At 37.8% G+C, this 60,948-nt stretch overlaps 3 protein-coding genes and 1 non-coding gene across 6 annotated transcripts; 3 read left to right on the forward strand and 1 right to left on the reverse strand.

The window, feature by feature from the left end:
• The first annotated feature begins 13,264 nt into the window (after nt 1-13,264).
• Nucleotides 13,265-30,052, forward strand: LOC115919139 (serine/arginine repetitive matrix protein 1-like). Its single transcript, XM_030972028.1, has 2 exons — nt 13,265-13,513; nt 27,144-30,052. The coding sequence occupies exon 2, from the start codon at nt 27,713-27,715 to the stop codon at nt 30,032-30,034; it is 2,322 nt and encodes a 773-aa protein (XP_030827888.1). The 5' UTR covers nt 13,265-13,513; nt 27,144-27,712; the 3' UTR covers nt 30,035-30,052.
• LOC105439021 lies at nt 16,480-20,936 on the reverse strand. Its single transcript, XM_031000011.1, has 2 exons — nt 16,606-20,936; nt 16,480-16,570 (listed from the first exon to the last, which is right to left on the reverse strand). Exons 1-2 carry the CDS (start codon nt 20,934-20,936, stop codon nt 16,480-16,482), a joined length of 4,422 nt encoding a protein of 1,473 aa, XP_030855871.1.
• A 48-nt stretch (nt 30,053-30,100) lies between the features above and the next one.
• LOC100888440 (FYVE, RhoGEF and PH domain-containing protein 6) lies at nt 30,101-55,045 on the forward strand. 3 transcript variants are annotated; one of them, XM_030972029.1, is made up of 18 exons: nt 30,101-30,206; nt 39,635-39,911; nt 40,683-40,837; nt 41,392-41,548; nt 42,007-42,094; nt 42,723-42,773; nt 43,508-43,566; nt 44,037-44,108; nt 44,657-44,725; nt 45,035-45,118; nt 46,328-46,410; nt 47,069-47,171; nt 47,933-48,073; nt 49,244-49,343; nt 49,860-49,969; nt 50,622-50,810; nt 51,380-51,474; nt 52,854-55,045. In XM_030972029.1, the coding sequence occupies exons 1-18, from the start codon at nt 30,178-30,180 to the stop codon at nt 52,891-52,893; spliced, it is 1,902 nt and encodes a 633-aa protein (XP_030827889.1). In that variant the 5' UTR covers nt 30,101-30,177; the 3' UTR covers nt 52,894-55,045. The 3 variants fall into 3 exon arrangements, with proteins under 3 accessions (XP_030827889.1, XP_030827891.1, XP_030827890.1); XM_030972031.1 differs by lacking the exon at nt 30,101-30,206 and adding an exon at nt 34,825-35,332 and having other exon boundaries at nt 52,854-53,177; XM_030972030.1 differs by lacking the exon at nt 30,101-30,206 and adding an exon at nt 38,662-38,964 and having other exon boundaries at nt 52,854-53,177.
• Nucleotides 47,441-47,535, forward strand: Mir2007 (microRNA mir-2007). Its single transcript, NR_036424.1, is given in 1 exon segment — nt 47,441-47,535. It is a non-coding gene; the product is annotated as a microRNA mir-2007 (primary transcript).
• Nucleotides 55,046-60,948: the final 5,903 nt, after the last annotated feature.

The raw sequence follows: 60,948 nt of genomic DNA on the forward strand, positions 1-60,948 counted from the left end.
GAGTTTTAATTGAGATCATTTAATTGATACTCAAAAGTAAATTGAGAAAACTTTCATGCCATGTAAAATTTCATTTCCTTGTGTCTGAACTTATAAAGTACACATAGTCCTCTTCCAAGAAATAAAATTATGATTTTTACGTAATTTTAATGTTTGTTGATATATTGGAAGGAAATCCTGTTTTAGTTGCCAAGATAAGTTGAATGACATACAAATGTAGAAAATGCTTTGGAAACTCTGCTAGTGCTAGTCTTCTGGTTATATATTACGTTTGTGTGAACTCTAAGACATTTGTAAAATTGATGATATTCTCAGCAATTAAAAAAAAAATGGCCTTCTGGTTTAGGGGTGCTCATCGTAGATTTGCTTTTATATGAAGAAAAAAGGGATTCCCTTTCAGCAATGTTTAGGTTTATTATTTTGTTTTTCAAGTGGAGCTCTTTTTAAGTTGACCATTCTAGAGCTTGCCAGAGAGAAATCGCTTGCTGCAGAGTGCAGACTGCTGGTATTCATGAAATCCAAGTAGCAGGGTCGATCATGCATAATATGCAATATCATTTTTTAGCAAATTGGATTGTGGTTATAGGTGCAACAATTGCAGGATTAGAAAGTTTCAAATAGATTTGATGACATCATTTGCTAGTGATTTCAGAGGCAGTAATTTGTATTTGGTTGACCGAAGCCTCCTTACTTATAAATTGGTCAATTTATAAACATATCCTGGTATGCAATCGTATAATCATGATCCCTTATTGATCCAAAGTATACAGTTTTTTGCTGGTTCCATATACCATTGTACACTCTACATGGCACATGCATAGGCTTCTTGTATGTAATAGATGTACATAATTTTGTGAAACCAAAGATGAGTGTAAATTTAGCACTGAAGTATCTCACGTGTGTAATCTTCACTATGATAAGTATATTTCTAAGTGAGGTCCTCAAACATAATGATGTAATTCATTTATTAAAGATACCGGTTATACAAAGTTTTGATATGGGGTCATGAATTGGTTCAAATGAACATATTGGAAGCATAAGCGATTTTACAATATTCAATTATCGTTGGCCCGGTTGAAATCAAGTTTAAAGTGATGAAATTGTAAATAATAAACTCTTTATGTTGTATAGCTCCCTCTCAAGACTGATATTACGTGAGCTTTAAAAAACAATGTTTCTTGACTACAACGACCAATTTGCTATTCCCGTTTGGAAATTATATCAGAACTGCATATTCTGAGATTTTCATGGGCGCTATTTGAAATAAGTGTTTTAGGGGCTAAATTTTCTGGTGCTTATAATACATCCACAGGGGCATCCAAATATATCAAAATGTTAAAGAATTACTATTCATTCGATTTTCAAAATTTCCCAAAACTTTGCATTACCTTTAAAGCACTTACGTGCTTCCTGTAATAGTTGGGAGACAGCTATCAATTAATAAAGTACAGTGCAAAACCAGTGGGTAGAACGGAAGGGTAATCGTTCTTGGAATATATTGCATTGCTTCCTGGTATACACAACAACGTTCAATCTCTATCAGTATATTTGTTTATTCTTTGATCTTGGCTTTGCATTATGAATATAGATAACAAACATGCTCTGTGTATTATATACTGTACATGTAGGTTCGTGTTTACATGTTGGCACACAAATGTATCACCTGACTCCCATGTACTTTTCAAATTCAACTTCCTTGATGGTTTTAATCAGGATTGTATTAAAAAATATACATAATATTTCCGGATCAAGAATAATTCAATGGATTTGTCTGCTAAAATTCAACTTTAAAGCCCATCTGTACCAGTTTAGCCAGGTGGGATTAGACCTCCCTGCAAGGTCACTGAAAGATAGTTATCTCATCAAATCAGCTCCCAATTAACATAAGAAAAAGTGGATCATGGGGAACCAACAGGCACCCATTAGGCATTGTTTGCTGTAAAGAGGGAGCAAGTAACTATAAGTAGTGCAGTGGGGCTTTAAAAGATGTTGAACTACAATCTTTGGCTTGAGGTCCTCTGTACATGGTTTAATCATGGACCTACTACATGTACATGTAGGCTACTATGGGTCTATGGTTTAATGATGACAAAACATGCTTTCTTTTTAACTCAGCCAGCAGTTAAACCAACTCGTTTGCATTATATTACATTTCAAGAGAATTCTGGACGAAAATGGACAACCTTCAGAGAAGAAGTGCAAATACTAATCGTAGAGACAAACATGAATCACAGCATGAGTATTGTCTGTTACCATGGCAATGCTAAAAGGGGATACTTCTATTTTTAGCCCAGCATGATTGAATTCCTAGGGCAAGGCATGCCTGCTGGGTTTTAATGTCCCATGAGTGCTTACTGATGTTAATACTTTGAATTTGATTTGTTTGTTTTGTTTTCTGCTAACTTGTCTTGGAGTAAGTTGGACTTGAGTCAAGAGAGTGCAAAGATGAATTGTTGACCATTATGCTAACTGCACAATGGACACAATGTGCCTTTATTGTACTCTGATTTTGACCCATGGAGTGGAAGAAATTAGCCCTATACCTTCATTATTGCACTTTTCTCAGAATGATAATAAATGGAAATGCATAGCTAGGCATGTGAGTAAATATATTCACCTACTATGTCAATATGCATTTCCAATGATTAATGTAGTTTATATAAATAAAGAAACTCTCATCTGCGTAGAGCCATGTAGAGCATAAACGCTTTGTAAAGGCTATTTTGATTCTCAATACATAAATACATTTAATATTATATACATGTATGTGTGGATTCATAGGCCACTATGACAAATTTGGATTTAACAAAATAGTGATTTGTGTAATAAAATTGATCCTTTGGCTCTTTCATTGATATTTTTAACTTAACACCAACTGGTTCCCAGACATCTGCTAATGCTATGATAAATATTGAGTCAGATTTATTCATTTCCCAAAGCAGAGATTCCATTTCTCGTATCATAATGCTTGCATGATAAATGCTCATAAAACATCTTTCCAGTCTTGTAGGGGTACGTTCAAGCAATTTTTTGCAGCTAGAATCACAAACATGAATCACAAATCAAAACGCCGTTAAAAAACATGGTTACTGCGGGAGGGCGTTCAAGCGATTTTTCATCAACGCTTATTCTCGCTCATTTCAAGCCCAGCCACTGCTCATCACACTGCACAGTTTGACCCAGGAAGCATAGGTCAACTTCGCCGCATGCTTTCTGTCTGTGTTTATGGTCGACTGTCGGTCAAACTGGAAGCAGGCCACGATAATGACGTTATAGAATCATGATTGAGATTTCCGTTCGTTCAAGCGATTTTTAGCGACCGTGATTCTACAGAACCATGATACAAAACGCATCTTTTTCAGCGTTTCATGTTTGCGTTTTTAAATACGTTTATTTTTAAGACTGACAAAAAATTGCTTGAAATCGCTTGAACACTACCATGTTTTATACTAAACCGTGTTTCTAGTTCGAAAAAGTGTTGCTTGAACGCACTAGAAAGGAGCGTTGACTTTCAGGTAAAGTTGTATACCGTCATTATCCTGTCTTCTTTTCTGTGTTGGGTTTCGGAAGCTAGTTAACAATAAGTTGAAGGAAATTTCCTCATCAAGGCCCGGACTACATTCATTTCCTGACACTCATTTCCTGTGCTTTAAAGGAACAGTCCTCTGTATTCTCTCCAAATTAACATATGTGTATGACAAGTATAATTATACACCGTCCAACATGCCTTGACAAAATCCTGTAGACTTCTATAATGATAACATGTCTATAAAACCTTTTTCCCCCTAATTTCCTTTGGCAGCCTTTCATAGTCATCACAAACTGTATTACAGTGACCTTAGGCTATTTACGAGCAAACCTGCACATATAACCCAATTCTTATCATTTTATATAGCTAGTTGTATTGTATACCTTGTCTCCTAAAAAGCCAACTGTTTATAAAGGACACTTGTCTTTTATTTTGTCTTTCTGTATCAGTCTTTCTTAGGGCGCGTTCATGCTTGATTTTGACGGCCAGAATAAGGCATCTGTTACGCGTTTAGTTTAAAACACGATTGCGTTCATGCTCACTTTTGTAGAATCACCGAAAAACGGCGATCACGATCGCCGATCGTAAACTCACAAAAAGATGCGTTTACAATTTGTAAACGCGTTTAAATGGGGTCAACGCACTGACCTCTAGTGGGTCTACGTAGCATGCACAGTGAAGGTTTGCGAATCCAGCTGGAAGACCAATTAAGGCCACACACGGAGAATTGCCTGGGGGAGCCAGAGAAGTAAGCATGAACAGTACATCGTGGAACTGCGATCACGATGAGCGTTTACGATGAGCGTTTCAGATCGCTCATTCTGCCTTCAAAATTTAAGCATGAACGCAGCCTAAGTCACACCTATCATGTTGATCACCTGTCTATGAAGATTTATACCTCAATTCACTGGAGAAGCTTTTCTTAATCTTACCTTCTTTAACAACACCCTGAATATTAAGACCACTCTCTATAAAGACCACATTTTATTTCATTTTATATGGCAGTCCTAAAAAGTTCTACAGGAAGATAGCTACAGAGGGTGCACTTCCCAAACTATTTTTGTTCTACATTGACCCTTTGTGGAGCCAGAAGGGCATTAACTCATATTCAGATTTAATGCCCTTCTGATGCTGAACAGATGATATTTCCAGAGGCCTACATGTATAGCCTGATTTCTTCTCTTCCACTGAGCATTAGTTTTTAAAATGAAATATGATACAAACCTAGGAATATGTGACTTTAATACTGCAATGCATCAGTTTGTTCTGTCATCAAAAGGAATTAAAACAATTTCACAGATAACAGTTTCAGCAGTGGGGACTTGTCAGATGAAAAATGAAGCCTTTGATAAACTGACCCATGCTAAATTTTGCATTCAATGTAGAACAAAAATAGTTTGGGAAGTGCACCCTCTGTAGCCAACTTTTTGTAGAACTTTTTCCCCCTTCTGCATGTGATCTCTTGCAGTGAGAATCTTTGTTGACATTTTCCAACTGTGTTCAGTGTTTTCTCTTTTCTTCATCTACCGCTACCTTGTTCTATCTTTCACCTTCATCTCTCTCTCTCTCTCTCTCTCTCTCTGTCTCTCTGTCTCTCCTTCTTTCTCTCTTTTTTCTCTTTCTCTCTTTTTTCTCTTTCTCTCTCCACTATTTGGCTTTTGATAATTTTTGTTCTGCATTGTTATCTCATATCATCTTTTAGTTTTGTTAAGTTTTTCAATAAACATTATCACAAGTTGATTATCTTTTTTTTTAATTTAAATTTTTAAGTTTGTATTTATTATTTGTTACAAAAAACTAATTTGTTCTGCTCATTGGTTGACTCGCATCATTCTGTGCATGGCTGCATTGATGAGAATCACAGGTCTGCTGGTTTCTTTTGATGATAGCCCCCTCTCTAGACGGTGTATGAATAATGGGTGTGACCTGCATGAGTTATATAATATGAAGCACATGGTGTGTAAAGCATTGAGTTACACTGCATGATAAGCAATCTCTCCAAGATTCCTACATGCAGCCTGTAAATCTGCACTGGTAAAACATTGAACAGTACATAAGTATAGTGTATGCTAGTATTGTACTCTAATTTATAGCAAAAATCTTTGTTAATTGCCATTTTTCAAGTAATCATTTTTAAAATTATCATTTACCTGCTACAAATAGTTGTATTACAATAGTCCTGAGAATGCTAATTACATACATGAATGTTTGCTAGGTAGGATAAACATGGCTTGTCCTACCTAACAACACAGAGTGTATGCAATTTGCTTTCTGACTATTGAACTTGAGTTATTCATAACAGATGAATGATATAATTTTGTAGCAATTAAGGCACTTTGAAAAGATTTGTGTGTTAAATTTGATTGCATTACGAAAATAGCCTATTGCAAAGAATGAAGTATCGATTGCCGAACCCCACTCCTGTCCCCCAAAATAAGAATAAAGTAAAAACAAATATATGAATTTGTATTTTTCTTAAACTTTCTTATCTTTATGACATGCATACTGCATATAGCCTTTACAACAGAACATACCGGTAATTACTCTTGATCAATCAAGTAATGTATCCAAAAAGGCACGAGGCAAGCAATGTATGAACAAAGTTCAAGCTGAGGTTAAACTAAAAATACACCGTACATGAATCTATGATAGAATGCATTGATAAAGACTTGGAGCTAGATAGTTTAGTGATTTAGGTACAGTAGTTATTGCCTATAGTAATATTTGAAATTTTAAATACTACTACTAGTACTAATAATGATATGTTACATTTATATAGTGTATTGCATAATACATTTTAATTGCCTAGTGTGAAGTATTGTTCTCAGAGCACTGGAGGTGATCAGGGCTTTTTAATTTATGCCGAATAATATGGCTTCTCCAGTTTCCTTACACTGAGGTTGGGTGGATGGACTAACGCTAACCTAACCCTATACGTACATTTGTAGGTCGAAGCTTATTCTAGTTTCTACACATTTAAATGAACATCTCAAGATGTATTGATTGTGAGAAGGGAGCCAATCTTTGCAATGCTTTGTAGATATATTTTGTGTCAATAGTATAGCAACAATAAGGAGCGGGTTAACTTTTTGAATACCCTGGGTTGAATCGAAATGAATGGAAGTCTGAAAGAAGAAGCGGTGTGAATGGAGAGAGAGGGACAATAAATGGTATTCCTATCGGTAGAAGAGAATAACCCTTTCACCTCACAAAGGAGAGCTAAAAGTAATTTGCATTTCAGAAATGGTTCCACTACTTTTCTCAAAACAAATTGTGAATGAAGGGATACGCCTTTGAGAAGGCACAGATCTGGATCCTATTGTACTAGATGAGCTATAACTGTTCAAAGCACATGGTTTGTAAAGTCAATGATTGACACAGCCCTGGACATTCAACAGGCAGGAATGGCGGGAACTGCAGTGGGCAGTATGAATGTGAGGTGTGGTAATTTAAAACCGGTAATTCCACCTCTCCCCACACCCCTCCCCACCACCACCACCACCACCACCATCATTATCCACTCCATGTATGGAATAGTGATTCTCCTGACATAAAAGAGTCAACCTGTAAACAGAGGAAAAATACATTTCCTCTTTTCATCATTTCATGCGTAAGGCCCTGATTTATTTGATAAAGAGAAAAAGAATGTTTAGTTTCCTGTCACAATTTATGTGTTTAAAGGCAGAAAGCTTGCTCATCAAACACCAGGTATTCTTTCTTCTTTTGCTGGTGTGGAAAAGTGGCAAAATTGTATTCTCTTTTAACACATACAAAAAATATATATATATATATATACGTGTATATGGAAATACTTCAACTAGGAACATACAAGAATTTTTTCTCAAGATACTTAATTAAAAGAAGCTTCTTGCAGAGAGTGAGTCTTCAATTTGAGATGTCCTATGAAAATTGATATTTTATATTTGGACATGGACAGTGTGATATGTACAGTATGAAAGTAGTATGATGAGAATAAATCACCCTGTAATTTTACACAAAGACTTATTAATATCAACTAATAATAGATGAATTCCTTCTGTACGACTGGTGATAATCAATAGGAGTGCCAAAAATGAAACATGCCATTGACCATATCTCCATGAGCGTCAGTATCAACAAAAATAGAAACTGTGTTCCTGGACACTTTTTATTATCACGCTTACAGGAATGTTTTACAGTTTGCGATATTAGATGATAGATAGGCATAGATCGATCACAACTTCACAAGGCCTGGTACCAGTAGTTTATCTACCAGTTTCAGTCATATTCAAGTCATGATGAACATACTTTTTCTTTTTAACCTGTTTTACTTGGTTATGAAAGTAGTTAATTTTTTGATAGTATTAAAAATGATTAACACGATCATCACTTAGGAAAGCCAAAGGAGAAAAACCAGTCCAGTTTCAGTATGATTAATCTTAATTGTATCTATCGTCACCTCCGTATGAATATCCCTTATAGCTCATAGATATTATAAATCAAAGAGTCGGGTGTTGTTGCAATCCATAATCTTTCCTCTCATCACCATTCTTTTTCAACTGTATTTTAAAAACTTATCAAGAGGACGCTTTGTTCGCTCACAATTCTTTTCCAGGAAAAGTGTCATTTATGAGGTACATTTCCTGTCCAGATGCTTGAATGTCAGTGGCATATACATTAATGGATTATAAACAAAGGCAATCATCATCATACAAAGTGGCAGGAAATATCGGGCCTATACATGTAGATATCCTGCGACTAACATTGAATTTTTTTGAATTCTCAGTCTTCAAATCGTTCCTGTTTTCACGAAGTGACGGTAGTGAGGAAAATCTGCATGCAAATTGAATGCGATTTCCATTCACTACCGTCACTTCGTGAAAATAGGGACGCAATGTGTGGGGGTAGGTGGTAGAAATAAGATTTTTACCATGTGGTTGTGCCTATTATGTCACCTTTCCAATTGGTACCAGTAACCTTTAGTAGCTATATACTATTGTTTACCAAGGTTGTATGATATAGTTACTGAGAATACCCTGGATTATTACATAACTGCTTATGGTAGAGTACACTTGGTACTTGACTCTTCTAAAATGTATATGATTTATTACAAAAAATATTCACTAGTTTGGTGAATGGTCTGGATTTGCAAAAGTTTCATTCCAATAATATTGAGTCTCAATACTGAAAAAATGTCCTGCTTACAAAACCATTTGCCATTATCAATTTTTTAAGAAGATTAATGTTGCAAAAGTTTTTGGTTTTTACATTACTTGTAACCCACCCTCGACCTTGCATATTTTCTTCAATTTTGGGTGCTATGATAGTATGATTGCTATCTACAGAGCCTACATAATTTTTATCAGGGGCATTTGTGAATGTATAGGATAAAACATTAAAGATGAAGTTGAGTTCTGGTCATGCGATTGCATTGTGAAAGAAACGGTGTGGAACCAACCAGAAAAGGTTGATCATCTAGCATATAAGAATTTGTGTGTATTGCAAGGTTCTGGAATCATCAAAATGATAAGAAATGTGGCCAAGTCTTGGTAAAGTTACAAACACTTGCACAGAAAGATGTATATGGGACTACACGAACACGTGGCGTAAAAAGCCGGCCCCCCCCCTCCCGATTTTTACGATGTTACATGCATATTTAGAATATGAAGGCATTTGAAGAGCCATGCTTTTCAGGGAACATGTCTTAACTGATGTTCTTCCACACTTGCATAATAAGAATGAGTAATGCTCACAATTTATTTTTCACCTCTTCCCAGAACTCAACCTTCTCTTTAATTGTTGGTTTACTTGACTGCTGGGAAAATGTGCTTCTGATTAGAGAAAAACAAACATTGTATGAGCAGTATTTTTTTTAAAGAAATGTATTTTGATGCTGTAGGTGTGATTGAATATTAAGAGCCATTTTATATGTTGAGGTTTGTCTTAGAGTTTGTAAGATCTCTTGATTTCAATGCATTTTTATCCAATAGTATATCTTGGTCACGAAATTGAATGTTATCTGACGATTATCTTGGTTTAAAATGAGAGAATCATATTTTGATTATTAGAAGACAGAACAGATGTAAAGTAGGGGATTTAATATGAATGAAATAGTAGGCTTAATGCTATATACGTGAAATTAACTCTTTGTGTACTCGGCCAGTCGACCTGGGAAGACGTACAAAGGCTACAAACGACTTCAATTAGCAAGTCATATACAACCATTAAAAAAAATGCAAAGTCAAATACAAGTGCCAGCTTTTAAAGGTTTCATGCATATGTTCATTATCTGCAATGTACAAGATTAATGATTGGTCATCCTGTGGACTGCATCCAAAGCTGGATCCGTCGGTCAGCTTCTGGTTGCTATGACAACATAGACGTACACTACCGAAGCTCAGAATTAAATTGTTTTCACAAGACAATGCTCTCTGTCAGGTTTTTTCCCCCTCACCCTTGTCCATTTCTTCATTAGCAGACAATGGAAGGCAATGAATTCATGCTTGCATTGCTTTCCTCTGTGTTTCCTTTCTTTGAATGCACATGCTGTGATAATAGGCCATTTTCGTAATGTAATCAAATTTGACGCATAGGTCTTTATGAAGTGCCTTGACAATCATATAATTATTTTATTCACCTGTTACAAATAATTGTATTTCACTAGTCAGTATTCAAATTGCAAATATTACATGTTGTTAGGTAGGGAAATCCAATAATTATTTGTCCAACCTAGCAACAACTAATGTATGCAATTTGCATTTTGACTATTGAGATACAAAGATATATTAACATGTGAATGTAATAGCTTGCTGCTAGGTTAACTTGTATAAATTTTGAAAATCAACTGTTAGGGTGATACACTTGTAGTTTTAATTATTGAAAGCTCATTTACATGAATGAACATATATGAATGTATTTCCACAAATCATTGATGTTCTGTTACATGAAACTAAACTTCTGATTTGAATAGCACCTCTATCAAATGTCCAGTCATATAAATTCCTTTCTTCAGCTCTTCCTACATTCTTGCTGACCATCTGGGTGGGCTCAAGGTCTCTGGTCAGTGAAGGAGAGAAAGAGAAAGAGAGAGAGAGAGAAAGACAGAGAGACAGAGGGAAAAGGGGGTGGGGGGGGGGGTGAAAGGTTGAAAACCAAAATCATGAATGGGCTCATGTTTTGCTAGTCTTGTGTGTCCAGCTGATGGGATTGTCGTCTGTTTATGAGTGTTGTGTGTAGCATACACAATCAGATATTTTCATGATATATGATGATGCAGTTAATTACTAATTGATTTGTCACTGTAATTCAAATTTCTGGCCAGTTTTCTTTAAATAAAATGTTTAATCAGAAACGTTTTGGTAGAGGAGTTGGTTGAACGCTATAAAATTTTAATTTCAAATTAGTTCTAAGACTAATGAAACAGCAAACATACAACAAACAAAATTAAACTAACAAATCTGATAGTTTGATTAGAAAATGAATGAGTTTATGTATCAATGTGTACAGTTTTAGTGACATGAACATCAATTCAACTTTCAACTTTCAGAATCCAACACATGTATGTACATGTATTATTGTATATTGGAGGCAAATGACAACTTGATCATGTGACTGTCATAACACGTAGGTCCATGGCCATATTTTATCTGTTTGGTTATACCAAGGAGTTGTGGGCACTCAATATTACATGTCTCACCAACTTGACCAAGCAAAGACTCAAACAAACCTTCAACTTTTTTAATGAGGGTCCAATTAAAAAAAAAACACACACTATGCCTGTACATACATGCTTGCATCTTAAAGAGCACATTAAAGATAGCTCATAAACTTCCTCCAAACTTAAAGATAAACTTTAGTACTGGTAATGCGATTGCATTGTGAAAGAAAAGGTGTGGAAAGGATCAGAAACGGTTGATCATGTAGCATGTAAGTATTGGTGTGCACTGCAAGGTTCTGGAGTCATCAAAATCATAATAAATTTGACCGAGTCTTGGTAAAGTAACAAGCACTCACATAGAAAGCTATATATGGGACAACACACATGGTGTCGGGGCTAGTACTACCTTGATTTCCTTGTCTTTCTATGCTCATTACTCAGCCAGTATACATTTTCTTCCAAAATTGTTTGGCACATGTCATTTATTTTTAATCTTGAACATTCAGTGTAAGTTTCGTTTGATTCTGTGAGAATTTTTTAATTTTTTTTTTTTACCAGTACTGGAGTTTATCTTTCATTTAGCTGATGTTTCTTTCAATTTCATCTCACAGACTAGTCAACAAGCCTATTTCCATTAGCTTGAGTTTGCCAAATAACCCACTATTTTAACTATCTCTATTGCAAATTATCCAGCTAATGTGCATCCACATCAGCCCGCAGTTGCAATTAGCATGATATTTGGTCAAGAAAATATCCTGAGAAATCTTGGTCTTGTTTCCAAAATATCCTGCTATTTGGGAAATAGCGGGCTAATTTGCGCCCGTCCGAGCTAGTTTGTGATGAGCATATCAGTCTGGTGAAGATGTAATTTTAAGCTTCGGGATAATATCCAGAGTCTGAAAAGCGGGTTATTTGGCAAACTCGAGCTGATGAGGGCAGGCCTCATGACACAGTATTACTAGTACATTTGTCAAGGACTGTTAAAATGCCAGTGACTCTCAAGATATTGACCCCTTGATATTTTAAAGAACATTCTTTGTGTTTTTTTAGGACTTCCAAACTGAGAAATAATGACTAGAAAAAAAAAGAGATTTTTCCTTCCCTCATGCTCTGTCACATAAAAGAGATTTTTGGAAAATTATTCCCTACAGGTATAAAACTGCCTCTCCTCTTCTCTCTCTCTCTCTCTCTCTCTCTCTCTCTCTCTCTCTCTTTCTCTTTTTCTCTTGTTCTCTCTTTTCCAACTCTCTGGTTATACTTTGAATGTCCAGTAAGTAAAGGTTTAAAAAAAACCTTGAGCTGCTCAAAACCGCAAATTGGTTGGAATTTTCAGTTTCCTCACCTCCCATGGTTTTAGCTCCTGTGGAGCAATAAAAAAAACTGGACATTGGGGCCTAAAGAAAGGGAGAGAGGGAATAAAGTCAGGGCACATGACTTTTATTTTCTAGAACATGGTGTGTAGCATGATGTATGAGTTCCTGTTGTGGTCTCTTCAGGTGGACAATTACATTGTTGATGTCACTGTGATGTCACTGTGAGGTGCTTCATGGACTTGATTTTTTTTCTGATGAAAATGTTTAGAATACTGAAAACAGTATAAATGTACCCCCTCAATCATAACAGTTCATGAAATAATCTTCCTTTATGGGTGTATATGGGTGTATTTGTGGTGTTACCTTTCAAATTTTCTCTGAAAGGGAAATGGAGTGGTCGAATCTCCGTTGAGTTGCATGTATAGCCTATAGCCTATAGCCTATAGGCTACATGTAGTTAATAAAATGAAGGAAGTCTTTTATCCAGTCAAGATAATTGGTTTCTTATCTTTGGCCAGTTTGCTGAATATATCAGGGCAGTGATAACAAGAAGAATCTATTTTGAGATCCCAACTTATGCAAGAAGAAGAATTTTGAAGGGCGGAGGCCTTCTTACCTCGGAGTTTCTTGTTGGTTCAAGAGGGTCACGTTTCCCACCCAGTACCATGGGTAGAGGGGCGTGCTGTGTTCCCCCATAGACGTCTATGGTTCCCCCTTCCTCCAACAAGCCCTCCTCTTTTTTGATTGCCAGGGTCTTCTTACCAGGCACATTTAGGAGGTCAGTTGGGGGTCAGGGTAATCTACTGATAATGGCCCCCAAGATAAACTGGGTACCCTATTATGTAAGAGGTAAATTGATAGCAGAATTTCTTTCTTTTCTTTCCCCATTGAGTTGGTTATCCTGTTTGTGTGCCTGTCTGCTAAAACATTTATTGTTCTATTCTAGTCTTGGATACCAGTTGTTTGGAGGAGTTCCGAGGTGTATTTTTTTGCAACTCCCTGATATCAGTGATGTAAATTTCTAATTCTCTACATGTAAGTACATCTGACACCTTTGATCAAAACAAGTCTAAAGATACAATTCTTTAAAATAAAAAAATAGAAATTGTAAAACTGAGGAGAAAGATTTGTTTTGCTTGATATAAGTTCTATGATTACACTTCTCCATAGAGTACTCGTGTATAAATATTTGAACATTTAGTGTTGGGGACACTGTGACGATAAATAATCAAGCAGGACACAAAGTTCTAAACCCAGTATGAGACCACGCTGTCAAGATACTTCAGCACGTATCAGCACGGTTCAATCTGTAATTGAACAAAACAAATAAAGGAAACATCCAATCAATACTGGAATACATGTACACATGCTTATCAATGACATTATTGTTACAATAATTATCCATCTTGTCTGGTCTCAATCAATAAATGCATCACTGAATATGAATTAACTTGTTTGTGTCAATTATTTGTGTCATATCCAAAAACCTCTCCTGAAACAATATCTGATCTTAAATACAATTATTTGATACAAAAGGCTTGCTTGCTTCTATCCTAGCACTGACTTTCAAATATGTAAACAATAACCGGTCAAAGCAATGCTCTCAAAACCCTAATTTCACAACACAAGGCCCAAGTTTAGCTTAGCAAAATACTTATAAACAATGTATTCAAAGCCTAACTTTTATCTCCCTAAATGAGACATTTATTTATTATTCATCACTAATAACCAGCTTGAACATTTATATCAACCTTGTAAGAAATAATATGCTTCAGCTATCATACAGCCTTATTTATCATGGCTCACTTCATAATCTGTCAACTAACAAAAGAGGCGTGACTACTTCCGGTCACTAAACGTGTACAGTGCATGCATGCATTACTTGCACGTATTATGTATACCACTGCTACATTACGTACTTCAATACAAATCTTTCGCAACAAATTTACATCACTAACCATCAACATAATTAATAGAAATTATCACTGATTATCACTCAACAACTCTTTAAAGGAATAGCAATGTAATTGTCTACTTACAACGTAGGGCTCATCAAAAAGAATTAATTTATCATCACAACCTCACGGTCGTCAGACCGTTCCAAACAAGGAAAATCAGTGGCATGCGAAGAAACGCCCTCAATAGTCAAATACATGTCAATTCCCCCAAAAGCCTCGTCTATGACGTCAGCATTTCCCAACTTATCGTTACATGATTTTATCAACACAGGAGAAAACTTCCTGTCAGTAACATACCGGCCCCTTAAATGTGAGCTAAAGGCAATCATTTATAACATCATATATCAAAAAAAAAAAAAAATATTTTGACAATTTAAATGCTCTGTTACACATGACTGTCTTTACTTGTACCTGAAACACATTATCAATATGTTAATTTGTTTGCAGTAAATGTGTATATACTGGAAGACAACACAGATCTAAAGAAAATTCCATATTCTCAAATATTTTACTCCTAAGAATCCCATAGTTTAGCAATTTCTTGCAATGTCAGAAAACATCAATATTGATCAATTCTCATCTCCTTTTAAAATAATCTCCCTCTTTAGAAAGTAAATCTCTGCACAAAATGCAATTGCATGATAAAATAGTGATTTCTATCTTGAAAACAACCTGTTGAATAATGTTAATACATGTATATAAAACAAACATCACAACAATATACATGCACATCGATACATAAATTTGATATTGATGTGTTGTCTGTACGAAAAAGAGTCCAATAAGGCTCCTGTTGCTAAGCAACCAGTCCACTAGCCTGCTATACAGGTGAATACTTGAAATGTCCTTTTTCAGAGTAATAAATGAGTCCACTCTATGCAGAATTATTAGTCCTTTCAAATAACAGTCCATGGTGTAAACTGTACTTTGATTTCTCTGTTCATTTGTCAAAATGTCTATTCATCTTGAAATGTCTCTCTATCGAAGTTCAGTTCTGTCAAATAGAGTGCTCTAAGAAACAAACACAGGGGTAAAACTTGTACCTATCTGGGGATAGAATATACCTATCTATGATTCACTGATTCCAAAAGACACAGCTTATGAATTGGCCTAACAAGGGTCGATGATTTGGTTTGCACCCTAACTGACCTAACTAGCCCATCCTTGCCTGGGAAAATCTCTACAACGCGACCGACAGCCCAGTGGTTTCGTGGTGCTTCTTCCATGATGTGAACGATGTCACCCACGCTAACATCACGCTCACGCTCGTTCCACCTTTGTCGCGCTTGGAGTGTAGGAAGATACTCTTTCCTCCATCTCTGCCAGAAAATGTCACTAAGGTACTGAACCTGTCTCCATCGTCGCCTGCTATAGACATCTCGTGCCTCGAAGAGGTCAGGCGGCCCAGTACCATTACCCCGCAGCAGGAGCAAATGATTCGGAGTGAGGGGTTCTGGATCCACCGCATCATCCGACACTACCGTCAGAGGGCGCCCGTTGATGATGGACTCCACCTTACACATCAGCGTTGATAAGTTCTCGTCAGACAGCACTTGCTGTCTCATCAAGGCACCGAGCACCTTCTTCGTCGTTCTTATCTGGCGTTCCCAACATCCACCCATGTGCGAGGCCGCTGGTGGGTTAAACCTCCATTCAATGCCTTTCTGGAGTAGATGGTCATGAATTCTCTGCTGGTTCCATCTACTTAACCCCTCTCGCAGCTCTCTCTCTGCTCCGACGAAATTCGTGCCGTTGTCAGATCTGATGAGCTCTGGTCTTCCACGGCGAGCCATGAATCGATGAAGAGCGTTCAGAAATGAATCAGTGTCCATAGAATGCAAGATCTCTATGTGTACGGCTCTCACACATAGGCAAGTGAAGATACAGCCATATCTCTTCACTTGGCTTCTGCCCTGTTTGACAAGATAAGGGCCAAAGCAGTCCACTCCAACATTAGTAAATGGTGGCTTGTCAAACGCCACACGATCACTAGGTAAATCAGCCATCTTCTGCCCGAGAGTTGGAGACGACAGGCGTTTACACTTAAAACAGTCCCGTTTCACCTGTCGCACAGTAGACCTCCCTCTGATCAACCAGAATCGCTGCCTCAGCATCGATAGGACATGCTCTCTGCCTAAATGTCCCATGTCATGAACATGTCTCACTAACAGTGTTACCACGTGATGCTTGGGTGGTAAGATGATGGGATGCTTCATCTCGTCACTCAGCTCTGCATTCCTAAGGCGGCCTCCAACACACAGCAACCCAGTTCTGCTCATCATAGGGTCTAACTTATAGAGAGGGCTGGACTTCTTCAACTTACTAGCCCTCTGCTTTCCATTCAAGGCTGGCTTCTCCTCAATTGCCTGGTATTCAGCTGGGTATGCCAGGCGCTGAACATATTTCAGGATTGCCTGCTCAGCCTCTCTCATGTCATCCACTGTAAGAAGCACCTTACAGTCAAATACCTCCTTCCGCACCTTGCACAGAAGATATCCCCGAAACTGCAAGATTCTAGCTACTGCCTTCTTTAGTTTGCACCAATCTGAAAAGTAGCTCAACAGTTCATCAGTAGCCGCAATTGGTACATCAACATCAGTCTCAGCGGCATAAGCCTTCACAGTTTTTACTTCAGGATCATCGTTTAGTAGGATATCATCAGCTTCTGGATCTTGGCTCTGCTGCTCTTCAGTCAACAGGATGAATTTTGGCCCATGAAGCCATCTCTCACTAGCCACGAGATCCCTAGCACTCATGCCTCTACTGACGTCATCAGCCGGATTCTCTTTCGTGTTGACATGATGCCACTGCTTTACATCACTGGCAGAGTGAATCATAGACAGTCTATTGGCAATAAAGGTGTGAAACCTTTTGTCTTCATTCTTAATGTATGCCAATACAATCATGCTGTCAGTCCAGAACACAGAGTCTTTTAGTGGTAGATCCAGTTCTCTCCTCACTAAGACATCTGACTTCACCGCAACAGTAGCAGCCATCAATTCGAGACGAGGAATCGTAGTCTTCTTCACTGGAGCGAGGCGAGACTTGGCAAAGACAAGACTGCTACAGACTTGCCCTTTAGAGTTCCTTACCACCAGGTATGTCACCGCTCCATAGGCATCTTCGGATGCATCAGCAAAGTGATGTAACTGATGCTCTGTCTTGGCACCATATCCTGCAGGAACCACACATCTTGGCACCTTGAAGTTTTCTACTTCAGGAAGTTGCTTTACCCACTGCTGCCATAACTGCAGTCCAACATCTGGAATTGGGTCATCCCATCCTAACTTCTTTGTTGCTAACTTCTGCATCAACAGCTTAGCTCTCAAGATAAAGGGACTCAGGTAGCCAAGCGGGTCATAAATGCTTGACACAATGCTAAGCAAACCCCTTCTTGTCAGTGGTTTCTCCTTTATCAATGTCTTGTACTCTAGACGGTCCTCTTGCACATCCCATTTGATCCCCAGGGCTCTTTCAACTGGTAGTGCTTCCTTGCTAAGATCTAAGTCCTTAACTTGTTTACTTCTATCCTCCACTGGGATGGCTTCCACAACTTTGCGGTTGTTACTTGTCCACTTGATCAGGTTAAAGCCTCCCTTCTCTAGCAGGCCTTTCAATTCTTGTGCTAGTCGTATGGCATCTTCCTCATCCTTAGTGGAGATTAAGCAGTCGTCCACATAGAAATTCCTAGTCACTGCCTTTACTGCTTCAGGAGAGAATTCACCCTTGTTGTCTTCAGCTGTGCGTCGTAAGGCATAGCTACAGCAGCTGGGACTCCAAGTCCCACCGAATAAGTGCACACACATTCTGTAGACACATGGATCTTCCTTCAAGTCACCTGTTGGCCACCATAAGAATCTCAGTACATCTCGGTCTGGCGCTGGCACACGAACTTGATGAAACATCGCTTCAATGTCTGCCATCAAAGCCACTGGCGCAGTTCTAAACCTCAACAGCACTCCGATCAGCTTGTTAGTCAGATCTGGTCCCTGATTAACCACATCATTCAGTGACAAACCTTTCCATGCTGATGCACAATCGAAGACTATTCTCACTTTTCCCGGTTTCTGGGGATGGAATACCGGGTGATGTGGCAAATACCATTCGCATTCCTTCTTACTGTCAAGTTCATTGACCTCCTCTGCATATCCCTTCTTCAAAAGGTCTGCCATGCCATCTGTATACTTCTGAAGGAGACCATCACTCTGACTAAGCCTTCTTCCAAGACTTTGGAGTCTCCTTTCAGCCAACCATCGGTTATTCTGGAGATCTGGAGGTCTCTTCTTGAACGGGATAGGGAGCTGATAATGACCTTCCTCTATGCAGATGCCCTGCTCCCACTCTGCCAAGGCCTTGACATCATTCCTTGACATAGCTCTCTCTTCCTTGAAAGGATCAGGGGTCTCAAGCTTCCAGAACCTCTCTAACTGTCTCTCGAGGCACAGATCTCCTTCGATGAAGGTGTTCGTAGCATACACTGGAGTGTTCATTTCACATGCTCGGCTGAGTGGACCATGGAGTGACCACCCAAGGCACGTCCTTACTGCGTATGGTCCTTTCTCTCCATGTCTAACCTCTAGAGGCATCAGAGCTTCTGGGACGTCTTGACCGATGACCAGTCCCACCTCATCTTCAGTGGCCACAGGGATGTCAATCCCTCTTAGGTGGGTCAGTCCTTTGATGTCATCGACTGTGGCCATGTGTACACCCTTGACGTTGATATTTTCCTTTGTGTACACACATAACATCTTGATCTGCTTGCTGTTATCTCCGGAGTCCACAACCAAACTGACGGCTTCAGTGTGGACAGTACTTTCTTTACGATCAAGGGTCGTTAGTAGAAGCTTCCCTTTGACTCCCTTAGCACCGAGTGACCTTGCTAAACTTGCTGAACAAAATGTACTTGTTGACCCTTGGTCCAGCAATGCATATGTCCACAGCATAACTTGGCAGCCTTCTGCCTTCACCCTCACAGGCACTATAGGGAGCACACTTTTCCTGCCGGCCCCTGTGGAACTACAGGAGGCTTCTTGCTCCACATTTCTATTTTGTGTGCCGCCATCAGGTTCTGTCATATGGAGAAGCTTATTGTGCTTCCTTGTGCAACCATCTACTGAGCAAGTCCTCTTGCTACTACATGCTCCTATCATATGACCTCGTCTTAGACAGTTAAAACACAGTCCCTTGTTCCTTGCTAACCGCATTCTATCCTTAGGAGGCAAGTCCTTAAACTGCTTACAATCCCACAGCCTATGGTTACCCTTGCACTGGAAACACTCTACATGTAGTTCAACAGGCTTTGCAGTGGAAGATGTAGAGAAGGAGCCCTTTGACTTCCCACTTCGAGAAGGCGTGCGTTGCTCACTCTGACCAGTCATCAGCTCTCCATACACCGGGTCATTAACTTCCTGCGCAGCCTCCTGCACAAAGTACATCAGATCTTCAAATCTTGGGATTCTCTCCTGGCGCCGAATCGCTCCAACTCTGCTCAGCCACTTCCCTTTTAAATGGAAAGGCAGTCTCTCCGCCAGTGGGAGAAGCACCTTCTGAGGGGAGAGTTCCTGTTCGAATCCCATTGCTTGAAACGACATAAGGCAGACACTCATGTCATCTGCCAGCTCTCTTAGACCTTTCTTGTCACGAGGGCCAATCTGCTTCCCAAATGTTATCTTCTTCATCCAGGAGTCTGTGATGACAACTGGGTCTCCAAATCTTTCAATCAGAAGTCGCTTTGCTGTTGAATATCCTTGTGATGCGTTCATTAATAAGCAAGGACTCAAACGTCTCTTAGGTTCCCCTCGACAATAGTATAAGAGGCGAGTTAGCTTCGTCCTATCTCCGCACGAACTAGAGTCAATGTTGTCCTCGAAACTCCGCCAGAACTCCCAAAATTCTAGGGGATTTCCGTCATAAGGCGTCAACTCGGCCTTAGGCAGCTGCATCACCTCCCAAAGACGGCGTTGCTCCTGTTGTCCTTCCTTCAGTAGGGTGACTACATCTGAATCATCACTCATGGTCAGCGGTTGTCCATGGTCAGACCTATCTGCTGTGATAGGCTTACACTTCGTAGACTTAGTAGGAACAACAGTCTCTGTCACCACCTTGCCAGGAGTGTATGGTAAGGTTTCATCCTGTTCTTTCTCAGGAAAGCTTATTCCTAACTTCTTATTCTCAAACTCTAGGTATATCTGTTCTTCTGCTTCTGCAACCCTGAGCTTCGTCTGCATCGATAATCTCAACTTACGCTGCGTTAGTTGAAATTCCTCAAGTTCTAGCTGTTGGCGTTCTTCTATAGCAGCTGCTTCAGCTGCTAGGGCTGCCTTTCTGGACATAGCTTTCAACATGGCTGACGAAGCAGAGCTAGTATGGCTGACACACTGACTCACCGAGTCTTCAGGATTCACCTCCAACACTTTTTCCTGTTTCTTTTCCTGGTTTTCATCTTCCTGTCTGACCTCAGACTGCCCACCAGCAGCTTGAAGTTGACCTGCTGCATTCATCCTGATGAAGCGTTATTGAACTTGATGTTGGGGACACTGTGACGATAAATAATCAAGCAGGACACAAAGTTCTAAACCCAGTATGAGACCACGCTGTCAAGATACTTCAGCACGTATCAGCACGGTTCAATCTGTAATTGAACAAAACAAATAAAGGAAACATCCAATCAATACTGGAATACATGTACACATGCTTATCAATGACATTATTGTTACAATAATTATCCATCTTGTCTGGTCTCAATCAATAAATGCATCACTGAATATGAATTAACTTGTTTGTGTCAATTATTTGTGTCATATCCAAAAACCTCTCCTGAAACAATATCTGATCTTAAATACAATTATTTGATACAAAAGGCTTGCTTGCTTCTATCCTAGCACTGACTTTCAAATATGTAAACAATAACCGGTCAAAGCAATGCTCTCAAAACCCTAATTTCACAACACAAGGCCCAAGTTTAGCTTAGCAAAATACTTATAAACAATGTATTCAAAGCCTAACTTTTATCTCCCTAAATGAGACATTTATTTATTATTCATCACTAATAACCAGCTTGAACATTTATATCAACCTTGTAAGAAATAATATGCTTCAGCTATCATACAGCCTTATTTATCATGGCTCACTTCATAATCTGTCAACTAACAAAAGAGGCGTGACTACTTCCGGTCACTAAACGTGTACAGTGCATGCATGCATTACTTGCACGTATTATGTATACCACTGCTACATTACGTACTTCAATACAAATCTTTCGCAACAAATTTACATCACTAACCATCAACATAATTAATAGAAATTATCACTGATTATCACTCAACAACTCTTTAAAGGAATAGCAATGTAATTGTCTACTTACAACGTAGGGCTCATCAAAAAGAATTAATTTATCATCACAACCTCACGGTCGTCAGACCGTTCCAAACAAGGAAAATCAGTGGCATGCGAAGAAACGCCCTCAATAGTCAAATACATGTCAATTCCCCCAAAAGCCTCGTCTATGACGTCAGCATTTCCCAACTTATCGTTACATGATTTTATCAACACAGGAGAAAACTTCCTGTCAGTAACATTTAGTTATTCACCTTTTTTGACAAATTAAGTTACCGGTATCAGCAATTTATTCAGAACTTCAATATTCCCAAAGGACATCACACCTATCAATCCACAGTGCTTTATTTTGACACTTTCTATGCTTGAACATTTCTCAATTAAAGGTATTACAAAGTTTTGGTATGGGGTCATGAATTTGGTTCAAATTAACATACTGGAAGCATATGCGTTCCTACAATATTAATTGATCGTTGTCCCGGTTGAAATCGAGTCTAAAATTATGAAATTATAAATAATAAACTCTTTATGTTGTATAGCTCCCTCTCACGGTCAAGATATCAATTTAGCTATGAAACACTGTTTCTTGATTAAAATCGACCGATTAGCTATTCCCGTTTGGAAATTATATATCACAACTACATATTCTGAGATTGTCATGGTCGCAGCTACCATTGTACGGTCCTGGGCGCTATTTGAAATTTATCAAAATTTACCGGGAGCACCGGTAAATTTTTATATTAAATTTTTCTCGAAAACAGAAGTGTTTTAGGGGTTAATTTTGTTAGTGCTTATAATACATCCACAGGGACATCCAAATATATCCAAATATATCAAAATTGTAAAGATTCACTATCCACCCAACTCTCAAAATTTCCCAAAACTTTGTATTATCTTTAAAGATAAAGTTCGGTTCTGGTCATGCGATTGCATTGTGAAAGAAACGTTGTGGAATCGATCAGAAAAGGTTGATAAGTATTGGTGTGTACTGTAGTTCTGGAGTTCTCAAAATGATAAGAAATTTGGCCTAGTCTTGGTAAAATTACGAACACTATACGCAGAAAGATATAGGACTACACAAACATGTGGCATAAATATCTGTCCCGATTTTTTTATGATGTTACATGCCATATTTAGAATATTAAGGCATTTGAAGAGCCATGCTTTTCAGGGAACATTTTTTATCTGATGTTCTTTCACAATTGCATAATAACAATGATAATGCTCACAACTTATTTATCACCTCTTCCCAGAACTCAACTTTCTATCAGTAGTCATACAAATACCATGGAGCTATAAGAGATATAGGGCGCGTTCATGCTTGATTTTGAAGGTAGAATGAGCGATTTGTAACGCTCATCGTAAACGCTCATCGTAATCTCAGTTCCACGGTGTACTGTTCATGCTCACTTCTCCAGGCAATTCTCCCTTGGTGGCCTTAATTGGCCTAGCAGCTGGATTCGCAACCTTGAAATGCGCATGCTATATAGACCATGGTCCATGCGTAGACCCACTAGAGGTCAGTGCGTTGACCCCATTTAAACGCGTTTACAAATTGTAAACGCATCTTTTTGTGAGTTTACGATCAGCGATCGTGATCGCCGTTTTTCGGTGATTCTACAAAAGTAAGCATGGACGCAACCGTGTTTTAAACTAAACGCGTAACAGATGCCTGATTCTGGCCAGAAAAAGTGAAGCATGAACATGCCCTTAGATCCATGCAAATACCCCTCCCTTGTCATGAAGCCTTGAAGGTATCATTGGTCAAGAATTATTATTTTTCCACTATCATGGTACCAGCATCGTCCAGCCTCCAGGCATTTCAAAGGCATATGATATTGAAGGTCATTTTCAGTTGTTATGCTTCGTCGTTGATATGAGTAAGATAGTTTCTGCTAAGCTGGGATTAGTAGAAATTATCAGAGTGTAGCCTAGGCAGCATCGTGCAAATACGAAGGCATTAGAGATAAAACAAAATTCCCGCGTGATTAATTAAGAATGCCTTGATTCGTTAAAGACAAGCATTCATGGCCTCCCAAAAGAGAGATTAGAATCGTGTTGCACGGATCTGTATTCTTCTAGATGATTTTGGTTTGTATAATTCAGAGAGATGTGTCTTTAAAGTAGGCCTATACATAATAGCATTTTATAGGCTTGGTTGAATCGTCATATTTGAAATTGTACCAATCTGCAAACTTCACACGTCGATACTTGATTCCTTTGAAAGGCGGAAACAGTGTCATTGATAATAACATATTACTTGCATGTATGGCCATACTAATGAAACCTCTTTAGACACATCAAACATTTCCGTTAATACCAATACCATTTATGAATAAGAATCAGACACACTCTAGAATTGAAAGCTTGTAGAGAGAAAAATTATTTGTTTGGAGGAGATCTCGTAAAATTGAACTGAAAAGCAAATTCTTTTTTTTAATTTTTTATACATCTGTGTCTGTAAATATTATTGATACAGAATAACTCATATATGGTATCTTAACTTACTGAGTGAAATAATGTATCTGACATTACAATCAAGGAAAGCCTTATCGACTACTGCTGCTGCACAAAACACCTCTTTGACTATTACTCAACATTTTTTTTGTGTAGGCTTATATTTCTTACATTATTATCTTCAATCCTTGTCAGTATTAAAGTTACATAGGAGTGATCAAGAGAATTGATAAATCAGGTACTTGTGATCCTTCGTCAACTACAGAAGTGATATAAGCTAAGTTTAAAATATATACAGTTGAAAGTTCATTAATATAAGTTTGTTACACTATTCAGTGTAAGAGTCAAGTGTTTATGATATAAATTAAATGCCATCTTCCCATCTTGACTTGAGCGAGATATTGAAGCATTGTTCTGTGTATGCTTGAAACTATGAAAAGCTTGTTTGAGAGTACCTCCCCATTCCTTCTTTCCACTATTTCTAAATGGAATGACGCAAGCTCCTTGGTAAATCAATTGTGCAAATAATTAGAATGCTGCCCTGTATATCATCATGGACCTAATATTATGCAGGCTTTGTTCTGCTTATTACATAACAGGGCAAAGAGAAATCAACGCTTGATTGGTGATTAGCACCCAGGAACGTGTTATTAACCGCGTGTAGCGGCGCTGATGCATTGCAACTCTTTGAATCTGCTATTTCCTGTTGAATATTGCCTTTAATGAAGTACATTATAGTAATGAGATTCAGATAATGCAGAAATAAAGGGGAAAATAGACAGCAAGAGCTCATTTTAAACAAAATCAGTCAAACTGTCCATTAGAAATACTTACAATGTAAGACGTTATAGGTCTGCTCGCAAGCTTTGAAAAATCATGTGTTAACCAGTAATTAGCCTAACATTTTTTTTAAAATTCAGTAAGAGAATGAATTTAGAGCAAATGAAAAAGGGTTCTTAGGTTTAAATTGATGATTCTCTTAACAGGCATTGAGCTCATGCGTATTTGATTAGTACATTGATGACATCAAAATTTAAACAAATCTATCAAAGGAAGCACTCTTTCTCACAGTATGCATGTTATGTTCCCCATTTTTAGTTATTGAGACTTTGAGATATTGAGACAATATCTCTTGTAAATCCTTTGTAAAACCCAGTTGCACACAACTCACAACTCAAATGATTATGAATGATATCTTTTTAACATCAGCTGCATTTACAATGCAACCTAAAATGGTCAGTTTTTCTCAGATTCCGGTGTTTCGCCAGTAGTCGCTATGCAACCACCAGCAAAAAAAACAACACTCCAGAGGTGTGTTTTTTTTTTTTAAGCCTGCTAAATTTTTTGCAGTGTAAAAGAAAACTTCAATGAGATATCTGTTTTTGTCACGTGTCGACTCTCCTTGCCTCTGTGCACGCTAATGCATGCAGGATATGCAGAGCACCGACGAGGCGCAGATGCGCACTTCTCACGCCCAAAACCTGTATGAGCAAAATTTGACGGTTTTCCATGGGTTTTTCCAGTAGTGTAAATGGTAGACTGTTACGCTAAAAAAAAAAAGACCAGGGACCCGTTGCACAAAACTTATCATTGATGGTAACTTTGCCATCAATGGTAACTACCATGGAAACCTTGATTTTGATTGGCTGTTTAGCCCTGTTACCATGGTAGTTGCCACTGATGGCAAGATTACCATCAATGCTAAGTTTTATGCAACAGGGCACTGGCTACATTCCGCTTTGTTGTATAAATCCAACAAATGTGCCAGAATCGAGCTTGGCCTTCTCTTTTCGAGCCTACCTGTTAACCAAAAAAAATCATTGGTTTTTCAAAATGGTCTTTGGGATCTGTAAATAGGCCCTACAGACCCAATACGCTGGAGCAGATTTCAAATCCCCTTCATAGGACATTTACAGAGAAAAAAAATGAGAGAAAGAGGGAGAGAGAGAGAGAGAGAGAGAGGGAGAGAGAGAGAGAGAGTGAGAAGAGAGAGAGAGAGTGTGAGAAGAGAGAGAGAGAGAGAGAGAGAGAGAGAGAGAGAGAGAGAGAGAGAGAGTGTGTGAGAGAGAGTGTGTGAGAAGAGAGAGAGAGAGAGAGAGAGAGAGAGAGGGAGAGAGAGAGAGAGAGTGGGGGGGGGGGGGTGTGAGAGGGGAAGTGAAAATAAATTTATATAATGCTACTATTATAAAGCTGACAAATGAATATATTTAATTGCTCCCTTATGTGGACGCTCCAAGCATTTTTGTTAATCAGTGCAAAATAAACATACAAAAAGAAAGAAAGACAGTGAATAAAAATAGAAGAATTTATATGGTTACATTTTCAATACCTTTTCAATACCTTCACAAAAGATTTGAATTGAGAGGTAACAACAAAAAAAGAGAACTGTAAAGAAAGCAGTCATTTCAATGTATTTTTGGCTTCCCTCCTAATAAATCATTATACTTGCACTCCTTAGGGAATGTTTTGCCTGAAAATATATGCAATGAAATTAATGCAAGAAATCTTTACTAAATGAATACATGGCCTGACCAAGGTTAATTTTTTTTCTCAAGAATTGGGGGGGGGGGGGGGGGAGAAAGAAAAGATTTCAAGCTTGTATTAAAGCAATCACATTTCAGAAATTAGTTTGTTGAATTTTTTGCTTCTATTAATATTAAAGACTCAATTTTAAAATGTATGCCTACTGTATTGAGAAGCACAACGTTCTGGTCCCTGTTATGTTGTTTGAAGGGAGCTTCATACTCGGAGGGAGGCAGTGATTCATGATTTGATTTACTTCTTCAGCTTCACAGCTATCATGTGCATTATTTTTGCAAAAAATGTGAATGTGCAAAATTAAGCTACATGTGGTATGAATGATTTAGCACTGTGACTCAATTCTCTTCTTCTCTTTTCTTTGTTTTGTTTAACAGGGGTTGCAAGTCCACCGTCTCATCCCCCGCTCCCGAAGAAGCCATCCCTTGCCCCGAAGCCTAAAGGACTTGCTGTAACATCACCAAGGAACACACTCATCGAAGGAGATAGCATCGAGAGCATCACCAGTACCTCCTCCTCAGATACCATAACCAATGATGATTCCTCTCCGGTGACACCACAGATACAGACCAGCAACCCCGAGGCTTCCAAACCCAAAGGTAGTCCAAGCAGACCAACTCCGAGGCCACGGAAGACTATCAAAGCTAATGGCACTCCAGGTGAGGTGGCACCAAGTCCCAGGCCTCGAGTGCTGCCGAAGCGCAACATCCCTCAACAAGAATCGGACCGATCTCAACCTGCAGAAGAATTATCGTCATCCACATTACCCAATGGCAATGAGTGTAATGTGGTCACAAATGGTACCACATCAAGTCCTCGCGAGAGACCAAATGTACCTGTCAGGAGATTGACCTTGGGTTCATCTGACCTCACTCCTAAAGTGTGCCCACGAACGTCTCCTAAATGGTCTCCTGTGCGAGCTCCATTGCACCGCTCCAGTTCTTCCATGTCAGACTATTCTGCATCTTCCAGCTCAGTTACAGATGGAGAATCAGACACACAGCAAAGTTTTGTATCATCAGACACCAAAGGCGCTGAGCAAAATGATTCATCAACAGGCACCAAGATAGAAACAGAGAACAGAGATGCAAACACCAGTGTCCCTACACATCGACCAAAGCCACACATAAGTCCCAAGAAACCTAGTCTTGCTATGCTGTCAAAGAGAAACACTATGTGTTCCATTGATAGCGCTAGTTTTGATAAAGATAATGAAAAGCTACCTTCTGAGAATGGAAAGAAAGCAACACCTCAGCGCCCAACGTTTCCACCTAAGAAACTTTCTGTTATACCTGTTCCACAGGGCTCTCCTTCCAAACCAACTGTGAAATCCAAACCCCCAGCGCAGCAAAGCACCGAAGTACCTAAGGAGGACCCTCCACAAAGAAATAGCAATAAATCAGAAGAGCTTTCGGAAGTTGTGCCTTCTAGTGGTGAGCCATCCAACAACAACAAGGATATTACTGAGAAACATAGTACTCTTAAATCAACAACTTATGAGCCAACCTCTCCAGTTTCTTCAGGAACTAAGATTAATCAGCCTGTAGAGGAGCCTAAAGCTCCTCCTATCCTTCCAAGGAAAACAATCCCTCGCAATCCTATAGCGCCACCAAGACGTGCTAAGAGTATGTCCGAGAGTGATCCAAACTGTGAGTTGAATACTGATGTGATAAGAAGTGATGAGAGCAACATAGAGACATCTTGCCAACAGAAGTCACTGGAGAGACATACAAAACTTCAAAGTGAAGGAGAAAAAAGGAATGGTGGCAAAATTGGAGATAGTTCAGACAATAGTAACAATGAAAGGAGTACATTCAAGAGAAATAGGAGAGCTGTGAAGTCTTGTGATCAACTAGCTTTTGATAGCATGAAATCACCCAAGGATAAGCGAAAGGTATCTAACGGTGAGGTTCAACAAAAACCAAAGCCACCACGGCCTCCTCCACCAAGTAAACCTCAAGGGTTGATTCATCAAGCATCGCTGCAGAGCCCACCTCCAAGACCAAAACCAATCAGAGCCAAAACCATTGATATGACTTCACAGGCAAAGGAAAAAGTCAAAACAGAATCAAGTAGAACGAGCAAACAAAATTCACCAATCAGGGGCAAAAAACTCAACCAGGTTACTTGTAGTTCTGACAATGAGAACCCTGATACCTCAGATTGGGAATTTATTGACCTAACGCCCCAGCAAAAGCAGCAGATTGATGAAAAGGGAAGAGAAAAAATTGTTACCAGTGAATCGTGCGAAGAGATGGCAAATCATAAGCCAAAGAATGATGATGAACCAGAGCATAAGGACAGACTGACCCCATCAAAGACATCCACCAATGAACAGCCAAAAAAAGTAGTGTCTAAGAGTGAAGAGACCTTGATAGCAAAAGAATCTGAACCAGAAACCGAAAAGCAGCCGCCAGGTGCGGCAGTGTCCCAGCTGAAGCTTAGAAAGGCACAACCTCCCATACCAGCTCAGAGAAATTCTATAGAAGGAAGCCCTGTCCACAAACCATCCTCTACCTCTGTCCTTGAAGAAAGGGATGGCACTTCCAGCAATCGCAACTCACAGGAGATCAGTGGACGTCCTTTGAGCCAAGGAAGTCCTGTCAATGGGCGTTCACCTCACTCCTCTCCAAAGAAGACCTTGAAAGACAGGGGAAGGGGTTCCTCCCCAAAACGACCTAGTTGCGCTCCTCCTCCTCCTCCCCCTGGTGCACCTCAACCAAATGTTGCAACACCACGTGCACAGTCGCCATCTCCAAAAATAGCACCAGTCCAGCCAAAGTCTCCAGCTCCTGCAGAACCTTCTCCAACCCCAAAGCCAAAAAGACCAGCTCCACCAAGACCGATGGCTCTCCCAACCAAAACATCCTCAAATAGCCGTAGTAATTCACCAAAGCCTGCTCTACCCCAAAATAATGATGATGGGGAGGAGGACCTAACCAACATCTACACTGAAGCAAATGCTCCGAACAGGGAAGACGGTGAAGACTCGGATACATCCAGTAGAGACCATGACTATGAACTCATTCCAGATCCCAGAAGGGCCACACTTACCAGAAACACAGAGCCAACTTCAAGCAGCGATGGAGAGACAAGAAAAGACAGCTCAAATCGAGCAAGCGGGTACATTGATGATGGGCTTTACTTAGAACCCAACCAAAGAGGAGAAGAAGAGGAACTGTTTGAAAATGAGTATGTGTATCCAGAATTTATGCCTGCAAATAACATTCCAGTCTCACCCCCTACACCCCTCCTAATCCTGAACTAGACCTTGTATTTACCCCAGAGCACCCTCCCGTGGAACCTAAAAGTCGGGTGTCGTCTGTACCCAGGAGGAAAGCCCCACAAAAACCAAAGAGAACCCAAAGTGTTCGGTCTGATGCATCTTATGATAGCCATAGCTATTTTGACATGTCGGTTGGCAGCGAGAACATGGAAAGGTAATATTGATTATCAATTGTTTATTTTCAGTCTTCTCTGAAGTTTAGTTACTCACTGTAATGAGAAAGTGTTTGCTGGCTGTAATAGAGCTGTCTAACATTAAAATCAAGTATTCTGATACTATTCCTAGTGATAATCTGGTTTTATATAACGCTTAAATAGGAAATAAATTTTGTCTCTAAGCGCTTTACAGACATGCTTAAAGTGTACCATCTCCACTCCTTGAGAAGCATTCATACCATATGGTCACTGTGAGGGCTTTCGTCATCCTACCAGGTCCCCATTTTTCTCCAGGGTATGGAGTGGCGAATGTAGATTAATGCCTTGCCAAAAGACTTTAGTGCTGTGTTGGGATCGAGCCAATGACCTATGCATTTCAACACCTACTAGGGACTAAGAGAGACAGAGAGAGAGAGAGAGAGAGAGAGATTGAGAGAGAGTGAAAGAAAGAGTTTGCTATGTCAGGCAACCATCTGCAAGCATTTGAATCCTTACTAGATACTTGCATATTTTGTCTGAGAGGTATGCATACAAAAAGAAGGTCTATCATTGCCAAGTCCATCAAAATGAAGGTTAAACATCAGGTGAAGGAAATGTTCGAGCAGTATTCTCAGAATTTGGGTACATTTTGTAAGTACAGGTAATAAGCCATTTTCGTAATGTAACATAATGTATACTTAGTTGCTCCTATGGGAATTATTTCATTCACCTGTTATGAATAAATGTATTTTAATAGTCAGAATGCAAGTTGCATATATTATTTTATGTTGTTAGGTAGGGCAAGCCATAATGTTTGTCCTACCTAGCAACAACTAATGTATGCAGTTCCCATTTTGACTATTGAAAAAACAATTATTTGTAACAGATGAATGAATTAATTGTCACAAAGATGTATGCATTAGATTTTGTTGCATTACACAAATGGTCTATTAATTGTTATGATGATTTTATCTTTTATCATACCTATTGTATTGTAGGCCTGCAATTAGGTTTGTTTCAGGGAGGACTGGTAATATAATGCCTTGATAGTACTAGTACATCCAAAGTAATTCATTTGTCTCTTTAAATCTGAATTTATCAGCTGTTCCAAATGCTCCATATGAGTGATGAGTCAAAGAGCCAATCTAATTCTATTCTAATTTCAAACGCCATGTTTCTCATGCAAATTTCTCATGTCTAATTCTCACCGCACATTATATAATCCGACTGCGATGCGATTTCAGCAGTTGTATTAGCTATGGAAATCCAAACGAACATCATCTACCTATAAGTTACAATAATGTTACACTGTACCAATAATCAAAATTGAAGTGCAGGTATTATGTAGAGGTGTTGTGGTCTAGTGGATAAGTCGTCGCAGCACTAATGTCCTTTGGCAAGACATTAATCTACATTTGCCACTCTCCACCCAGGTGTTAAATTGGTAATGCAGGCCTGATAAAAACCTGATTTAAATCGGTTCCCCGATTTTTTTTTATTTTTCCAGATTGTTTTAAAAAAAAAAAATTTTACCAGATTTTTTTTCCCTTCCTTATTTAGTTATTTTATCCTGATTTTCCCAATTCCCCCCTTATTTTCTCTATTCTTCCCTATTTTGCCCTATTTTTTCCCCAATTTTCTCCCCAATTTTCTCCCCAATTTTCTCCCCAATTTTCTTACTTGAAAGGGGGAATGTTGATAGATGCCATTTTTTACCCGATAATCCTCTTCTTTCTTTTTTTACTCAAGGGGGGCGTGGTTGAGGGGAAAAAAAAAAAACCTATTTTTTTTGTAGTGCTCACTATCACCCCTGGTAATGGTAGGAAGGAATTCCTTGAATGCTGTGAGCCTAGCAGAGCTGGGGTAATATGGGAGCGCCTTGAGCGCCTTGCAGAGTGGATATGTGCGCTATATAAATACCCAATATTATTATTATTATTATTATTATTATTATACTATATTACTCTTCTAAGTTCTAGTCAGATAAAAGCCGATTCTAAGCAGATTTAGCTTTTCCTTCTACACGGAACCATGATTTAGCATTTTGTGCTATTTTCTGGTCCTCTTTATCCATTCAAGATCTTCGATAAACATCATTTCTTCTTCTTATTATTATTGTATTTGAACGTTTGGATAATTACCAAAAGAAACCTTAACCTCAAAACCTCAAAACCTCAAATCTCTTGAAAAAAGACTATATTAATTATATATATGACTATTCATCTCCTCAGTCATTAAGATTCTACATGCTGAAATTTTTATATCAATTTGCTATTATAAATGCGTCATTAATTGGATTGTAGTCAGATTGTTAAGTGTGTGGTCTAGGCATTTGTTGAAGAAGGATGCATGAATTTACATACATTGCTGGACTGTCTTACACTATAGCATTTCTGCTGTGTTTTTTCTTCAAATGAAAGATTTGTTCGCTTTATTGTTGCGGGGCAGTAGGGCAATTTTGGTTTTAAAATAGTGGGAAACAATAATTCTGTGGACATCCTTGGGATGTGTTTAAAGTCGTAAAAGTTTGAGTGACTCACCCTTTGATGAACGGCTAGTTTGGACATCTATGGAGAAATTAGACAAGGAATGCTGAAATTCCACTAAAGTGGTATTTGACATTGAAATGATAAATACATGGAAAAAAGAAACAACAAATTCTTTTCTCTTTGTAGCTCCCCAAAATCAATTCACCTTTCCTTTTTGATGACATGCAGTGAGTGTCCAATGCTAAAGAGATTAGTTGAGGAATCGCAATGGGAACTGTCATGGAACTGATGAAGTAACACGATAATCGTGTTTATCTTGTTTATCTTGTTTTGTAAAAGAAACTTCCTAAAAGATATGTACTTGAAATTCCTGCTTAAAATTTCAATGGAATACAATACAAAGGTACAAACCATAGCAAATGATAGTTAGATATAGTGTAGATGGCAACAAGTAATTTGTTTCAAGAGTTAGCAATCTTGTTTGTGGATCAGTCTTCTGCTGTCTTCTTTTTTACCTTTATTATGTTATTTATTTGGAAAATTGATATTAGGAAATCTAGAAGATCAATATTTGCTAATCAATACCATTCATGGGCTTCGTGAAACGATACTTCTATCTCTCTTTGACATCCAGTAAATCATTAAACAAAGAAATCTTGTTTATACACATTTGACCTTCATGTTTTCTAAGATCAAACATATGCTTTTATCAGGGAGGTGAAGGCTTTAGAGGTATATTATAGAGTACCGAAAGTACAAAAGCTGTGACATCATAAAAATCTATTTTGGAATTTCTCAATTTTTTTTCTTCATTTTCCGATAGAGCATCAAAAATAATGTCCTAATGTCGAAAACCAATTGAATATGTTTAAGTATTGGCTGAGATATGACCATCTGAATAAATAGATGTCCTATAGGAACTCAGTGTTATATTGCTCTGGTTCATAACATTCAATTGGTTTTTGACACTTGGACATTATTTTTGATGCCCAATCGGAAAATGAAGAAAAAATTGAGAAATTCCAAAAATAGATTTTTGATGACGTCACACTTCACCACTCTATTATATCTATCCATGCTTGTATGTAGTCTTTTGTAAATTGATCGTACAATGAAGCAACATTTCATAATTGTTTTACCTACTCGTATTGTATTTGAGATCAAGAATATAGATATAGGCCTGTTCAAATTTGTGAGACAAAGCCATTTTGTTCCATGCAGCACCTTGTGAATAAATGAGGTATCCTAAATTGTAGTGCAAAATGGAACCTACCGGGTACCACAGAAAAAAGGATAGAAATGCAGGGTCTGCTAAAATTCATTTAAGGTACTGATATTTCCATGTGTATGGTTGTGCAATGCACGTCAAAGTTGGAGTACTCAAATGTCAAAGTCAAATGTTTAACAAACCAAAAGTGATTATATTCTGTCCATGTGAGGTGTAGATTATGAAGCCTAGTGAGCCTTTTTAAAGGTCTTTTGTTCTGCATTTATCACAAATTATGGAATGATGGTAGAGTATTGCATCTAAAGACTTTTCTGATTATAAGCCTACCTAGAAGAAATGGCTAAATGCAGGAGTTGATTTTCTGGAATAAGTGGAAATGTTTATGGAATAGTCATGTAGGCCTATATTCTTTAAAATTGAATTGTTAATTTGGGTCAATGATCTTGCATAATACATACATGACTGATTCAATTGTTTAATAACATCTGTTTCGTCATTTAGTTGGCATTACATTGCAACATGGCTTTCTGTTTGGGGGAAGCATTTTAATAGAAGGATATAAGAATGGCTGCCATTTTCTTCAGATTTATTTGGCCAGCTGCCTGTATTAGCAGTCACGTACACTCATTACCCATTCCCATCACAAGGCCCCCCTTTCCTATTACAACAGCTGAGACCAGGCTTTCTATGCATCGCATTCATTGGAGCTGTGTATTATTACAACTGCCTGCAGTTTTTTATTATCAGCCTGCCCTTTGCCACAGCATTTTATTATGCAATGTTACATAATCATCCTCTCCTAATCCCTGCATATATTATTATTGCTGGAGGCACACACACAGAGGACACACACACATTGATATCTCTATCTGTGGTTTGCATACTTATTGGAGGGAAAGAAGGGTGTGTAGTTTACATTTGTTATGCAGTGACAAATACATAGAATGCCTTGCTCAGCTCAGCTAGGCCACAGAAGGAAAGAAAAGAGCTACGAAGAAGGAGGAACAGGACAAAAGAGTCACAGAGAGAAAGAGAGGGAGAGAGAGGGAGAGCCACCCAAAGAATGTGAATTTGCATACTAAGCATGCAGCAAGTCTGTGGTGGGGTTTGTGGAGTGTCAGTTTGGTGGCGTTGGTTTACAGTTACAGTCAGCAGCAAGGAGGCTTGGGCTGGTAGAGGAAACTTTTAGCCCTATCATTTTTGGCGTGCCCTTCGTAGAGAGAGAGAGCTGGAGTGAGGTACTGGTCCAGTTTGGGCTGGGTCGACTCTCAAGCATGGGACTTTTATCCAAGATTCTTGACACTTGGTGCTCAAGGAAATGTGCTTCATTCCTTGAATTCTTTCATTCAAGTGTCATTTCCTCTGCGTTTCCTGCACCTGTGGCGTAACTTCTCTGCACTAGGGAGTATTTCTACTATGAAAACTACAGGTAATATACTCTCAAAGTCTCATTTGATATGGATTCCTCAAACAATTGCATTCATTGGAGTAATAGTAAAGCTTGGTAATCGAATCTATGTGATTCACCAACCCTTTTGCCTTTGTTTTTCATGGTGTTGATGTGTGAATGCTATGTTTAGGTTTTATGTTTTTTTGTATAGGTTTACAATTACATGCAGTTGGAAGAGCTTTTTAGAGAGTGTCGCATATTAGTGATATTTCTTTATTGGATAAAAGGATATTTCAGTGGATGAGATAAGAAACTGAGAAAGAGTGTCTGTGAAGATAAATGATGTAGTTAATATTTCTAGCTTCTCTAATTACAGTCATTTCATCAGAGAAGTACATTTTCTGATCAGCAGGATCAGAAAAGGAGAAATGAATGAGGGATTTTCAAATATGGTCATGGACAGCTTTCCAACTTTGCAAGACAGACCAGATTTTGAACAATATGTTCAAAAGAAGGCAAGAAGGTTCACTTTAAAATAATGAAAATTAAAAATGAAAATTTGAAGAAATAAACTTCAATATGAATATGCTTATAATAGCGTTTGCCACCTGAACTGCAAGTGTATAGATCGGTATGTACTTAAATTGAAGTATTTGGCAAGTTGTGTGAAATTTTTAATGATAATAATCATTTTATAAACTGGCGGCCGATGAGGGGGGGAGTGAGAGAGAAGGATAAAAGGTGAAGGATTGTCAGGGAGAGCACATGGTCAAGAAAAACCAAGGTCCTTGTCTTAGCTAGCATTCTCATTGTTCATGGCTTCAATTACCCCTCCAGATTTCCTTATGTCTGGTGTAGTAGCCAAACACACCCCCTTTGTCCTTGTGCATGGACTGCTCAAAGCCTCCATTGATTGGAGGCCACATGAAAGGGATTTGCCGCCAAATCGAAAATAACCTCTGCCCCACCCCACCCCATCTATCCCTCCATGTTGAATTTTCTGCAAGCCTTGTGCCCTGTGCTTGCATTTATTGCACACAGCACCTAGCTGTTGGATGGAGATATCACCGCCCCAGCCAACATGGCAGCAGTGTTATGTAATAGCCCTCTTCAAGCGAGGCCTCTCTTTGGCCGAGTGTACTGACCAATGGGCAGTCAGCCCTGGGTTTGGCTTGAGTGACCAATGGAGTGTGAAGTGACCAATCATGGTGAGACATGTGCATTGGTGTTGGGTTTTTCTGACCAGTCCCTCTGCTCTGCACCATGGCTAGTTCCTTTGTATGTTCATACCAAATATTTTTTTTATCCTCACCATCCATGTATTGTATTACCATGCTGGAAAAGATGGTTTCATTCATCATATAATTTATAGTTTTTACTTTTATCAATTCTCTTTGCAAATACTGGTCTCTCTTTTTTTCTTTCGTGACATCAATATCTTTCAAACCATTTCATAAATTTAAGACCATAATTTGCTCATGATTGAGACCAATATCTAAAGTCATACAAGTAGTCCTTTTTAGAGGTACATGTACTGTATTCTGAATAGGAATATTGCAAATAAATACGTAAATCTAACTTTTTCCTTTAAGTGCTCAACAAACATGATGATCATTCATGTTACTCATGTAGTCCTCGTACATGAATATTTTTCAACAGGATTTACCGGAAATCTGTTCGTTCACTTCCAAACCAGAACTTCTGACTTCATTGATAGTTTTCTAAAGAGTTTTTATGAACGATAGAGAATAAATATTTTGAGTAATTTCCAGTAGAAGGAAGTAGAGGAAATCACCTGATTTTGATGTGTCGGTTCCCTGGCAGGAAGCATGGCAAAACCTGTGAATGCTGTGACTTGTGTGAGCATACACAATTAATTACGATAGGTTTCATTTTCTTGGTGATTATCACTGATTAATTATTATTTTTGCTCAAAGTACAGTTTGAATAGCTCAAAAGTCAAAAGCCGTTATAAATCAGTTTGCTTTTTCCCCTCTATCATCCTCGTTACTGCCTACTCTTTCTGCGTTGTGAGTTCTACACTTTTTTGTCGTTTTATTGTAGAATTTTTTCAAAATCCCTCTCTGCATAGAAACACAGGAAATCATATCTTGTATCAGTATATCAATTTTCAATATTATTTTTATCCTTGTAAGCCATTTTTAGCAAAAGTATTCATTTTAATACATCAAATATTCATAGGAAAATGGAAGAATTTGCATCAAAGGACTAGAATGATGATGATTCATAACTTGGCTTTAAAAGGTCAATAGCAATGGCTTGACCACTCTCTTATTAAACAAGGTGTGAATTGCTTTATTGGGAAGCCTGCTATCTGGAAGATAAATGAAATCATGGTACCAGCAATAACCTAAGTGAAACCCCAAAAAATTTGACCCCTTGTAATTATAGTCAATTATCCCTTGTGCCAATGGGCTTGGTTTCCTGGAAAGAAAGGTCAAAGTCTTCTGCGAGAATGTTCATTGCTTTCAGCCCTGCAGGGAACACTGATATGCACAAGGACGATGGTCAAAAAAGAAAAGGCTTGACCACCGATATGGCTAGTGAATGACTTCCCTTCTTTCCTTTCTGTTTCTTTTTACCCTCAAATTTTTCACTGATTTATCGAGAGCTTTGTATGTTGATAATTTCAAGGGTAATATATTAGCCAAATTCCTGGTGCTCTTGTGTATTTTAACAACAAGTTGTATACCCTGATAATTTCCTGTTGCCCTGGAACCGATTGATAGTAGATTTTTACTTCACACTGAAAATGGGAATAGAAGATAGGATTTAATCATTGTCATTACGAAAGCGATATGTGTCTCAGTGCTTCTTTTAATTTCATTTCCTAATTTAACATTTTTAAAATGTTGAATAATGAATACCGGTAGTTAAATTTTGGACAACGTTGAAATTTTAAAGTACACTTGTTGCATTGCTGGAAATTCATAAATCTCGTTTCTTAAACAACTGTTCACATTTTGGGAAATGTTACGACTTAGAACAAGCATATTTATTATTTAGCATAACTCAATTAAAGATTTGGCCCTTCATGTTGTAAAGAAATTCTGTCTTGAATGTATTTGCTAATGTATAATTTGTATACATTGATAATGGATTACATAGATGTTAGGTTATTAAATACATGTTATTACAAGGCCTCTGGCAGTTACAGTAAGTCAATGCTGCTTAATGACTGGTGAAACACCACACTGCTTGTGTCTTTGAGTCATTTATCCTGCCTAAGTTGTATGTCACCCTTGTGAACTTCCACCAGGAAGGAGATGGAATCAGTGAAATCATGAGAGAGAGAAAGGAAGGAAACCTCCACGAAGGTATAAACATTGAGACCTTGTTTTGATAGGCTAGATAGATACTCTGAGCATTGTACGTACGTCACGTGTCCAATGGAAAGCTTTCGAGTGTGTATTTTGCCGGTGAGAGAGGGAGAGAGAGAAAAAGTCAAAGTCAGTTGACTGGAAACTCGCTGTAGTCTGGATTTTTTTCTTTTGGAACAACATGGCAGCTCTGTGGCCATTGTTTCCATGCTTTCTTATCTGTAACACGTAGAGTCTTCATTTACTGCTGAATGTGGCTTTATCTTGTTGGTTTCCCGATGGTTTTTGTAGATTTGACAGAATGAACTTTCAGAGCTTGCAGTTATATTGGTATGTATAAATAGCACACATTATAATCAGCCTAGTTGTGTTCTTGAGTATCTATGGAGTATGGCAGTTTCTAATGTGCAGGGCTGAATATGTCTTGTCATTTCCTTGTTTGGTCAGTGTGCAGTTTGTCTCACGGAATCTGTAACTTCATCAACCATCACATTTTCAAATAATTTGACCAGTAATACTGACAATTTTCTGGATATTGATGGCTTTTTACTTTTTTGCTATTTTGATAATAGAAATATACTCTCAAACTCGTACTGTCGTGCCTTTTTGACTAACATATCTTGATACACTGATGTGTAAACTTTGTCAAGGAAGTGGCCTTTATCACAGATTATAAATTGTTATGCAAAGCATGTGATAACCTACCTAGCTCTTTCCCTGGTTCTAGTGCATTGTTAGTTTCTTTTTGTATTGTAGTTAACCTTGGCATGATCGTATTTTGTACAACCAGGTTTAAAAATAAGTAGACCCTGTTTCAATTTCTACTTATAAGCTACTGAGAAACATTAGAGAACAATGAATGAAGAACTCTATGCGTTCCTGTATATCTTCTTTTTTAAGAGTCACAGCATTATCACATTAGCAAATTGAGTGTAATTTGATAACAAGAGAAATGATGTTACAGGTTTGTTCAACTTTGTTGCCAATTTGTTACTTGCAGGGCTCACAGATCACCATCAGACGACCACAGTGGTAGCCTGACTGACAGCAGTGGCAACGAAGATGCTTCCTTGTCCGAGGAGTACGATGATGAAGGGAGCTACGCTGGAGTTGCGGAGCTCCCTGGCACCGAGGATGGAGCCGACGATGACGGACTCCCAGAGGCACGGAATAGGTTGCAGAGTCTTGGGAGGAAGGCTCAGAAAGCTTTCATGGTCGCCAAGGAGATCAAAGACTCAGAGAAGGTGTTTGTTAACGTCCTGAAACTACTTAATGTGGTAAGTTTAGTGTCTACAGTCAACTGGTCAGCTAGAAACGTTCCTTTTAAAATCCTATGTCTACTTAGTTGGAGGTAATCTTGATTGAATATAACCTATATATCAGGGCTCCTTACTAACCTTTTTTAGAAGGGGATCAAGAATTACCATCTGTATGCATGAGCCCTATGTAAAAACTTAAAATCTTGGGGGTCCTGACTTGGATTATGGGTGCCCATGTGTCCCGGCCCTGCACATATCACACAACTTTATATATTTCCACCTAATAAACCACTGAGAATCATTAAACCGAACAAGTTTGATAAATAGTGTTACATTTCAAACTATTTTAAGGCCCTTTTTGTTGCTTGATGTTCTTGCAATTTTTACAAGATAAATAAATCAAAAAGTAATTTCCATGTCTTATGATTGCCCATAGTGGATTATGTTCCTTAGGACAAGGAAATTCTAGTCGGATGATCTGAAATAGAGGTTTGTTTTCATTATAGTGGGCTCTGCCAACTTTACTGTGTTTTTGTGAGAAAGGGTGGGCAGCTGTTTGTTGATAAATATATCATATAACAGAAAACAAACACGTACATAATTAGTCCTCTATAGTTATGAATTAATACTAATTTTAGTTGGTGGGTTATTTTACAGGATGATTTTGACCCTTATTTTCTTCAGAAATCTGAATATTTGTCTTTACCAGTACAGCAGTTATATCAATCTGTTTGTTAAATGGAAAGTCAAATCTCATCCCATATATCACTCCAATTTCTCCTTCAACAGGACTTGCGTCAGGTGATTGATGAAGGAAGCAAGAAGAATGGAGGCAAGCCAGTCATTGAGAAAGCGGCTTTAGATCAGATCGTAGGCCATCTCCCGCACCTTCAGATGTTCAACGAGTGTCTCCTCACCGATCTTGAGACGAGAATAAGGAATTGGTGAGTACCATGAGCTTAAGAGTGAACCTTCAGGTTCAATACTCTACTGAAGACAAAATTGGTAAAGGCCTACCCTTGTGATATAACTGAAAAGGCCAACAGGATGTTCTTGTTATATATATAGTCAGGAAATAAAAATATATGGATTATGTTCATCTCATCCTAGCAACAAACCAATGAAAGGTATGATTAAAATGCCGTGTTTTCTCCCATCATGAAACAATTTTGAGAGTTATCTAGGGCTCAACACTAACTTTTCAAAAGAGGTCCAGGTTGAAAACGTTGAGGTCTGGAATCTTCTGAGAAAGGGGAGGGGGGGGGGGGTGGCATGTATACTTGGCACCGGTTGATGTTAAACCCTGAAGGATCAAATCGTAGCATACCTTTATTTTTAGATGGATTTTGTACAGAAAGTGTACTTTTTTTTTAAGAAGGTGAAATATAACATGTCCAAAATAAGAATGCTTTAGATAAGTTAACGATAGCTTGCTTTTAAAGATGTTTTTTCCAAGCTTGGCACCAATCTCCTGTTTTTTTTTAATCGTTGCTTGTAGGTCTACCACTCCGAAGATTGCGGACATCTTCCTGACCAAAGGCCATTTCTTGAAGCTTTATTCTACGTACATCCTGGACTTTGAGCGCATCACGGCAGCCTTTGATGATGCATGCAACAAGAACCCAGTCTTCACTCAGGTTGTGAAGGAATTTGAGGTAGGAAGAAGAAAAATATTAAAGAGTCTGAAGAGATTTTTTAAATCTAGTATAATTATTAGATGTCAATCATGGCAAGAACTTTTTACCTTGCATGATAACTGTCATGCATTATATGATCTTGGTACTACACCTGCAATGGAATTAGGGACAGAATACCTAGGGTATCTTGGAGAATTTCATACTATTGGATTACTAGAAAGTCACAAAATATTCTCTCAAACAGTGTAATTACAACTGACTGACTAATAAAAAAAGCGCCAGGTGGATTTCAACCTTATTTTTCAAAACGTAGCATCTTGACTAAATACCAGTTCATGAAGTTCGTTTTCATGTGTCTAATATGGGTTGTCAGAAGCATAATTGAGACATTCAAATAACCTGGTAGATCTTCCTATTGAAATGATTGTTTGATAGGTTCTTTAGTAACCAATGTCTGTTTTTGTTTTGTTATATAGATGAGTGAACGGTGTAGGAGTCTAGCCATCAAGCACTACATGCTGAAACCAGTACAGAGGATACCACAGTACAAAATGCTACTCACAGGTAACAATGTTATGTAATCATTACCCCTCCCCCTTCAAAGGGATATCCTGTTCTAACACTACATCTTCTTTCGAGTGTGATTCAGAGCCTGCTCATGCTTGAATGTTTGAAAGGTTATACCTGTTGTCGTCTAGAATCATTTTTTAAGAACAGGGATCCGTTTCTCTTATGCGACATGGTCCCTATACTTCATGAATGAATTGCAATACCATCTGCAGCTGTAATGAGAGTAATTCAATTGCATTTTTTTTGCCTAAAAGAAAGTGTAAAATCAAAGAAATCTTATTCCGTCTTTGTATAAACCAGACTTAAGGTTTTAATCATGTTATGCTTCCTGAATGGTGGGCATCGAGCAATAATGTTATTTTTTATTGCCATCCGAAACCAAGCATGGTCACAACTCAAGTGGGGGTTTCCCTCTACGATATCAAATGACATAAACCCATGAACAAATCCACAATTTCTTGTTCCTTCAAAGTTGCCTTGTAACTTCTTCAACATAAACTGTTATGTATTGTATGATAATGATAATGTTCCTTTGGTTTTTTACGTTGAAAGTTCATGTACAAAACTTTGAATGCCATCCATTTTTCAGGTTAATAATTTTCCCTTTCTATTTCTATCACAGATTATCTGAAACAACTAGATGCGGACTCAGAGGAATTTGAGAAGACAACAGGTAGGTTTAAAAAAAAAAATCTTGATTGATTAGCAAGTCCAAATCGTTCTACAATGCCTTGTCCTAAAGAATGTCATTTGCCCATTTGGGTCATCCCCCCCCCCCCCCCCCCCCCGCCCTGGATGAACATGAATTATCACTTTCCCATCCCCTTCTTCCACATGTACATGCCTCAATCAAATGGAAAATGTCTTCTTTTGTGCTCAAATGGGAAGTGCACTTTTAATTTCTTGTCAAATATCACATAAATAATTTAAGTACCTGGTTGTATATTGATTATAGGTAGCCACTAATGCAGAGGTGAAGCCTCTATTTAAAGATAAACTGAGTTCTGGTAAAAAAAGAAAATGAATTCTCACAGAATCTAACGAAACTTACACTGAATGTCATGTGCCAAACAATTTTGGAAGAAAATGTATACTGGCTGAGTAATGAGATATAAGATAAGGAAATCAGGGTAGTACTAGCCCCGACACCATGTGTGTTGTCCCATATACATCTTTCTGTGTAAGTGATTGTTACTTTACCAAGACTCTGCCAAATTTATGATGATTTTGATGACTCCAGAACCTTGCATTGCACACCATTACTTACATGCTATATGATCATTTTTTTCTGATCCATTCCACATCTTTTCTTTCACAACGCAATCCCATTACCAGAACTCAAGTTTATCTTTAAATGCGCATGACCAGTGAATTGATTTTTCGATCGTTGTTCGTTTTTCTTTCTAGATGCTCTGGCCATCGTGAGTGAAGTCGCTAACCATGCCAATGAGAGTATGAGACAGGGGGTAGGTGGTCACAACATCTTATAAGCACTTCTGGAACAAACTAGAAATTAATCAAAAGCTTGAATGAAAATAAATAATGACATTGTCTTTATGAGAAGTTGGAATTATCAATATTTAAAAAAACATAATTCTGAGAGAGTAAGCAATGAGCTGCTTGTTACAATCTTTACCATAACAAATTTTATAACTCGGCTCGTACAATATCATTTGCCATTTCACGTTTCCATGAAGAGACCGTTAACTGCCAGCAGAAATTACATCTACACAGAGAAACTTTACAGTAATAACTTAACTTGTACACTATCATCCGTCATTTCATGTCTCCTTGAAGCGACTGTTAAATACCAGTTGAAAATACTTCTGAACTAAGTCGAGGAGGAACATGTGCTGCTGCTGAAGATGAATTTTAAAAAAAAGAGTAGCTCACAGACACTCATCAATCTTTTCCTTCTTTTCTATCTTTCTTTCAGGACAATTTTGAGAAACTTCTTGCTATCCAACACAGTATGATTGGTAGCCAAGAGATTGTCAAACCAGGCAGGGTGAGTAACTTCACATTCTGTAACAAGTATGAATTCCAATGTTCCCGGTGCAATGGTTCTGTTTAACAGTATACCCTCAAGATGAATGAATTGATATATTTTTTTTGAATGAATGTATAGGATGTAAACAATTTTTTGTGACCACTTATTAGGTTTTTAGCTTTTATGCCCCATTCATCAGAGGAATTAAAATGCAACCATAAAAAATGAATAACGCTGTCAGTAACATATGTAGATGTGTTTTGAGAGGATTGATCTTCTTGGTTGATGGTGTAAAGTGGCCAAGACTGGGAGACCAAAAAATACCAAATTGATATATTTCTAAAACTTTACCAAGCTTAGTTGTCCTCTGACTTTGTACTACAGCCTTTGTTAACTAGCGATAACTAGCGAAGTAAGATTGTATGAATCTGGGCCATGAATTCCATCCTTTTAATTGGTAGATTGTTTCTTTCAGTCAACCCTTTTGGTTAACTTTGTCTTCCTGATGTTGAAATGAAGATCAATGGAGGTCTGAAATTTATTCTGTCATTTTTTCTTCTTTTCAGAGATTCATCAAGGAAGGAGAACTTCTGAAGATGTCAAGAAGGGTAAACCAACCAAGGAAATTCTTCTTGGTAAGTAAAATATGACATCTTGAAGTGCAGACTTTGTATTCATTATTGATAAATAAGTCCTTATGTCCAATATGTGAAGTCTTCCACTTGAGCAATGTTCTATTTGAGTCAAAGATCCTGTATTCACTAATTGGTAATTGTAAAAGGAAGGAAGTTATTGTTTTTTATTGTAATTTTTGATACTCTGAGACATCTTGACAGGATGTAATTGTGAAGTTATAATTTCCTCATTGAGAGAAAGAAATCTTTGATAGCTAAGGAATTGTGTACTGATCAGTAAAAATGTCCTCTTTTTTTTCCCTGTTTCAGCTGAGTGATATTCTACTCCACACAACACCATTCCCTCCTGGTCAGTACAAACTCAACAATGTACTCTCTCTTGCAGGAATGAAGGTGAGTAATATGGTTCAATTCTGAGCTACTTAAAGCCCCCCTGTACTGCTTATAGCCACTTGCTCCCTCTATATAGAAAACTTCCATAATAGGTGCCTGTTGGCCCCCATGATCCTCTATTTCTTATGTTATTTGAGAGTTGAGTATTTGATAGCCACCGGTCAGTGGCCTCGCTGTGTGGTCCAATTCCTTCTGGCCAAACTAGTACAGATGAACTTTAAAGCACTCAACCATTCAATAAGCTCTCTCACATGTAGTGTTATATTTATAATTCATTTATGGGATAAAGGGAATTACTTTTCACTTTTCAGTTAAAACCTGTATGAAATTGACCCTGTAATTCTCGCTACCCTAAATAGGTACGAAAATCTCGAAATTCGCGAGACGAGGTAATTTTCACTCTCTCGGGTCGTCACTACAACTTCCGGTATAGAGTCCCATCCCGCTGGCGCTAGCGCCTGTGTTCGCTGTGCAGAGTTTTCACGCACGCTAAAATCGATGCCAATCAGTGTAATTTGTACAGATTATAATATATGCATTAAATTTAGTTTGTTTTTATTCAATTTGAATATACAATAAAAAGCAAAAAATAGTTTACAGGAAAGATTGTCCTTGCGGCGAATCAAGCGCAGCCATGTCGCTCGTGTTCCAGCTTCGGTGGGAAATTTCACCCAAGTCACGGCCTTCATCCACCCCCATTTTTCAGGGTTCTTACGCTTGGAATCATGAGCCCAGCACTGTGCAGCCTCACAAAAGAAAACCATCGTCACTGATGTCAAAAGACGCAAAAAACAATGAATGAAATGTTCAAATAAACGTTGAAATATTTGCAAAAAAAAAACAAGACCGAGCAGACGACATATTCGGTGCATACACGTTGTGTGGCGACGGCGTTTTACGTTTGCGCTATCGCGCCTAGTAATATAGCGCCTGCACAGGAAGCTGTAATGTCGAAAAGCTATCCCATAATGCAATGCGCGTTTTCAGGATTTTCCCCGAATCTCGGCAGAATCGCTATTTGGGGTAGCGAGAATTCAATGTGTTCTGCAGCATTCAGAGATCTAGTGTTCAAATCATACAGAATGTTTCCCAAGGCCTGAACATTGCCTTTTATTTGAGTCAAATAAAAAGTCTTGTCATAGATATCTAGCCCTGTTCTTGAGCTGAGCTTTCTCTCCATGCTTACCCATCATTTTATTATATTTTCAGGTAAGACAATCCAGCCAGGAGAGCCAGGATAGCAATGAACTGGAGATCATCAGCATACAGAGATCGTTCACTTTGCTTGCAACGTAAGTCACCTCCAATTTCCCTTGTGAACAAAATTATAAGAATCTGTAAATAAGCTTCTATCATGATAAAAAAGCCTGTCTGCACTTGACCAGGGTGATTGGACCTCCTTGCAAGGTCACTGACAGGAGGTTATCTCATCGAATCAGCTCTCAATTAGCATAAGAAAAAGGTGATCATGGGGGACAAACAGGCACCAATTAGGTACTGTTTGCTTTAAAGAGTGCACAAGTAGCTATAAGTAGTGCAGTGGGGCTATAAAAGGCATTTGTAGAGAACAATGCCTGCTGAATGGAAAAACAGATCAATTTTGTAAAGTTTATCATTATTTCTTAAAATAGATGCAGTGTTCCAACTGCCGATATGCTCACAGCAAATTGCATTTCCTGAAACATTTTATACTTAAAGCCCCACTGTACTACTTATTGCTACTCGCGCCCTCTATAACAAACAATGCATAATCGGCAAACATTGGTCCCCCATGATCCTCTTTCTCTTATGTTAAGCGAGAGCCGAGTCAATGAAATAACAACCTGTCCAGTGACCTTGCAGGGTGGTCTAATCCATCCTGTACACTAGTACAGATGAGCTTTAAAGTGTACTCTTCTGTGTTGAAATGAAAATTTATTTGATTTTTTTTCTTCTTCATGTTCCCTGTAGGTCAAAAGAGGAGTGTGAAGCCTGGTACAACGCCCTCACCAAGACGATAAATGAGTACGAGAACAAGAAAAGCTCCTTCGACCTTATCAAACCAGAACATAAAGTAAGTCCATTTGCTTAGCTTAGGTAATCTTGCAAAAGGGCAAGTGACAGTGTGTGAATTATTATTGTAACCATGTCCTGACAAGATTAGTTGGTACTAAGTGTAGAACATTAGGAAATCTCTGTATGGACAAAGTATTTTGTTTTTGGCCACAACCAAAATCGTTTCTGCAAATGATGGCATCACTCTGCTGTCTGGGGGATGTGATTTGAGGGAAGGAAGACTGGAACCACTCAACGAGGGAGAAGGAAGCGACACCTTCAGTATCATCAGCATCATGCATTATTTCAGGCAGTATACTGGTAAAGGGTTTTATTTGCACCATTCTTACCTGTTGCTACCTGAAATTAATGCAAGATGTGTGAATAACCCAACCCCCTTCAGGAGCTAAGAGAGACTAGGTGAACAACAAAGACCGCATCAAAGAAAAAATGTCCAACCACTGGGATGTACAGATGCGGACACCACAACCAAAGACAGATTTTTTTTGTATGGGTCTACATGAGACCATCCATGACTTTTCAACAAGAAACTTTGATATAAAACTTATTTAAATTTGTGTATGGATCAGATATTCATAAGTTTCATGCCATGCAATAAATCACAATGCTACAATTTTTTTGTAATTTATGGATGTTTCTGGTTTTGCAGCCTTAACCATGCTCTATGGAATACTTTTTTTTTTTTTAAATTGGAATTTAGATTCCTGATAAATGTTGCCGGACTGGATACTAAGTTTTTGTTTGTCTTGTTCTTAACAGGGTTTGGCTGAGGGTGATACATCAAGCCTGGGTCGTAAAGCACCCCTGTGGATACCAGACAGTAGGGTCACCATGTGTATGATCTGTACTAGTGAGTTCACCATGACCTGGAGAAGACATCACTGCAGAGCATGTGGCAAGGTAAGATGAAAGCTCCACCCTCTAATCCTTTTTCCTGTCAAAACACCACCCAAGATTAAAGATAAACTCCAGTACTGGTAAAAAAAAAAAAATAATTCTCACAGAATCAAATGAAACCTACACTGAATGTTCAAGATTACAAATAATGACATGTGCCAAACAATTTTGGAAGAAAATGTATACTGGCTGAGTAATGAGCATAGAAAGACAAGGAAATCAAGGTAGTACTAGCCCCGACACCATGTGTGTTGTCCCACATATAGCTTTCTATGTGAGTGCTTGTTACTTTACCAAGACTCGGTCAAATTTATTATGATTTTGATGACTCCAGAACCTTGCAGTGCACACCAATACTTACATGCTACATGATTAACTGTTTCTGATCCTTTCCACACCTTTTCTTTCACAATGCAATCGCATTACTAGTACTAAAGTTTATCTTTAATTAACACGGATAATGCACAGGGGGTGTTAACAAATTATGGAGAGCCATTTGTAGCCTTAAAATAAAATGTTAAAAGGCAAAAATTCAAGTATTTTAGATTTTTTATAAATTTCACCTCAAGAACATGAAATCTCCCATGATAATAGAAAATATGAATGATTTTAATCTATGCTTTTTAAAATAATTTCAAAAATATTTTCAAAGATGCTAACGGCTTTCCATAATTGAAGTCCAATTTTTGATCTTTGTGAAACACCACCCTGTTACCCCCCTGTTGTAACAGGTTTTGGTAGAATATGAGTAATGAACAAGAGGTTGATTCTGAGGTCCTCTGCCTCCTGTATTTTTTCATGCTAAATATTTGTTTTTATTATGGGTTGAACTGAGTACACTATCAGTACATCAGTGATTTGGCTATGGTTGTCCATGAATGTCAAACAATGTAATTCATATTCCAAAATTAGTCAAGCTCTCCAATGTCTATCAGGTATGGCCCATTATATCTGCAAGTTTGTTTTGATGGAGTATTTATTTAATTTTTTTTTGTTCACACGTGACCTCTGAGTGACCTCTGATTTTTATTAGCTTTTTACTGGTGACAATTACAGACTCTATTTACAGCATAATCCAAATTGAATCAAAACAATATCTAATATGTAATAAAAACACGTTCAATCGTTGATCTCATGCATTCATACTCGCCACAATTGTATTTCCTTGTGCAGGTAACGTGCGGCTCTTGTTCCAAGAACAAAGCAACTTTGATGTACCTCTCTGACAAGGAAGCTAGAGTGTGTGATAACTGCTATGAAACACTGGTTGTATGTAAGTATATCTTTAATACAAGGCCCATTTCCAATGAAGTCTAGTTACAAATGAAACGCTTAACTATTATGGAGGCAAGTGAGGTTGGGGAATCAAGGATAATGGTCCCTAGACATGCTCCCTTATGTGCACGGTGTGCCTGCTCGGCGTAAAAGATGCACATCGTTTTATTTTCCTGTGGGTTTTTATAGACAGTTTCAACCTCATTGTGTTGGAACGAGGCATGGGGTATGGTTCAATTCAAATTACTTGTGAGAAATATTCCTGTTTAGCGACAAGTCAAGAAGATGTATGTAGTACATGCCCTCCTAATAATAGCGGGTTCTTGTATAGCGCTCATGTCTGTCAGACTTGGCACTCTTTAATGAAGTAAAGATTGAAGTAGATTTGGTAGAAACAGTAAAATAGAATTGTTTGCATGTTATGAGGATATCAGATATGACACATTACGATAGGACATGTTTTCGATTGTCTAGGAACCATAAATTAATCTTTTTCTTTATCTTGATGTTATAGCTCAGCGGAAAGATGGTGAAGAAGTGAAAGAGAGGACCAATAAAAAGAGCAGCAAGGGTAACAAGACCAAAAGAAGGAAGTCTAACATAAACAGATCAAGTGCTTTGAAGGTAAGCTCTTCGTAACCTAGGAATCCCTAGGGTAGCATTTCCCAGACATCCACAGCTGTTACAAAGTAATGATTTTATAAAACTTTAAAAGGTGTATAACCTAGGATGTACATTAAACAGTATCTCCCAAACATCTGTACATTGATATGAATTACTAATATGAATTGAAAATGAATTGAAATTGATCTTGAAGAAATGTTTTGTCAATAGGTTTGGAGAAAGGGTACATGTCAATTGCAAAATTTATTTAAAAAAATAGAAATACAAACAAAATTAGGGGGGGGGGGGAAGAAGTCTGCAGTTCAGTTCTCAAACTGCACCATGTACAGTCAAACCTGCCTATAGTGACCGCCAAGGGAAACACAAATAGTAGCCATTGTAGACAGGTTGGTGCTGGCGACCATTTTGATTTTTAATTGGTGGTTGCTAAGACAGGTTTTGACTGTTCATAGGTAGTAGATCATTCTTTCTAAAGCTTTTGTAAAACTAAAAAATCTAAATTTATGTAAGTTTCATTATAATTTAGTTTCATGATGACATTAGGACCTGAAAAATCTGGTAATATTAATAGCTCTAACCCTGGAACAGTGTGCTGTCTGTCTTTGATCAGGAAATAATTCCAAGAACCTTTTCTTATGTTTTTTTCATTCAGGTCTCGGCTAGGGATGAATCCAACTCGTCAATGGGCGGATACCTCTGGCTTAGGGTCCGGAAGAAAGATTGGAAGCGTATGTGGTATCGTATCAAGGAGAAGGTCCTCTATACCTACAAGGCAAGCGAGGATGTGGTAGCCCTGTCAAGTACACCGCTGCTTGGCTATGCAGTCTGCGTTATCAATGAGGTAATTCTTACATTCATTTTAAACATGATGTACTTGATTGAGATATAATCAGACCGACCGATCCAAACTGACTGATTTTTGTTGCCATTAGCGCTCTGAGCCTTATGGGATGGCGCCCTAAATGTTCATTGTATTGTATTGTATTACTTAGGGAAATATAATGTTTCTGGTTGGTCTGGTGTCGGTGTGACTCGGGTATTAGAAAGTGTATTAGAAGACGCATTACTTTTATATTATATTTAATCTAAAAATATGAAGAACACTGGAAGAAAATGTTTCTTGTCAAACAGCAGATAAAGAAGGTGACAAAAAGGAGCAATTTCTCATGTTCGTCACTTGATTTTCATTTAAATTCTTTCACCTGAAGAAAAAAAAATAGCTGTTTTCTGTAACAGTCGCCTTGTTCAGACCCAATTTCTTGTCTCATCCTGACTAATTATATCAGTAGATTTTAATTAGGGTTTAGAAATATTAAGCTGCCCTGTCTTGTAGAAGAAAATGAATTTCAAAATTAGTGAACTAAAACTTGATATTAATTCTTCTACTCATTTCCGTTCTTCCTCCACCAGACGTTTGAAGGATACGAGTCCGGTTTGATTCTCCAACTTACCCAGGGAAGGATGAAGATCATCTTGAGATCGGAGACACCTGAAGCATGTGCAAGGTAAAAATCCAAAAGAGCTTTTCCTTTTAGGCCTCCCACACTTGGCAGTTAAAGATGAAGTTTAATAAAAAAAAAAATAAGTTTAAAAAGCAGGTCATATGACTGCATTGTGAGAGAGTCAGTGATTTTTTAGGTTTTAGAATCATCAAAATGAATCAGTAAATTTATGAATAGTTCCTTATTAGGTTACGTGGGATTTCGCAGCTCTTTGAGGCATAGGAATTTTAATTGTTAGTCTTAATAAGAGCTTGATAAATCTTTCCATGGAAATCTCTCAAATTGGAAAACTCTTAACCCTATTTAGCCCGGGCTATTTTTTTGAAACTGCATAGGCCCCCCCCCCCCCCCCCCCCCCCTATGATCTCGGCCGTGAAACGTCCGATCGCCGCAAAAATGTGCATACATGTCAAGTTAAGTGTATAGAATACTATGGTAATTTCAATTTTTCGGAAAATTCACTTATTTGCATATTTATGGTAATTTATGCAAGTAAGGGCATCAAATTCACATTTTTGCCCATATATGACATTCGTATTTAAGCATTCTTTCTCACTACATATATTTGTTAGACCATTTGGAATAATAATACAACACAAAAATTGAAAACCAGGGTTATTCCTTATGTTACCTATTTTGATAATTTCTTATGTTTTTTTTTTTAACTTATGTATTTTATTGTTTTTGTTGTTTTATTTAATTTCCAACTATAATTCAACTATTTTGACCCTTAACTAGACCTATAAACAAGACCAAATAACCAATGTTTTATCTCTTTATTTGAAAAATGAGATTTCCATATGTTTTGTACACAAATCAAATTTGATTTGATTTTTTGGGGCTGACATGCAAAGACAAAAGGACACGTGACTTTGTAACGGTAGGTCCGATTTTCAAAAAATTTCTTTCAAAAGATGCGCAAGACTCAAAAGAAAAAAGTCACAAAATTTCAGTGCAAGATTTTCTTGCGTTAAAAATTATTGCGAAAAATGTCGAGGGGTGGGGCTTCTAAAGCCCCCCCCCCCCCCCCCCCCCGCCCCAGGCTTAATAGGGTTAAACTTTACCAGAAGTCAACCTTCCCTCAAATGGATTAATGTTTTTGTGCAACCTTCAGTATTTTGGCTACAGGTAAATCCTTCAGAAGGAAATACAGTACCATGTTTCTGGTTAGCTAATTCAGTTGAAAACAGATCGCATATCCAGAAAACAATATTGATATGTGTAACAAGACAAATTTAGCATATTTGATGATGGAGCATTCAGATCCCAATAAGAAAAATGAAATGCACATGTTTTGTTATTTTTTCTGTGCCATCCTTTTTCTTTTTTGTGACAAACATTGAAATAATACTAGCAAATCTTCTTCCTTTTATTATGTACAGGTGGAACGAGGCTATGGTAGAAGCCAGCTGTTTGGACTGATCAGTCAGGTCTTACCCGTCTTTCACCCAGTCCTCTTGTGTGGTGTACCAGTGCCTTGGAGTAAAGGACCAACAGCGCAATAAACAACTCAAGGACTAAAAGGTTAATTCCACGAGGCATGCTAAAAGATGTCAACTTAGGATTAATGGTATGAACCATTTTGTTTTTGTGAATATTGTCTAAAATATTGAATGTAATTGAATCATCTTGCCCTTTTTGATACTGAAATGAGTAGTGAAGCAATTGAGATGAATAACTTGCATTCTCCCATTTCTTAGCCAAAAGTCACTTTGTATCCTTCACATTTGCACGGCTCATTGTAGTGTAAATGAAAGAAGCTGCACTTTGTGATTATAAACATTATTCAATGACTTAAACATTTATATGTTTTACCACTACAGCGCTTGCATCATAAATGGCAGTATCTTTTCACGTATAGGCTTTCTTAGTTTCTAGTTGGTACTCTGCCGAAATGATATCATTACAGTAGAAACAAATTATTATGCCATTTTCCCTACTAAATTTACGAACTTTTTGGAATCTTCTTGCATTCCATTTTGTTGCACGTGATATGGTGTAACACTGTTGGTACTTGGTAGTGCAAAAGCTAATTTCACAGTGAGACGTAGTTTGCACTTAATCATCAAAACACCACTCCCCTTTGCAATGTTTAATCACTGGAAGCTAATGATGAATAAATTATCTTATATGCAAAGTTCCTAAGTCTGTGCAACTTGATGAATGTTTTTTTTTGTATGCTTGTGATAGAGAAAGATATTTCATAATCCTTACTTGCAATGTTCACCCACACATGTAACTGTATAGGAGCAACTTGTCATATAGTAACCAGTCTAAAGAGAAACACTATCAAAGCCTTTTTTTAAAGATAAAAACTTGCTTACATTGATGATTTAATCTCAATTTTTTCTTAAATAAATAATGGTCTAAAAACTTGAATCTTGAAGAACCTTAGAACTTTTTATGATAGAATTATTGCTATTATTTGGTGTACATATGAGAAATCAGATATTTAATTTGTAACATAAGTTGTACAGTAGTGAAATATCTATACCAGTTTAATGTGATTTGTAACATAAATGGTCAGTATGCCTTAGGCGTATGACAAGTTATATGTGTAGGACAAATGTAAGGTTTTATCTTTCATTTATCAAGACAAAACATGTGCTTACATGAATTGTCTTTGAAGGGGAAGAGAATTTTGATTTTAAACATTGTCGAATTTGACAACGCTTGAAAAAGTGGTGATTTCTGAAATGGCCAGTGGTCTGAAATTAAAACCTTTCATAAGGTGAAGAATGATTACACAGATATTTAACAAAAGCACGTGTTATATTCAAGAAAAAAATAATGGGGGAAGAGGCCTACTTTTCCTTTGAGCATTTGGTGGCCAGAAAATCTGTAGCTATAGGAGTTTGGAATATTGGTTACCAATAACTAAGCTTATCGTAGATTTTTTTTTTTTTCTTTTTCTTTTTCTTTTTTTTTCCATTACTCATTGCCATACTCAAAAGATTTATGCAACTCGGTGATGTACTTACATGTTCTATATATTCACTGTACATACAGCTTCTTTCCACGGAGATTTACTTCGAATTCAAGCTATTAAAAAAAGATATTAGATGTGTAGAAGGAAAGGAGGTGGATTTGCAAATGTCACTTGTTGAACATTGTTATAAGAAGTCTTGCCTAGATATGGATTGAAAACAAATACTTAAAACTGAAGTTGGAATATGAAGATGAATAGTAATGTTATTATGAGGAGTTACAGCTTCAAGTTATTTTATATTTTATTTTATATTTTATTTGAGATTACCAGTACAAAAATTATATCAATTTTTTCCCTGTCATTGCGGCTTGAACCTCCTTGCACGTCTTGCAACTCATCTGTACAGAACTTGTATATACAAATTATATTTTGCCTTTTACATGTTGTAAAATTCTTGATGAATGAACTCGTCTGTTACCATGGTATATGAATTTCCTTGGCTTTTTACAATATTATCAATTGGAAATATTTCATTGAGAAAACAAGAGTATATATTCTTATGTTTATGTTTTGCACACCATAGAATATCATTGCAAAGCATTGCATAATCATGTTCACCGCAATAAAAAAAAGAAATAAATGAAATCGACTGTCTATTTTTTTCTTTTAAACCAGATAATATGACTTTGGAAATGTGAATATTATGTGACCCAACAAACCAGTGTAGTGAGAAGGAACTCTTCAAGACCCGATAGCTCAACTGATTTATCACTCGCAATGTCCAAATGCAAGGTGGACCCCACCTTTAAAATGTATATAAGGACCATGGGAAGAAACAATTTTTCCAAGTGGCATTAGGGTGCTCTGAAGTTGATTGCAAATGAATGAAGCGAGAGAAAACCTGTTATGAACAATTGTGTATTTCAATAGTCGGAATGCAAGTTGCATGGATTACTTGTTAAAAAGGACTAGCCATGTTTGTCCTACCTAGGAACAATTAAATGTATGCAATTCACATTCTGACTATTAAAATATTTGTAACCGGCGAAGATTTGTGCATGACATTTTTAGTGCTGTGGTCTACATTTGTTAATTGCGAAGTATCATGCAAGAGAATTGGATGTTAGTTGTGCACATCTGTATGAAGGAGGGAGATAAAAAGAAAGAATGAGTATGAAACCAAAATAACCAGGCCCTCAAATGAGGAATGAAAGAAACGAACCCTTGACAGAGTGAATAAAAAAATTTAAAAAACTTCGTCAGAGAGGGATAAAAATGTCCAATTAAATTTTTCGGTTAAAATTGATCTTCTAATCGGTTCACATTTGTTTTGTTTTCCCATTTTCCCCCTTCAAAACAAGGATGAAGAAAGATTTTGAATGTGGTTGCAATTTTTTAATCAATACAAAATTTAAAAACATGTACACATGTAGAATCTCTAGAAAACCCAGAAATTAGAGCCTCATAACGTATGCCCCCCCCCCCAAAAAAAAAAGAAGAAGAAAAGAAGTGACATACATATACCATGGAGGTCATATATCCCAGTTTGGGGAAGTGACAGTAGAGGAACATTGTGTCCTGGAATTTTCACATTCAGGCAGCTTTCACCTGGCAGCGAGATAGTCCATTAACATGATACTTTCACTATTATGGATTTTCTTTCTTTATAAACATGTAAACACATTACTTTTATTTCGGAAAATAGAAATTGATAATCGGGCAAGAGATGCTTGGCACCCCTGACTAGGGCAATCCGATCCTTGTAACAGGTTCATTTGTATGAAGGCAGAAAAGTAAGAAAATCTGACCCCCCCCCCCCCCCCCCCCTCCACAGGGTTCCTTTATTAAATAATATCGTTCACATATATATACAAGAAGAGATATATACATGCAAAATGTCAAAAACGATGTTCTTCGCCATTCAAAATATGATAAGAACATATAGATATCAGTTACAAATTGTAGTACATTTTTAAAATATCACAGATTTACTTGGTAAAACAATTTAGAAGAAATAAACTATCAGAAACACTTTGCAATTCCTTCACAATAACACTTTATATTATGTGTTCAAAAACTGGCAAATACTGTTTGCATTTGGCTGCAAAAATTTCTTTTCTTGCTATAATCATAATACAGTTGAGGGCACAGAAAATCAGAATGTTTGAAATATGAGATCAATAAGTCTATGCGAATCTCAAATTGACAATTTGGTTAGTGAATTGTGACGCAATTGCCGATAAATCTCATGTTCGTCGTGTACAAATGATTCTCGTAAGTGCCTTCTCCCTAGGGGTCGACTACAAATATGAAATGAATAGCTTATTACTATAGGTCCTTTAAACAGAAAAGAGCCTCCTGCGAGAGTCATATAATTTTGCGAAATCAAATTTTAGTCATTTCGTGCGTTGGAACAAATGGGAACCCTTCAGCCAATTTGAAGATCCAATTCCAACAGGATTACATAATTCAAAGGTTGTCCTATTTCATTCAAACTTCAAGTCTGCTTCTCTAATGTTCTGCTTTCTTCTAGAGTAGTTTGCTTTCGAGGTTGGATTTCCCTATACATGTATATAGTTTTAAAATACAGAGTAGTTTTAAAACAACTGTATGTCGTATGCAATAGACTTTTTTAATAGCGCCATCTCTCGTTCAATCATTACATAGCATCTGACTTCTTTATCACGAGTTCGACAATAATGTAAACATATAGTTCTGTATTTTGAAAAAAAAAGCATCTTCAAAGGGTAATCTCAAAGCTCAAAATTACGAATGTTAGAATTTGGATACACCCCATTCATTGTAACTAATAAATTGTCAGTGATGATCTTCTAGATGTTCTTGTTACGTGGTCTAAGGTACTGCTTCAGCACCATACTTAGCTGATGACGGTCTAAATAAACTTGGCGAGCGAGTAAAACGATACAAGATAATTGCGACCGATTAGTACTCATAATTGGATGAAAAAATGGAAAGGGGCATGTGTCAAAGTTAAAGGGGCACTTATCATATTTGGATAGGGGCACTTATCAGAGGTGAAAAGGGGTAATTATTAGATAGGAAGACGGGTACGTGTCAAATTAAAAGGGGACTTTTCCCACGTAAAAACGTGTAATTTTCTACTTTAAAATGGGCACTTTGAGGGTACTGAAAAAGTTGGGGTGGGGATGGGGGCACTGTGGCACACACAAGGCTCGGACCACTACTGTCTTTGCCTTCCATATCCCTTTTTTAGCTCTCATGCCAGATCGTTTTACCTTTTTTATCGTCGTTTTTCCAAGCTCTATATACAGTCTCTGGGAATTGCAATATGTTTTATAAGATTATCTTCCCCTTCTTTGTGAGAATGATTATTGGTCTTCTTGCCTATTTCACCTTGTCTATTTGGTCGTTGAAATCACATACTATGCGATTTCAACGACCAAATAGGAGCTTTACATCTTCATTCTTGGATACTGGTTGCGCCCTATATGCTCGTCCCTTTTGTCTCAATGTGGAAGTTTATATTTTTTTGACAGACCCCAATGAACTCCAACTGCCTTACTTTGTACTATGTCTATGCACACTTACTGCATTTGCTTACCAGATGAGTTCCCGTCTCGTCTCGTCTCGTCTCGAATATTATATGATCTGAACTCTCGTTATCTCCGCAGTGGTTAGGTTTGAACTTAATATATTTCGTCAGGTTATAATTATGACGGGCAGGCGCGCCGGAAAAAGTCAGGGATTGGGGGGGGGGGCGGGGGGGGGGGGGGGGGGGACATTCCAGGGGGCTCACCTTCCACGGTCAGTGGCGTAATGCGCAAACACGTTTAGGGGGCAGAAGAAAAATCTGCATTACCACCATGCACTCTTATATGTTACATGCAGGGCCCCGCGAAACGTTTTTCAAAGTGGAGTATAAACGATCAGGTAGAGCGTATAGCAAGCGAAGCGAGTGGAGCGAGTGGAGCGTACATTGGCGTGGGGTCCAGGGATTTTGCCCCGGCGGAGGTCAAGGGGCGGCCCCTGAAGCTCAGGGGTTTTAGGATTTAATTATGGTCAGATGAGCATCCAGGGGTCCGCTCCAGGGGCGCATGGACCCCGGAAGCTCAGGGGTTTAAGGCATTCAATTACGGTCAGATGAGCATATTTTGACACCTCTTTTTCTTGAAGTAAAGCCCATTTTGTGAAAAAGTGACCCATTAGAGCGGCACACCCCTGTATGTCTTATTTTTGTGAGTACCTCCGGATTTATACTGGTTTTTTTTTACTTTTCTGCGGGGGTTTGGGTGGGGGGGGGGGGGCGAAAAGGCGTTTTGCCCCCGTTTTGCGAGCGCCCCCTTGCCCCCCTCATTCCAGTGCCTATGATGACGGGGCTATTATAATGCACATCCCATAATGTTCCCTGCACGTGATATATGATCATCATCGACTACTATAAGGGACGGATATAGCACATCCACGGATCAATATCATCTCACCTGAGATGTATATGATGTCTTCACATACAAACTTGAAACCATGCACTGTACAGAGCCTGTGTTACAGGAATATAGGCTACGGACGATCAAGTTACATCGGCAGCTCACTTGAACTGGGGTCCCCCCGATCAGTGACGGGTAGTAGTTTTCTTTAAATGTCACTACTCATTAGTCGACAATACATCTGTTTTAATGATAGCTATCTTTTAAAAGTCATATGCAAACCATATGTGATCATAGGCGTGTAATGCAGGGGTGTCACCCTAGAGAATTTGAAATTCGGGGACCCATCACCTAATATTTAGGCAGTCAAACGATAGGTTGTATATAGTTTTATAATAATCTCCCCTAATATATTCTGATTACACTATACAACTTTTCACTAAGGTAAAGAGTAAAACATATTTTACTCACTCCACTTGCTTGAACAAAATTGAAAGTGGAGATTCGGGCAAGTGTGACGACAGCCTAGATGATCGAAGGCCCGCGAGACCGAAAACCATATGTGTGCAGTTATACGACATAAAATACATAATTATGCTTCAGCACACACATTTGGATTTGGGATGTCATTTTTGTGAGTTTATATAGCTTGGTGCTTAAAATAATGTAGGCATATATTTATCGGCCCCTGGCATAAAGTGGATGTAATGGAGTGATTCGGGCTTGTTAATAGAGCAAAACACTATACATCATAGATATATAGATAGATATCTGGTTTATTAATGAAAAACATCATTGCGGCATAGCCGAATTGCGATGATATTACAAATATTCCTTTTTAAAAATGGCATAAATACATTTGTACAAACGTTTAAAATACATTGGGAAATATAAATTCAAAAACATCTTGCATATATTCAAACTGCATCAAAAATTGATATTATTGTTATTATGATAATACTGTGCATGGAGTAGTAGGATATAAGTTTAAAGTGTAAATTTTAAATGTTGGTAAGTTATATGGTAAAGAAAGTTTAGTATAAAAAAAAAGGTGTAGGAAGAAGACGAAGAAGAAGGGGGGAAAGGGAACAGGAGAAAAAGAAGGAGAAGAACAAGAATAAAAATAGGAGAACAAGAAAAGGGGAAGAAGAAATCGGTTATACACAAATGAAAACTTGGGATAAAAAGATCAAAAATCTGAAAATGAATTACTCACTTTTCATTTATGATAAAAAATAAAACCATCATTAATTAGGTAATTTCATTGCAATAACCTGTTGATGATTAGCTTTGAGGGGAAAATGCTAAAATATAATATAACTTTTCGTAAATAGTGATAATTTTTGTGTGTAATATTGGGTGCCTAATCGCAGAAATAACGCATCTACTTAGCTAAAATGACCGAAATTAAAATGCTACCTTTTATCACATTTAAATCTACTTGCCTAAATTCAGACGTCGATTGCAGAAAAGTCAAGACAATGGATCCCATCACGCGCTTTCATGCATAATTTTGGTGTGCAGACCAAAACCCATTTTTGTTTGAAAACTGAAAATGATTGCAAGATTATTTTCCCGTACTGTCCAACTCATTTCCTGTAACATGTCACAAAGTGAGGAAGGTAGTTTTCTGTAAAACGTCAGATATCTTTAAGATTTTATAAAATACCAGTCTCTCTCAAATAATTGTTTAATGGAGATACAATCTAAGGATACGTAGCAAAACGCAGAAATCAAATTTTCATATTTCATTAAAATAGGGCACTTCTATGAAATTGACAGCAACACTTCCACAGCTACAATGGTGCATAAAACAAAAACCTGTGAAGACGAATGTGTGTGCTCTTTATAATTATTAATTTATTGTCATGTGAACGGAACTTTAATGATAGGTTTCTTTCTGTATATCATTTTCATGAAATATGAACATATGAAACAATTTATATTCGGTCTCGCGGGTCTTCTGTCAAGTGGTCAGACCCCTAAGTATACTGTATAATTGATGTAATCCATTATATAATGTCAAGTATCATTATCATCTTGTTATTCATTCGCGATACTCCCCGTGTGCGAAATGATATTAAAGGGATAGTTGAGTTTTGTTGCAGAGGGCGCAACACAAAATAATTTTTGTGTGAGAAA

Source organism: Strongylocentrotus purpuratus, unplaced genomic scaffold (genome assembly GCF_000002235.5).
Source record: "Strongylocentrotus purpuratus isolate Spur 01 unplaced genomic scaffold, Spur_5.0 spur5_scaffold_6, whole genome shotgun sequence".
Classification (NCBI taxonomy): Eukaryota; Metazoa; Echinodermata; class Echinoidea; order Camarodonta; family Strongylocentrotidae; genus Strongylocentrotus; species Strongylocentrotus purpuratus.

What these genes read in the sequence shown, in the direction of transcription:
- LOC105439021 (XM_031000011.1), bottom strand. Translation starts at nt 20,936, where the DNA reads ATGAATGCAGCAGGTCAACTTCAAGCTGCTGGTGGGCAGTCTGAGGTC. An exon ending in AAGCATCACGTGGTAACACT is followed by an intron (nt 16,571 to 16,605) that starts GTTAGTGAGACA and finishes TGGGACATTTAG; the next exon opens with GCAGAGAGCATGTCCTATCG.
- LOC115919139 (XM_030972028.1), top strand. Translation starts at nt 27,713, where the DNA reads ATGTCAGACTATTCTGCATCTTCCAGCTCAGTTACAGATGGAGAATCA.
- LOC100888440 (XM_030972029.1), top strand. Translation starts at nt 30,178, where the DNA reads ATGTCGGTTGGCAGCGAGAACATGGAAAG. An exon ending in TCCTGAAACTACTTAATGTG is followed by an intron (nt 39,912 to 40,682) that starts GTAAGTTTAGTG and finishes CTCCTTCAACAG; the next exon opens with GACTTGCGTCAGGTGATTGA. An exon ending in ACTGCAGAGCATGTGGCAAG is followed by an intron (nt 48,074 to 49,243) that starts GTAAGATGAAAG and finishes TTCCTTGTGCAG; the next exon opens with GTAACGTGCGGCTCTTGTTC.